The sequence below is a fragment of the Strongylocentrotus purpuratus genome, unplaced genomic scaffold (assembly GCF_000002235.5).
Source record: "Strongylocentrotus purpuratus isolate Spur 01 unplaced genomic scaffold, Spur_5.0 spur5_scaffold_20, whole genome shotgun sequence".
NCBI lineage: Eukaryota > Metazoa > Echinodermata > Echinoidea > Camarodonta > Strongylocentrotidae > Strongylocentrotus > Strongylocentrotus purpuratus.
In genome coordinates, this window is record NW_022145606.1 from 45,657,322 (window position 1) to 45,707,997 (window position 50,676).

The 50,676-nt window shown below is 36.6% G+C and overlaps 3 protein-coding genes and 1 non-coding gene across 4 annotated transcripts; 2 read left to right on the forward strand and 2 right to left on the reverse strand.

The window, feature by feature from the left end:
• Positions 1-1,101: 1,101 nt before the first annotated feature.
• On the forward strand, positions 1,102-14,789 carry LOC578451 (di-N-acetylchitobiase). The gene is made up of 7 exons (XM_030993482.1): positions 1,102-1,464; positions 5,758-5,896; positions 7,025-7,227; positions 10,370-10,541; positions 11,271-11,368; positions 12,567-12,731; positions 13,445-14,789. Exons 1-7 carry the CDS (start codon positions 1,234-1,236, stop codon positions 13,643-13,645), a joined length of 1,209 nt encoding a protein of 402 aa, XP_030849342.1. The 5' UTR covers positions 1,102-1,233; the 3' UTR covers positions 13,646-14,789.
• Positions 14,790-18,181: 3,392 nt separating this feature from the next.
• LOC115918891 (microtubule-associated proteins 1A/1B light chain 3A-like) lies at positions 18,182-22,126 on the reverse strand. Its single transcript, XM_030993483.1, has 4 exons — positions 21,951-22,126; positions 21,148-21,203; positions 20,463-20,569; positions 18,182-20,073 (listed from the first exon to the last, which is right to left on the reverse strand). The coding sequence occupies exons 1-4, from the start codon at positions 21,979-21,981 to the stop codon at positions 19,914-19,916; spliced, it is 354 nt and encodes a 117-aa protein (XP_030849343.1). The 5' UTR covers positions 21,982-22,126; the 3' UTR covers positions 18,182-19,913.
• Positions 22,127-27,932: 5,806 nt separating this feature from the next.
• LOC755643 (kinesin-like protein KIF17) lies at positions 27,933-46,939 on the reverse strand. Its single transcript, XM_030993998.1, has 16 exons — positions 46,663-46,939; positions 45,889-46,035; positions 42,686-42,824; positions 41,808-42,041; positions 39,383-39,532; positions 38,747-38,974; positions 37,966-38,149; positions 35,555-35,690; positions 34,982-35,117; positions 34,311-34,426; positions 33,754-33,893; positions 33,155-33,377; positions 32,171-32,344; positions 30,478-30,750; positions 29,793-29,889; positions 27,933-29,148 (listed from the first exon to the last, which is right to left on the reverse strand). The coding sequence occupies exons 1-16, from the start codon at positions 46,885-46,887 to the stop codon at positions 28,961-28,963; spliced, it is 2,790 nt and encodes a 929-aa protein (XP_030849858.1). The 5' UTR covers positions 46,888-46,939; the 3' UTR covers positions 27,933-28,960.
• Positions 46,940-48,999: 2,060 nt separating this feature from the next.
• On the forward strand, positions 49,000-49,072 carry TRNAR-ACG. The gene has a single exon. It is a non-coding gene; the product is annotated as a tRNA-Arg (tRNA).
• Positions 49,073-50,676: the final 1,604 nt, after the last annotated feature.

Below are 50,676 nucleotides of genomic sequence, written 5' to 3' on the forward strand. Positions count from 1 at the left end.
GAGACCAGGGGGATAAAGAGAAGAAAGTGTGGGGGTGGGGTGGGGGGGGGGGGGTGGTGGTGGTGGTTGACAAAAATTGTGTGTGTATGAAGACAAATAATAATCCATTAATTTGTCCCATAATTATGCACACACCCATTCTTCTCTTTCTTTGTCACAGAACTAAATCATATAGCAGTTATTCCGTTCTCTAGTTTTAAAAAGAGACCCTATGGTATAGGCCAGTGGCAGGCATGCCGGAAGCAGTTTGGGATTGGGGGGGGGGGGGGGGACAAACATCCAGGGGGCTCACCTTTTACGGGCAGTGGCGTACTGAGGGGAGGGGGGGGGGGCATAAAAAAAATCTCTATCGCAAAACCACTTCTTTTTTTCTTTTTTTAAATCTTTTTTTCTTGGGGGGGGGGGGGGGGGCGAAAATGACCCCCCCCCCCCCCCCCCCCCTACTTCCGCGAATTCCGGCACCTATGGCCAGAGTTCTGTGGGCTTCCAGCCTCTACAATAATTTCCTTAGAAGTTAGAACTGTCACTTCCCGGGGTAATATCTGTAAGTCGCCCTCTTCTTAGCCCTTTAAAGGTAATACAAAGTTTTGGTATGGGGTCATGAATGTAATTGGTTCAAATGAACATATTGGAAGCATATGCGATCCTACAAGATTCAAAGATCGTTGTCGCGGTTGAAATTGAGTCTAAATTTATGAAATTGTAAATAATAAACTCTTTATGTTGTATATAGCTCCCTCGAGCTTAAGGTCAATATATATAATCTATAAAACATTGTTTCTTAATAAACCGACCGATTAGCTATTCCCGTTTTGAAATTATATCACAACTACATATTCTGAGATTTTCATGGTTGCATGCAGCTACCATCGTACGGCCGTAGGCGCTACTTGAAATTTATCAACATTTACCGGGAGCACCGGTAAATTTGTATATTCAGTTTTTCTCGAAAGCAGAAGTGTTTTAGGGGCTATAAATACATCCACAGGGGCATCAAAATATATCAAAATTGTAAAGAATCACTATCGACCCAATTTTCAAAATTTCCGAAAACTTTGTATTACCTTTAAAAGTTCGAATCACATGATCAACTTCCCTCGTGTCGTCACGTGACTGTTCAGGGTTATCCCCGTTGCTTTGCGCAAGTATTTATACCAATTCAATTGAAGACAAATTGTAAATACCTTGAACGACACATAACCTGTGTCTAGTATTATACTATTCTTTCTCAACATGGGATTGATAGTAATTTGGTCGATTTTAGTGAGTTTCGCTTTATATGGTGGTGTAACATGCCTTCAGAATGATGTAACTTTGGGACACGGGCTCGGAGCGGAACTTCAGCAAGTCAGGTCCCCGATGTTCTCCGAGCACATTTCTGCGATGAGACGGTCGGCTGCGCAGAACTGCCCATGCACCGACCCATCACTGTGCGACACCATCAAAACAACAAGATCGAAAGAGGTAACAGTATACATTATATACCTCACTTAAGAAATCCAGCCATCTGATTGGTCGAATTGCATTCATAAACTTCAACTGTTCCTGTAAAATTCTCGGTAACCATGCTTAAAACATTTCAATATTTTTAATAACCATGGTTAGATCTAGATCTATTATTGTATTAAAAATATTTGGTCAGCCTCCATGGTTACCCCATAGGTTTACATGTTAAAAAATGGTTTGAGCGATGGAGGATGCCGTATGTGTGCGAAGGATTGGTCGGTAATTTCAATACAATTGAATCTCGATCGATCTTACCGACAATTTTATCTTGCATTGTTGACATGAAGACGAAAATAAACTTCCAAAAACAAAAAAACAACATCTGCCGATAGATCTTGATCTAAGTTCGTGCCAATATGCATTGCAAAAGTAAAAGAAGAGTCCGTATATGGAGCTTTTGCGAAGCATTCATCACACGCGAAGCCAGTTTCAATCCATTTTAATGTATATATTGGAGAAAACTGCCAAGCATGTTAACGGCGGGCCATAGCTGAGTGGTCTAAGCGTTGGTTTTCGGTACACCTCTTGTTGTACGCAAGAGTTCGAATCCCGTCTTCGACAAAAATGATAAATATTTTTAATTTTTCATTTTTTAGTCTATTTTTTTTCGGCATATAAAAGTATTAATGACTGCTTTAATATTCGAGAAATAGTTGTTTTCATACGCTCTCGGGAAGGTTACAATTGGGCTATTCCCCTCGGCAAGCCTCGGGGAATAGCACAATTCTAACCTTCCCTTGAGCGTAATAAAACAACTATTTCTCTCAAAGCAGTCATTAATACTATATCAATTAACAGATTATATAGCCTTTAGAATTTAAGTGACCTTTAGAAAATTGGTTATATGCTTCCATTTCCATTTAAAAATAAAATTCTATTTTCATTTAAAGACTTGAACTGAACTTATGTAAGAAGATGATGAGCTACAAATGTATAAGTTATAGTCACTATAAGTAGACCTCTATAGGCTCTAGACCTACTGTATGACTGAGGAAATTGAGTCATCGTTGATGTCTAGGACTACGGCCTACGTACATCAATCATGTAAATAATGATGTATCTTTGAAATTGATTTCAATTTCCATTCATGTCTTCCAAAGTTTGATGATGAAGATGGAAATGAATACAAACAGACTCCAAGGAATTTATAAACAAATTAATTCAAAATATGTTTATTTGTAATGTAAACTCAACTTTCAAAAGAGTAAATTGGCTCTGTTTAAAAAAAAAAGTAAAACATAAACATGATAAACCAAACATGCATGTCCCAAACTTCAAGGCCCAAGAGTCCAAGACGGTCAAAAATTACATTCTGTTTACATACTTCAAACATGTATTTTTAGCCGATTTTATAGGATCAGGACTATGTATATTTTTGACGAATGCAATTTTCGGAGCTTATCTATTTTTTTTTTTTTCACCAGATACAAATACTAAAAAAAAGTATGAGAAAATATCAAAAATTATAACAAGGAAAACATAAAAAAGACGTCACGATTAAAAATATTTAAAAAAAATTGATAAGGAAGAAAAGATAGGAAACATCAACAAAATATTCATCATTTATGAGTTCAGGAGGTGTTTTTTAACTAATCGTTTGAACTGTTTTACGGTCTTACTATTCTTGAGATTAGTTGGGAGGTTATTCCAAATAATTGGTCCATTAATTGTAAAAAATTGAATTCTCAGTTGTTGTATGCGGTTTAAAGGGCGGTGGATATTTTGAGCATTTCTAGTATTGTAATTTTGAATGGAACAATAACAATTCAAAGTAAAATAATCATCATAAATCTTTGGAAGAAGTTTATTAGACAGTTGAAACATGAAAATTGCACCATTAAAAGGGACTTAATTGGTAACATTGTTCAGATGAGAGATAGTGTGCTAAGGTAGTGACTTCAATGCTATATACAATTAAAGATAATCTGAAAATTTGAGTGAAAAAGGACCATTTTTAATGATACACATTGAGTAAAACTGATCTGATCGATTCCTTAATTCTCTCAACTATATTTTTGCAATTTAATTACATTTTACGTGAATGTAAATCGTCACAAAGCAATAAATTAGCCCTACATACCATTCCAGACATTAAAGTGTTGACAGATTTTTAAAAGCCTGTTTTATGTCTTTTTTTTCATGGAAAAACGGTTGGGACATTTCAAAAATGGTTGGGAGAATTTACTGTTAATCACTGTTAGAGGGTGTTGCACAGTGACGCCTTCAAAGAAATCATAGATATCTTCGTGGTTTGAGAATTTTTTTCAGGATTTTTTTGCATGTCAGAGGGTTGTTAGTACAGTAGAAAGAATATAATAAGTAACATTTTATACAAAAATTAAGCAATTTTTTCATCAACCTTCAACGATGTTACTGAGTCACTTTAAGGTTACTAAATCACGGATAGGTAGGATTTGTATTTTTTTAAATAATGGTAGAGTGTGAGACAGATAAAAAAAAAAAAAAGTGTAATAAGCCAGGCGAATCCCACGTTTCTGTAATTTATAAATTCGTTTAATATTTCTCTTAGAAGTGAAACCCCCAACAATATTACAATAATTTAAATGGGAAGAAATTAGGACATGGTAACACATTTTCAAAACAGTCTGAGGTAAAAAATTAAATCTGAATAACAGAAACTCAAAGAGAGCTACATGGATGCATGTTTTTAGCATGTTTATGCAAGTTTTCTATTTAAAAGCAGTACAGGTATGCATGCACCTGTAAGGCTGTATGCCAATTCATGAAGTAAAAAAAGTACCGGTATGCAAAATTAAGCATGCATACATGTACACATGAATGCATGTTGATGCATGATGTAAGCATGTGCAAATATTAGCAGCAAGCATACACATTGATGCATGTTTGTTGAAATTGCACATGCATCGGCATAACATGAAATAAGGAAGTGGAAATGGTGAGAATTGGTCTCGTTTATGCAGTTAGCTGGATCGTGTAGATCAACATTGCCATTGTGCTAAGAATTTTTTTCAGGGACTTCCCTATTTGATTTGAGATCACATATAAGGAATTACTTCATCCTCACAAGTAAACTGAAACCAAAAGTCAGGCACTATTGCTATGATGTATACATTTTGAACCAAGAAGTTATAATGGACTGAGAAAGAATTCTAATTCTGCTTTTCTATGGCAATGTCCTATGATTGTTTTGTTTGAAGACCTGGGGGGTGTTTCACAAAGATTCTAAGTTGAACTTATCTCTAAGTTGGACTTAAAAATTATGGACAGCCATTCGAGCCTTAAAATGAAATATATTCAAAAGCAGATCATTCAAGTATTTTAGACTTTTTATAAATTCCACATCCAGAACATGAAATGTCCTTGATGATAGAAAATATGAATGATTTGAATCAACATTTTTTGCCTTTCCAAATATTCAAAGATGCTAACAGCTTTCCATAATTTTTTAATTCCAACTTAGAGATAAGTTCAACTTAAGATCTTTGTGAAACACCCCCCTGGAATTTTATTTTAACTAACTACATGTACCTGTACATCTACCCATTGACTAGTGAATCCTTTAAATCCAATTGGTTTTAGTATAGGAGTCACCCTGTCCCAGCTTAATTTGTGTTGCAGATTGCAAGTCTTACAGTATATGGAATTGTGTAATGACTAATATATGTCACATGTTTTGTGAGAGGGAATAAAATATTGCTTTTCTGATTAAAAATTCTGTTTCTTTTATGATGCCTGTAGAGGTGGTGTGGTCTAGTGGATAAGCCACCCGACCGCAGATCACAAGGTACGGGGTTCAAATCCCAGCCAGACACTAACGTCCTTTAGCAAGACGTTAATGTACATTTGCCACTCTCCACCCAGGTGTGAAATGGGTACCTGAGAGGATGCAAAAGTTAATGTATTTCGCTCAGCATTGTGAGCATCTAAGATGCCTGGGAATGGAGAATGTGCATACAGTACATTGTTTACGGGCAAGCCTGAATCCGTTGATCGGGGTTATTGTATATCTGTAAAGCGCTTGGAGACATGGTTCATGTATTAAGTGCTATATAAAAGTAGAATATTATGGTTCATGTGATGCACAACTTTTTAGAATTACTTTACACAGCTTTAGATGCACTTGGAGAGCAAAATAATTATTCTGTTTTATTTACTAATGGAAAGCACTTAAGTTTGAGCATGTTATGTTAAAGCACTATATAAATATCAATATGTATGTATGTATGTACCGTATGTATTATAATTGTTACTAATTTATTCTTTATTCAGATTTTTCTGTTCTCTGTGTCACCTAATAATTGGCAAGACTATGATTGGGATCATATTACAACCATCACTATGTTTGGTTACTACGACCCAAAGCTCATGTGCTTCGCTCACTCCAAGGGGGTTCGAGTGGTTGATCTGGGTAAGAAAAATTCTTTTTTTAAAAACAATTTAACTTATTTGAAAAGACCTTGAGAGTTTTCGAACTAATCACAAGATTAAATCCCCACTGCACTACTTATAGCTACTTGCGCCCTCTATATTACAAAAAATGCATAATTGGTGACCATTGGTCCCCCATGATCCTCTTTTTCTTATACTGTATGTTAATTGAGAGCTGATTTGATGAGATGACCACCTGTCCAGTGACCTTGCAGGGTGGTCTAATCCCTCTTGTTTACTTGTACAGATGGGCTTTAAAACAAATATAAAGCAAAACAGAGCAAAAAGTCAGAGCTATACCAGCACTTTGGCTTAGTAGTAATACAATTGAACTATTAGAGCCAAGTACACTTAAAAAGATCTAAAAAGTACATTACCAAATTAAGATGATTTAAAGTCTATCTGCACTAGTTTGGCCAGGAGGGATTAGACCTCCCTGCGCGGTCACAGGCAGGTGGTTATCTCATCAAATCAGCTCTCAATTGACTTAAGAAAAAAAGGTATCATGGGGGACCAACAGGTACCACTTAGGCATTGTTGGTTATATAGAGGGCGCAAGTAGTTCAGTCCCCCTTTAAGAGCCTGGTATCACTAAAAATAGACAATACCTAAATCATCAGCATGATTAGAAATCTCATTTTAACTAATTTTGCCAATTCCCCAAACTTTTAGGGAAACAAACTGCTAAAGAAAAGATATGTTTTTGAAGCAGGGGGTGTTTCATACAGCTGTGCGTAAAGTTACGAATGACTTTACAAATGATTTGAATATGAAGAGCCAATTGGGATGTCCAAAGTTTTTCCTGATATTTTAACAAAGTGTGAGTGCATATTTCCTATAATCTCAATTAAATGTTAGCCCAAAATACACTTTGCATTAAAATGTTTTGTTAATAATGATAAGGTTAATCAACATCTGCATATTACAACTTTAGCTTGTGGAATTAAAAGGATTTGAGAATCCCATTTAGCTCTTCATATTCAAGTCATTGGTAAAGTCATGCGTAACTTTATGCACAGCTTTATGAAACACCCCCCTGATTGTATATAATGCTATGCTTATATTCAATTAATTGATAACCATTGATTTTTTTATTGAATTTTTTCAGGTGGATTTGGGGCTGATCTGCTGACCAATGACACGGCCCGGATGGAATGGGTCATGTCAAAGGTCGAGTTTGCAATCATCAATCACCTGGACGGTATCAATCTGGACATTGAGTTCGCGCTGACCAAAGAAGAAGCTCCGCTACTGACTAGTTTTGTCCAGATGACTACCGAGGTTTTCAAGCAATCCATCCCATATTCTCAGGTAAAAATGTAGTCTTGGGTTAGTGAGTAGCCACAGATCCTTGCCCATCGTAATTGGGTTACAACAAAGTGTCTGAACTTAGAGACTAGATGCCGATTGCACAGTCTAATCATGGACTCACAACATTAAAGAATGGACTTTCGACGGCGAGAGTAGTAAAACTAATGATAGCTACAACCTGTTCTTATGTCTAACTTTCCTCTATGTTTTAAAGATAAAGACCAGTTCTGGTCATGCGATTGCATTGTGAAAGAAACGTGGAATCGATCAGAAAAGGTTGATCATCTAGCATATAAGTATTGGTGTGTACTGCAAGGTTCTGGAATCATCAAAATGATAAGAAATTTGGCCCAATCTTCGTAAAGTTACAAGCACTGTACACAGAAAGATGTGTATGGGACTACGCACACGTACGCGACACATGCGTTTATCTCTCACACACCAATAGATAAACTAATTTACCAAATATATGGTAGTAGGCGTTTTCCCCGCAAAATTTTTATCATCATGTGTTAGTCAAAACATATTCTTTCACATGATTGGTAATAAGAGCTTCCATTTCGTTTTTTGAAATTGGGGCGTTCCCAATACTGGTCTTTACCTTTAAGTCTGACCGCAACGCTATATTTTGATGAGCTCCGATGAGGGGCTTTTGGTCCTATGAGATCCACCAGGGTTCTGCTGCCCTCTATCAATGGGTCAAATGATGATGACCTGATGTAGAACCTACTCGTTGAGAGTGGATATGTGACCAGATATTCATATCTCCTCACCTGTAACTGGTCATTAGAAAGTGACAATGATCAGCCATTAGTATACAAATATTACACAGCAGTGAGGGTATTAGTAAGAATTACCCACAGTCCCACACTCTGTAGCTTCAAAACAGTCCAAACACTATCAGCTATCGCCTCAGGCGTGTTAGACTGTTCCAAAGGTACCTCGTGTGGGTAATTCTTGTATCATTTGTTTTAAAGATTATGTTTGATTTGTTTGATAAAATTATGTTTTATTTGTTTGATAAAATTATGTTTTATCACATGATTTTACTAATGACAGGTCATTAGTATTTGATAATGACCGGTCATTATCAACATTTCCTGTTAGGCAAAATAAATGCCAGGTCACATACACTTTTAACCAATCATTTGAATAGGATCCATGTCATCATCTTATAATATTTTTTAATGACCAGTATATCCCTCTCTTATGTAAATCAATTAATGTCCATTCCTTCCCCAACCCTTCCTCAGGTGACCTTCGATGTTGCTTGGTCACGGGACTGTATCGATCTCCGTTGCTATGAGTGAGAGACTTACAGAGAGAGACTTACAGAGAGACTTACAGTGAGACTTACAAAGAGAGATTTACAGAGAGAGACATACAGAGAGAGACTTACAGAGAGAGACTTACAGAGAGAGACATACAGAGAGAGACATACAGAGAGAGACTTACAGAGAGAGACATACAGAGAGAGACATACAGAGAGAGACTTACAGAGAGAGACTTACAGAGAGAGACATACAGAGAGAGACTTACAGAGAGAGACTTACAGAGAGAGACGTACAGAGAGAGACTTACAGTGAGACTTACAAAGAGAGATTTACAGAGAGAGACATACAGAGAGAGACTTACAGAGAGAGACATACAGAGAGAGACTTACAGAGAGAGACTTACAGAGAGAGACATACAGAGAGAGACATACAGAGAGAGACTTACAGAGAGAGACTTACAGAGAGAGACATACAGAGAGAGACTTACAGAGAGAGACTTACAGAGAGAGACTTACAGAGAGAGACTTACAGAGAGAGAGACATACAGAGAGAGATTTACAGAGAGAGACTTACAGAGAGAGACATACAGAGAGAGACATACAGAGAGAGACTTACAGAGAGAGACGTACAGAGAGAGACTTACAGTGAGACTTACAAAGAGAGATTTACAGAGAGAGACATACAGAGAGAGACTTACAGAGAGAGACATACAGAGAGAGACTTACAGAGAGAGACTTACAGAGAGAGACATACAGAGAGAGACATACAGAGAGAGACTTACAGAGAGAGACGTACAGAGAGAGACTTACAGTGAGACTTACAAAGAGAGATTTACAGAGAGAGACATACAGAGAGAGACTTACAGAGAGAGACATACAGAGAGAGACTTACAGAGAGAGACTTACAGAGAGAGACATACAGAGAGGGACATACAGAGAGAGACTTACAGAGAGAGACTTACAGAGAGAGACATACAGAGAGAGACTTACAGAGAGAGACTTACAGAGAGAGACTTACAGAGAGAGACTTACAGAGAGAGAGACATACAGAGAGAGACATACAGAGAGAGACATACAGAGAGAGACTTACAGAGAGAGACATACAGAGAGAGACTTACAGAGAGAGACTTACAGAGAGAGACATACAGAGAGAGACATACAGAGAGAGACTTACAGAGAGAGACTTACAGAGAGAGACATACAGAGAGAGACTTACAGAGAGAGACTTACAGAGAGAGACTTACAGAGAGAGACTTACAGAGAGAGAGACATACAGAGAGAGACATACAGAGAGAGACTTACAGAGAGAGACATACAGAGAGAGACTTACAGAGAGAGACTTACAGAGAGAGAGACATACAGAGAGAGACTTACAGAGAGAGACTTACAGAGAGAGACATACAGAGAGAGATTTACAGAGAATGACTTACAGAGAGAGACTTACAGAGAGAGAGACATACAGAGAGAGATTTACAGAAAGAGACTTTCAAAGAGAGACTTACAGAGAGAGAGAGACTTACAAAGAGAGACTTCAATAGAGAGACTAATACAGAGAGAGACTTACAGAGAGACTTACAGTGAGACTTACACAGAGAGAGAGAGACTTACAGAGAGAGAGACTTACATGTATAAGAGAGAATCTTACAGAGAGAGACTAACAGTGAGACTTACAGAGAGAGATTTACAGAGAGAGACTAATACAGAGAGAGACTTACAGAGAGACTTACAGTAAGACTTACACAGAGAGAGAGAGACTTACAGAGAGAGACTTATAAGAGAGAGACTTACAGAGAGAGACTTACAGAGAGAGACTTACAGAGAGTAAATTAATTAGGGTATATGTCCATTCCTTCCCCAACCCTTCCTCAGGTGACCTTTGATGTTGCCTGGTCACCTGACTGTATCGACCTTCGTTGCTATGACCACAAGGCCATCGCCGACACCGTTGACTTTGTCTTCGTCATGTCATACGATGAACAGAGTCAAATCTTTGGAGACTGTATAGCAAAAGCCAACTCGCCATATGAACAAACAGCACAAGGTCTGTACATATACCTTCTTTATAAGCTTGCATTAGATATTAAAGATAAACTTGAGTTCTGGTAAAAAAAGAAAATGAATTCTCACAGAATCTAACAAAACTTACACTGAATGTTCAAGATTACAAATAAATGTCATGTGCCAAACAATTTTGGAAGAAAATGTATACTGGCTGAGTAATGAGCATAGAAAGATAAGGAAATCAGGGTAGTACTAGCCCCGACACCATGTGTGTTGTCCCACATACATCTTTCTGTGTAAGTGATTGTTACTTTTCAAGAGAAAATCTTTCCATCCATATGTAATTTGTTCTTTGTGTAGCTCCTTTAACGGTTTTTAGAACACTACAGTCTATTGTGGAAAATAGTACCCCAGTACCAGTAAGGTAAAACGGGTCACTCGAAGGTTTTTACTTTTTTGAGGCACTTTATGATCATTTTGAAGCACAATATTTTTAGGGCTTCAATATTGCACCATATCACAGACACTGATAACACATGCACTTCAGATTTAACATTGTTAAACGTATTTAAATGTTGTAATTTTAAGCAGGGGATGATGCCTGATAAACCTCTGGTTTTTGATCACCCCCCCCCCCCCTCTGCAAGTTCATCTTTTGTTTTAATGCTTTTATATTTGATTGTAATTTATATTGTCTTTTTATGAATCTGTGGAAGTTAATGAAATTGAAATTGAAATAATTTGACTTTTACTCTTATTTTTGTTGTAGGTGTTGAAGCATTCCTCAAGCTTGGTATACCTGCCAAGAAACTTGTCCTGGGAGTACCCTGGTATGGATACAACTACAAATGCTTGACCGTGTCTGAGGTAAGAAATTATTCATTTACCATTCCTGGGGGTGTTTCACAAAGACTTATAAGATCAACTTTAAAGCCCCACTGTCCTACGTGGAAGCTACTTGCTCCCTCTATATAGAAAACTTCCCCAATCGGTGCCTGTTGGTCCCCCATGATCCTCTATTTCTTATGTTATTTGAGAGCTGAGTTTATGAGATAGCCACCTGTCAGTGACCTCGCTGTGTGGTCTAATCTCTCCTAGCCACACTAGTGTTGATAAGCTTTAAGTTGGACTTAACTATGGCAGGCCATTCATGCCACTGACTGGTTGCTCTCACCATTGGTCGCCAGGCTCTCAACTATGATCTTGAGGTAATATTTTTTTCCTCCGATAATGAACTATCAACAAATGTAAATTCTATAGATTGGTGACCATGATTTGTATGTCCCTTGAGAGACCAACGCTAGTATAAATAAATATGTTTGCATTCGTAATGCTCTCATGCTTTCATCTAATTTGAAATTATTTTTGGAGGTAATAACTTCCGAAATCAGAGATTCGAGGATTTGTATTAAACAGGGGTGCCATTTTGTTTCTTGCACGTTGTCCATCCAAGCAAACACTATGACATTGCATAGAACATCATGCACACAAACTTCAAACTTCAAACAAACTGGTCTCTTGGAGGATTCGAACTTCTGATCCTTTAGTCTGCAGTCCAGCATGCTATCTGCGAGAACGAGTTAAGATGGAGCGGCGATATACCTTAATAGATACAATCCAGACTACATCTCCTGTGCCATAGATGGCGCTACTCACTATGTCATCTAACCCTAACCCTCATCCTTTTGTATCATGTTTTATATATCATATTATTATTAGATATATCTTTTCGAGGGTTCAGTGACACAAAGATGTAACTCCATACTTTGCCAAAATGAGTATTTGATATCAAAACGTTCAGAAAAATGTGGGCTTTCCAGGAAACACAAAGACTTAACTCCACCCAACACCCCATTATAGTCAATGGCCAGTGAAACATAGATTTAACTCTTTGAGGCCCAAGTGCTCGGTGACACATAACCACTTTTTCTCAAAATGGAGTTATGTCTTTGTGTCACTGACCCCTCGATTTGAAACTGTACCCATATTTTCTGATCAAGTTGGGTGGCTGTCGCAAAAGGAAGTCTTCTCACACTCGATATTGAACACTTTCTTCTCTCCACAGACCGACGTATGCACCATTCCTGAGGTGCCGTTCCGTGGCGTGAACTGCAGTGATGCGGCGGGTAATCAGAAGAGCTTTGTCAACGTCATGAAACTCCTGGTGTTGAACTCTACGACGGGCAGAAAATGGAATGCAACTTACAAAGCGCCTTATTTTGATTACAAGGTATTAATTTTGAAAATTAAATGAGGGATAACAATATTTCAATCCAATATTTCTATCTAAAATGTGGAACCAATCTAAGATTTACTAAGAAGTACAGAGATTCTTTGTCCCCATAATGAGACTGGTTTACTATCATATTCAAATTTATGAATGTTTCTTTTCTGGGGGACCTAAGTGACGAGTTATTCTATTAACATGTTACTGGACCTGAATGAACTACAATACTCAAAATCCAGTCTGCATATAGAACTTGTTGCTTTGTTGGGCAAACATTGGGCAAGCTTTCAAGTACAACCCTTGCTTAAAGGGTGGGAATCTTTGTCTCAGCTTCTCAAACAAAATCCTTGATTTAGCTCATGCTGCAATCATAAGTATAAACCTTTATGTCAGTTAGGAACCCCATGACTTTTACAAACCTATTGCATGTCTGATTATCAAGATATTTATGATTGGAAATCGAAATGTCAAAAACCGTTTTCCTAACATTTTTATAACACTACAGTCTATTGGGGAAAATGAGTATGGTAAAACCGGTCACTCAAAGATTTTTACAATTTCTTAGGGCTTCAATATTTCACCATATCAGACACTGATAACACGTAGGGCCATGCCTCTCAGATTTAACATTGTTAAATGATGCCTTTAAAAAGTATGCAGGAAATATGGTAGTACACCGGTCTATTCATGATTTTAATATTCCATCCCACTTACAGAATTCTGAAACGGGTGAGGCGTATCAAGTGTGGTATGACGATACTCAGAGCCTACAGCTCCGCTACGACTATGCCAAGAAGATGGGTCTTTACGGAGTAGGGCCCTGGAACGCTGACCTCTTGGACTACGGCAATGACCCTATTGGTAGGAACCAGACCGACGCTATGTGGGCTGCTATGGCTACCTTTCTCAATCCATAGAATCTTCAGCTATGTTATGACTACGGACCTCTTAGACTACGGCAATGACCCTATCGGTAGGAACCTGACCAATGCTATGTGGGCAGCAATGGCTAGTTTTCTTGGTCCATAGAATCTTCAGCTATGTCATGAATATTCCAAGAGAAGTAAAATAGAACTGTATGGAGTAGTGGAGTAGGACTAATGTTGACCTCTTGGGGCCCAACAGATTGGCAGACAGTTCGTGAGACAGACAACATGGGACCCCCCCAGAAAAGTTGTCAGAAGGCTTAATGTTCCATCCTATATTTCCATCAAAGCAGTACCAAAATTGAACATTAAAGGAATCCTCACCCCAAAGAATAAGTGCAGGTTTGCTGAAAGATGAGATGTATTTCTGCCTTATTGATATACAATATTCAATTCAATTCAATTAATTCAAATCAATTCAATTTCTTACGATAATGTAGAACAGATACATGTATATATAAATAAAGATATTCTTGGCATGATTTAATGCCTTTTAGCATGACATGGGCGCAGCCATTTTCATGATAATGTGACGTACGAGGTGAACTTGAGCATGAGGTATCATGCACCAAGCTCTAGTTGGAAAGACTTTTTAGTTCAATAACAAAACCTTTTCTTTTCAATGAGGGAAAAAATCAAAGTATAGAAGGTAAAATTCTATTTGATGAAAAATATATAAACAGGGAAACATTTTTGAAAACTTTGTAAACATTTTTTTCAAGCTGGATATTACATGTAGCTTGAAAAGCATGAAATAATGGGAGGAAATTAGGGGACTGAATTTAATATTACATCATTTTGCTGTAAATTTGCGCTTCCATGCTTTGAAAAAGCAAAATATTGTTGATGTTACATGTTAATCTTTTTGTATTTTTTTACTCAGAAGAAAAAGTACTGTGCAATTGAACTTCAAGATGAATCTTAAATGTAGACTAATAAAGAACTAGTAAGAATTATTGAACATGAACTCTAATCATGTCTTTGTCTTCTTAAATACCAATGCTAATTCTAATTTCTCCAAGAGAATTCTCCTGTTCATGTGGCTTTTCTGAAATATTATATTTGTATGGAATAGACAGATCATCATGTTTTGTAAAAGATTCATGTATGATAATAACATTTTCATAAAAATGTTTGTATAGTATTTTGTGTATTTCAAGCTTTGTTGAAGATGAAACCAGAGTGTGAGATGGGGGAGACAGCAAGAGGGAAAAATAAGAAGGAAGTAGTGAGAGAAGTGGGTTGATATCAGGTGGAGAGGGAGTAAGGATTAGGGACACATTCAAAAGTTAGAGAATGAGAGGGAGAGAGAGTCAGAGACACATTCAAAAGTTAGTGAATGAGAGGGAGAGATAGTTGGAGACACATTCAAAAGTTAGTGAATGAGAGGGAGAGATAGTTGGAGACACATTCAAAAGTTAGTGAATGAGAGGGAGAGAGAGAGTCAGAGACACATTCAAAAGTTAGTGAATGAGAGGGAGAGATAGTTGGAGACACATTCAAAAGTTAGTGAATGAGAGGGAGAGATAGTTGGAGACACATTCAAAAGTTAGTGAATGAGAGGGAGAGAGAGAGTCAGAGACACATTCAAAAGTTAGTGAATGAGAGGGAGAGATAGTTGGAGACACATTCAAAAGTTAGTGAATGAGAGGGAGAGATAGTTGGAGACACATTCAAAAGTTAGTGAATGAGAGGGAGAGAGAGAGTCAGAGACACATTCAAAAGTTAGTGAATGAGAGGGAGAGAGAGTCAGAGACACATTCAAAAGTTGGTGAATGAGAGGGAGAGAGAGTCAGAGACACATTCAAAAGTTAGTGAATGAGAGGGAGAGAGAGTCAGAGACACATTCAAAAGTTAGTGAATGAGAGGGAGAGAGAGTCAGAGACACATTCAAAAGTTAGTGAATGAGAGGGAGAGAGAGTCAGAGACACATTCAAAAGTTAGTGAATGAGAGGGAGAGAGAGTCAGAGACACATTCAAAAGTTAGTGAATGAGAGGGAGAGAGAGTCAGAGACACATTCAAAAGTTAGTGAATGAGAGGGAGAGAGAGTCAGAGACACATTCAAAAGTTAGTGAATGAGAGGGAGAGAGAGTCAGAGACACATTCAAAAGTTAGTGAATGAGAGGGAGAGAGAGTCAGAGACACATTCAAAAGTTAGTGAATGAGAGGGAGAGAGAGTCAGAGACACATTCAAAAGTTAGTGAATGAGAGGGAGAGAGAGAGTTAGGGACACATTCAAAAGTTAGTGAATGAGAGGGAGAGAGAGTCAGAGACACATTCAAAAGTTAGAGAATGAGAGGGAGAGAGAGAGTTAGGGACACATTCAAAAGTTAGTGAATGAGAGGGAGAGAGAGTCAGAGACACATTCAAAAGTTAGAGAATGAGAGGGAGAGAGAGAGTCAGAGACACATTCAAAAGTTAGTGAATGAGAGGGAGAGAGAGTCAGAGACACATTCAAAAGTTAGAGAATGAGAGGGAGAGAGAGAGTCAGAGACACATTCAAAAGTTAGTGAATGAGAGGGAGAGAGAGTCAGAGACACATTCAAAAGTTAGTGAATGAGAGGGAGAGATAGTTGGAGACACATTCGAAAGTTAGTGAATGAGAGGGAGAGATAGTTGGAGACACATTCAAAAGTTAGTGAATGAGAGGGAGAGATAGTTGGAGACACATTCGAAAGTTAGTGAATGAGAATGAAAGAGAGAAGAGGAAAATGTTGAGATGGAAACAAGAGAAGATGGAGGGGGAGATGGAGAAAAAAAGGGTTGCAGAAGGAAGAGGAGAAGTGAAGGAGATGAACATGATGGATGAATATGTTGGGGAGGGGGCAGAAAAATATGGAAAGAAGGGTACAGCTTGAACATACAAGACGGACAAGTAAAAATCAATGGGTATTACAAACATTCTGGGGTGGTATTCTGAAAATGATGTCATCCTTCACGTTAGTATAATAATATTAGTTGTCATAATAAATCAAAATTAGGACAAGTCGTGGATTAAGTGTTGGCATAGTATGAGTTTATTGTTACACTGTTTTCACTACCATGGAAGATAACATCGTTCTCAGAATACAGCCCCTGAAAATGCTTTACAAATTGAGAGCAAAGGAAAAATACAGAAATACTTTCATAAAATCCTTTAATTTCCACCTATATGTTCTTCTTTACAGAAAATAACACATTTCATGATACAGTAGATATAACAAGATCGCAATATATATTTGTTTAGCTTTATGATATAAAGCACATAATGGCTCATGAAAATAGCTCCTCTAAATGCTGCATATATATGACTAATGATAGGGCTTAAGTGTACATGCACGTACATCAAAATTCAAACACAGAGGAAAAATTAATCACAAAATAATAGTCATAGACTTGTTGAATGATATAAGCTGAAGTTGAATCGATCATATCTCCCTTTTTTAATAAGATAATTATCGCTTTTTGCTTTGGTTTTATTAGAAAGTACCGGTATGTTTATTGCTCTTTAAAATGATAACATCTTTATATTTGTGAAGGTTTTGCAGGGATAGAATGAGCAGGACATCAGAATACGGGCAGGGTCAAAAGTGAAAAGTTGCACAATTTGCTGGTATGCACTGGTCTTGTTATGCAGTGCACTACACAGCAGTGATACACTCTTCAAAGAAAGGAGAATGCACAGCCGCACATGAGCGGTGCATTGTGCAAATTTTGACCTTGCTCTATATTTTGATATACCGTAATGCACATTCCATGACTGAAAAATCACAACAAATGGGGCATCATTTTTTAAGAAGAAGAAATACACTTTCTAATGATACTAAACATAGCGATGATTATGCCTTAAAAACAGATATATAATCAATAGAACTTGAATTTCAGAAAAAAACGAGGTGTAATTAGTTCAGTAGCAACAAAAGCAACAAAAACTTATAAAGCATCTATGAACTGGTCTTCAGATGAGTGGGAAGCTATTTTATTTGCAGTTGGATTTTATAAAAATAGACAAATGGCAATTACTTCCAAAAAAACTTGTCATCCATATGGCCTAAAAAAAAAGATGTTGTATTGCCCTTTGCGACTGACCAAAAAAATCTTTTTTTTTAGAAAAGTAATGTTTTAAAGCATTCAAAACTGAGAAATATCAGCCCAAAGAGGGAGAAAAAAAAAGAAAAAAAAATCTGACCGACCGACCATCCAATGTTTTGGCACCTAAAGGGCAATACAACATCTTTTTTTTTAGGCCTTATATTAATATTGTTGACATATCTTGTTAAACATTTCTGACAACTTGGGTGAAAACTTTTTCAGTTTAAAGGTCGGAAATAATTGATCCGGACAACCAGACTGCCGGACACACAACATACGGGTAGACATGGTTACAAGATTAAAAATATAACAAGCTCTTGGCAGTATTATGTAAACGGAACATCTTCTATTCAACAACCATCTACAATTAAAGAACTTATTTGTTTTTACAAACGCGTATGAAGATTCCAGACTTCTGATTGGTCAAAACTGAAGACAACCAATTTGCTGCTAAATGCTGGGCAGTATAGCCAACATTTATTGACCAGGCATACAGTAGTTTTACTTGCGCATACAGTAAAAAGATGCAGTGGCTGAGCGTAAAGTTAACAATAGATACACGCACAGGACAGTTTCGCAATCACCTTTTAACTGTGCCCCTCAAAGTAGTAAACGTTTGTATCAGTATTTGTATAGTATGAAACCTTCCGACTTTGAGCATATGTTGCACTTCTTCATTGGCATTTCATACAAATGGCCCAAATTATTGAATATTAATGCCTTATCTACATGTATAATGTTCTAAATTTTTTTGGTTACATAACAATAACATGCGCTATAATAATATCAAATTAAGACAATTTACATGCACCATCTAAATGAGCACTATTTACAACTTGTGAAATAAAAAAAAATGATAAAATCACATTTATAACTGAAGTACTGATAAAGTAAAATTTTACGTAATATGGGTCTCAACATTATTTTGAATTTACAATTAAATATCTTCTCATTTTTGGTATTATTTTCAAACAATAATCTACATGATACTGTACATGTATATTTGATGTTTTATATCAAGTTCATCACGACTTTAGCTCCAGAATTAAAAAATAAAAATGACTGGGTATATAACTTTACCTCAGTTATTCAATAGTAACATACATATACTGTATATCATGTACATGTATGCCCTAAAAGAAAAGGTATCAATTATTTGGATGCACTGTATGAAATGATTAAATTAGTAAAAGTCTTGCTAAATAATTCTTTTAATTTTTTCTATCGTATATATACATGTACATGTTCATTCAATCTTAATAATAGTGTATAATCATATTGAATACATTTGTTGTATTTTTGTAATTCTGGGTAAGCCTCATACATGTATGAGAACCCTTAAAATAAAATGAATGAAGGAAATTCCTTCATACATGTATTTCTATCTCTCGGGCTATCTGCTTTTCACGATTTTCCGAAATGTTCATTCCTAAAACCTGTGACTTCATCAAGATATGTTAATCAAGTACTACATGACAATCATACAAAGGTCACACCAACAACGTGGAATGCAGACAGACGGCAGACCGAATAAAATAATTACAATATCCCAAACAACCAAGAATCGGTCATGTCATACCTTACAAGGTACTGTAAATTTTACCTATATGTTTGTAAAAACTTGATTCGTTCCAATTTAAGTTTCTTGAGAATGTGGTATACAGTGTATAAGCTTGCATCTGAAAGTATTCAACCAATTCACCATTCCTTCTTGAAATACAAAAACACAAAAAACATCAAAACTTACAAAAGGTATGAATATTTAGTTTGTTTACTGTAAAAGCTGCTAAAATAACGAAGACAATTTAATTCGTGATCATGATCCGATTTGCTTTCATGACTACTGGAACTCATAATATTAGAAGCTGGTCCGATGATCAGACAAATGTAGTCCCAACCATAATTTCTGGTGATGGTTTATCATTTCTTGAAAATCACTTACATTTAGTCCCAACCATAACATCTGGTGATGGTTTATCATTTCTTGAAAATCACTTACATGTAGTCCCAACCATAACATCTGGTGATGGTTTATCATTTCTTGAAAATCACTTACATGTAGTCCCAGACACATCACACTGGTGCAGCTAGCCAATGTATGATCTCTAAAAGTTTACAATTTCATATATGCAGTCCCACGCACTCGCTTTGGCGTTACCAGTCCACAATACCTCAAGAAAAGTTCCATTAACCAAATGTTTCCTGTGCAGCATAGACAAGATACAGGAAGCCATCCTCGTCTTTCTCACACTGGTACACCTCAGAGACGCACGTTGAAACACTGACGAGGGATTTTTGGTTGACGAGAAGAAAGAAGGCCTGGTGGGGGTTGAGTTGGAGTCTTCGTCTGATGAATAAAACAAAAGAAAAGAGAATAAATTGTTAAGAGTGATTGTGTGTTACTTTGAGAACATGAACATTGCAGTAAAATGATAAAGGTTTCATAGCTCACTGCTGAAGCGTCTTTGCCTCAAAGGGCCCGCTCAGATATGACAGGGTAAACCACTGCACAAAACCTCCTGAAATTTTCTTTTTTGAATATTGTATATTTATTCAACTTCATTGATGTACATCAATGTTCTGTTTTTCAACATATAAATCAATTTACAATGCAATGCACACGTAACAAATCATTATTCAGTTTGTAAACATAATATAAATCAGTTTACAATGTAATGTAACAAGTCAATATTCTGTTTGTAAACATATATACACTGAGTCTTTATTCATAGTCACCTGACAATTTTGACGAGTTCTCCCATGGTCACATGATCAGGTACTAGGAACTTTGATTTATCCAGCAGGGGTAGACTCCTCTCCCTTTCATACCTCTCAATGATCACCTGCAAAGAAAAACGTACAATGTATACAGCGATATTAATCATTACCTTTCCGGCTGGGAAATTGTTGCTCCCTAAACATAAACAATGCCTTTCATCAGATAAAATATAATTTGTGGATGAAAGCATGAGCATTAGAAGCTGTAAACTAGCCTCACTTTAGCATGTAGAATACTGAGACTCTATAGTTTTCCTTTGAAATACATGTATCAATAAAAATCCTCCTCCCTCCTCCTCCCTCCCTCCCTCCCTCCCTCCCTCCCTCCCTCCCTCCCTCCTCCTTCTTCTTCTTCTTCTTCTTCTTCGGTGGAGTCTGCTTCCTTCTAATTTGAAGAGCCTTGCAGAACTTTGGTATAGTGTGTGCCATAAGGATAGGGTGTATGATTGTATACATATGTGCCAATTATTAACAAGGTGCAATTAAATACAGCATTGGATCAAGCTGCTATGATAGTAATGCCCATATTGCCTATCTTTAGAAACAAATTTAAAACACTTTCAATGTTAACAATTTCTCTTGATCTAGCTCTTTTCTCATATTAATTAGGCTACCAGTTAGAAAAGCAACTCATTTTACTTACTGGAATCTTGTGAGGATGTTTACAGCGTATTTCCTCCACATCCTTCCGTCTTTGCTCTGCAAAATGAAGAAACAAAATTTAAATCAAAGACAATGATAATAAGAAATGTTATACTTATAGATCTAGGTCTACATTACATTTGATTCTTTCGTAATACATTAGACAGAATGAAACACTTTGGCCTAGATCTATACATTTGTCATCTACATTAGGAGAAATGAAAAGAGGGGCAGAACTTAGGTGCAGCATTTGGAATTATCAATTAGTGACATCATAAATAGTAGATACCGTGGTACTGAAGATTGGCCTTGGAGAAAATATGAGGAAGCAATATGACTGTAAAAAATAAGATTTTGATGGGTACTTAGCTTAAGTCTCTCCTTTATATTCATCAAATAGCCCTAATTATCATCAATATTTGTCCTTTATAATATTGGCAACAGAATAGTCTTTTAATTACGACTCATTTAATGTTGCTTGTTAACTTCCTCATATTGCTATTTTAAATCAACTTAAAAAAGTTACTTAGTCTACTGCCAATATGCATATGCTTTAAGCAGATGCATGGGCATTTGAATTGATTCATGCATAGGTCTATGCAAACAAAGTCACAGGACCACAACTCACATGCCACACGTCTCAGAGTCGGAGAGACACAACTCAGCTAGCAGCTTCAGCACTGCACTGAACTGCATGCCAGCGCCATAGGCGCATGCAGTCAAAACATTGATTCTCACTTCACACACAGTCAAACTTTCAAAACGATCGACTGTTTTTTCTTCAATTATTCTCTCAATGCTTACCAAAACTTCGCCTTTCTTTGAACGACTTCATTGCTGAGAAAACTGATCACCCAAATTCGCAACTCAAAATCAAATATTTCAGTGATTAGTTCTAACGCAAGAACGATGAATAATGACTCGGCTCTCTCTCTGCTGTGGGAATTTCCAATATGTATCGGCCTAATGTTTACGTTTATGCCAAGTATACATCATGACGTCACTTGCCGAACCGCTAGATTAGTGTAGTCTATAATTACCAGACTCCAAATATTCACGACTTTACAATACTATCGTAATGGATCAAAAGTATCATCTAGCAGCTAGTTTACAGTCTAAAGTCCAGGATACACTAATTAACCTTGATCTATGTACTATGACCCTATCACACTGCCTGCCGATCAAACAATATTAGCAAGTTAGAAAAAAAGGGTTTACATACCAATATACCCATATAATTTGATATAGCAATTGCACCAACAAACACAATGAGCTTGCAAAACTTGAAACATATTTTACCCCCTCCCCCTTAGATACATATTGATTCATTTTTTTGTTTACACATGATCAGATTTAATAGATATAGCTTCAAATGAGTTTCATTATAAAATACTTTAAAGGTATTACAAAGTTTTGGTATGGGGTCATGAATTCGGTTCAAATAAAAATATTGGAAGCATATGCGTTCCTACAATATTCATTGATCGTTGTCGCGGTTGAAATCGAGTCTGAAGTTATGAAATTATAAATAATAAAGTCTTTATGTTGTATAGCTCCCTCTCAAGGTCAAGATATTAATTAAGCTATGAAACAATGTTTCTTGACTAAAATCGACCGATTAGCTATTCCCGTTTGGAAATTATATATCACAACAACATATTCTGAGATTGTCATGGTCGCAGCTATCATTGTACGGCCATAGGCGCTATTTGAAATTTATCAAAATTTACCGGGAGCACCGGTAAATTTTTATATTCAATTTTTCTCGAAAACAGAAGTGTTTTAGGGGCTACTTTTTTAGTGCTTACAATACATCCACAGTGTCATCCAAATATATCAAAATTGTAAAGATTCACTATCTACCCAATTTTCAAAATTTCCCAAACTTTGTATTACCTTTAAGGAAATGTGGACTCGGATCTGTATTAACATGTATTTATCCAACATCTCTCTTCTCTAGAATTCTCTCTCTCTTGATCCTCCTTCCCTTTCATCTTTCTCTATCTACTTCTCTCCTTCTCTCTCTCTCTCTCTCTCAATCACATCGAGTACCACAGATTTATTCAGAAATATTACAAGTGTATAATACGTTTTCTCAATATTTTAATGCTGCATAATTTATTCCTATAACTATATGACACACACATCACACACAGAACACAAAATATACATATAGAATTCCATTCATTAAATTAACTTCTGCAGAGGAAAATTGAACAGTTTACACCAGTGTTGTACGCAATGCAAGGTACATGCATAAATAGGCAATATTACAGCATCAAACATTTATATTGTGAATAATTATATAGTCCTTGTAGTTCATAGTGTTGTAGTTCATAGTGATGTAGCTTATACCATGTTTTAACTTAGACAGAAATAATCGCCTGGTATGAGTCATTCTTTAATAAATATGACATTTGTCAACCTTCTATGTATAGAGGCGGTCAGAGGAGCCAGATGTAATCTCATCGGAGCAACCGTCGATATCAGAGACTGAAGCTTTCGGTCTAGTTCCAACTGTGAGATCTATCAAGAATTAAGGCCCTATTGTAATTTTCAAAACAATGCATTAATTTTGGCTCAGTAATTAATGTAAGAGTATACCATGCAACCAGTTATTTAAAGATTTCACTGAAGATAACTGAAGGTGTTTTTTTGTGTGTGGAAAGTTTACATTACACAAAACTCAAATTGTATCCAAACGTTTCATATCCTATATGTTACTCTTAAATGTTTCTTCATACAATCTTTGAATCAGCTGAACTTGGTGACTCTAGACAAAATAAACCCTTGTGAATAGAGTGACTTATACAGTAGGTGAAATATATCACAAATCACTGGAAGTAAACCTTTCACTAGGATAACTGCTAGTCGACATGCAACACTTATTTTACAGTTAATGTACATCAATGTTGTAATTATATATGACTATTACCGGTATGTAATTATCTACATTACATCACATGGGTTTACTTTGAATTTATAGTCAATACGATTATACATTAACACTTTACATGTTTCGTAAGCAGGATAACCACATTCTATCTCTTAAATGTCAAATATATTGGTTCAGAGAAGGACAAAAGGCATTTATTTTCTTGTAAACATGCCAGTAGTTGAATTCTTTGAATGGCATTTAAAATGGCCGAAATTTGATGAAATCTGCAGCTTCAAAATATTGCAGAATTTAAAAAGCGCCTATAAACTGCTTTAAATAGTCATCTATAAATATTATATTGAATGTCTATACATGTACATGCAGTTGGGGAATGTATGTTTAATACAAAATCAATATGTGTATTGCACATAAACAATAACTGAGATATGACTGGGCAAGTATATGTATTTCTTCAACTAAATTGTCTGTTTGGAGCCAGAAGGGCATTAACTCATATATTTTAATACAGAGTAAATTCCCTTTTGGTTCCGGACAGACAAAATGTATATCTGATTGATGGTTCAATATACAGTCAAACCTGTCTATAGCGACCACCAAAGGGAAACACAAAAAGTGGTCTTTGTAGACAGGTTCCTTTAGTACATGTTTCAATAAGAAACCATTTTCAAGGGAAACAAAAGATATGGTCTTTGTAGACAGGTGGTCACTAAAACAGGCTTGACTGTATTTACACACATATCAAAGCTCTCTATAATACCCTGGTCACATTTGAAAATGAGGGCGCTGTTCCATTATTCTTGTCAATAACAACAATAATAGATATAAACTACCGGTACTGATACAAGTTAGAATCATGGATATAAGCCGCTGAAACAATTTATTCCAACTCTATGGGCAATGGTGTAGTCATTGAAAGATGGTTTGAATATAAGAAACAAGAAATGCTGAACCTTGTTCCTTAGTTTATAGCCTCCAGATTGTATTATTACCGTTTCGTTTAAGCTGCATACATCTATTGACAAACTGAACACAATCTTATTGAAAATCATAAAAACTTATACAAATAGAAGAGTTTACATAAATCAAGAACAATACACACTCTCTGGTTAAACATTGCTTAAAATAACATAAACATTCTGAATTTTCTGTACACATAAAAACTATAACATAAACTTTTATATTTACCAAGTCATATAGCATCTTTGAAATTGAATATCTAGTGAAAATTGTAAAAGTTTGTTGAAAAATAATTTCAGTATTAATAAGCACAGCACACACTATAAACAATGCATAACAATTCATAAAAATGGCATAAAAGACGGAGTGCATAAATATTGACATGAAGATAGAAAAATAAAATTTCAGCAAAATAAGACATTATTGACAAATTCTGGTTGAAAAAAATATGCAAAAGAATACAGAGGATTGGGTTAATAATAAGTGTTTAAGTTATTTCCTTAATTAGTATCATGAGTAGATCTCATCCTTATCGTTGAAAACCATAATGAGTATCCCATAGAGTTACAATTTTACTATTTATTAACATTTTGAAATATCTATTTATATAGAATTCTCAGAATTATACTGGAAGGCAGAAACACCAAAATCAGAAAACTTTGAATTTCTGCTGCAGTAAAATATGTCACTCATGAAAATAAGCATTATAATTTATAGTTGTTACCAGATAATATTGTAATTTTATAATCAACATTCATGTTCATTGCTTTTTGTAATTTCCATTTAAGCTGGTTCATTAATATATCTATTATTGTGTCTTAAATGTTACAGTGAAATAAAAATATAATTGGTTCCAGTCAGACTAGGCAAAGTTGACTCTTTTTTCCACTATGGCTTCATGGCAAAACGATAGACATTGATTGATAAAACTACATCACGCTACATGTATAGTTCCCTGTTTTCCATTTGAAAGAAATCTACATACCACTACTTTAACAGCTGCTTTGGTGCTTTTATACACAGCATTACTTAGAAATAGTGAGTCACTCAGACAATTACACCTCTAAAAAGGGGCATTGAATTTCTTATGCTTCAGGTTTAAATGGAGCTCTGCAAAGCTTAAGAGTTCAGGAAAATTATCTTTGAAAAGTTTGGAAAAGGATGCTGTAAAACCAGAAGAATAGGTGACATGAAAGTTACATATACCGGTAATGTTGAAAACCTTGTTTGTTTGTTTTTGCAGCAAGAAACTTTTGTATATTGCAAAACTTCATTGTTGCAATTGGATCATTTGTGACATGTTCGTGAATATATGCCACATTAGAAAACTGTGAAAAGTTCTAGTTTAAAACAAAAGTCAAATAAAAACATATTTGTAAAGAAAATCAAGAAGGAAATTTAGAACTCTTACAGAAAACGATGTTTCCTACCGATACCCTTTGGTATGGTATCTTTTATGTCTTTTTCTTTGGAAACCGTAAACCTACACCTCAAAACTGTGCAATTTTGGCAAATTTATGACAGCTAATTTAAGCTTGCCAATTATTGAGTGATATCACAAACTCACCACCTCCTCCAAACATTTTCATCTTTTCAAAGCAAACTATTTTCTGTAAAACATGAGCTTTATAGAAAGCTCATTAACCCGTTCAAATATTGTGCCTGAAAACTTGTCAGGTTTTAACGTATACCCATGTACGTTATATGAAAATATGACAGTTTTAAACAGTTAGTTGCAGTTTGTCACGTATAATGCATCTAATGAATATTCATGACCATCTTTGATAGTTTAAATACATAATATCAATCTAATTAATACTTTTAACAAGTTTGACATGGTTAAGTACATGTATGTGATAGATCTAATGAATATTCATAACTATCTTCAACTGTTCAGGAACATACAATTCTAATGAATATTCAGAACAAGCTTTGATTTAAGTACATGTATAATTTATGATAAATCTAATACATATTAATAACCAGCTTAACTTTGAATACAGCACAGTTTTGAAGAACTTTTACACGTAAATAATATACTTCTTTGTTTTTTACAAGGCGGAATAAGACAGTGATAAATATTCAAGCATGAACATGATTCAGCGCATACAATACACATTCACTTAACGCTCATTTACATTTATACACAATATTAGCATAATTTAATATTTACACCGTGCAATATTTGTATTACTGTGCCTGTGAAAACTTGTGCAATAATCAGAAGCGCAGCAAGCTTTTGCATCTAGGCGTTGTGGCGTGCGCCTGTAATCCAGCTAAAAAGTGGAAGTTACAAACTGATTCAGCCGAGGACGCAGGTTCGAAACTGAGTCACGTCTTTCGGATGGTGACGTTTAAAGGTCGGTCCCAGACGTAAATAATCATATCTGATTGATACACGTCTGTAAAAACCCAATACACACACGCATCTGTAATTTTGTGAGAATATATCATTGTTATCGCTAGATAAGTCAGGATATTTTTTTACAGAACTGAAAAGATGAGGATACCCGGAAAAATCCATCTTCGGAGACAGTTCCGCTGTTCCGTTAGCATTAGCCATTCTCATAGGCCAAAAGTGCAACAGTGATCCTATTATTAAATATTGACTAAATATAAATATATATATTCCTTTGGCATCGGGAACACTAGAAAGCATGCAGTTATATCTGCTGATTACATGCATCACCGTTAAGACAAAATACTCATGCCGACGACATATTCTGTGGCTATATACAACACTAGTGACAAATATGATATGATATGATAATGATATGATAATTACTGTAACAGTAATTATCCTTAAAACGGAAGAGGAATGCTTCGGGAGACATCTAATAAATACATGAAAGAAAGAAGTAACAATACTTTTTATGTACATACATCTAATAATATCCATAGAATTTCTTTATCTTTTGAACTCGAATGAATACCTATTGTCAACTGCTTGATAAAAGTAAAAGAAAGACGCTCAAGTTCTGTTAGACGAGAATTTATAATACAAAAACACAACGATTGCTAGGATTAGGCTGAATTCAAGTCATGCCACCTTGCTAAAGTGCACTGCTTTAGTAGTCGTTCAAAGATGCACTCTTCTACAAATTTCTGTTGGCAATTTTGCAGCCCACTTGAACTACTAACTACGTGACTTAGGGAAAACTATCTGTAATTTTGGTTGAAAACTACCTTTACACAATCAATGTGAACATTTGTGTACCTTTAATGAGTACTTTCGATTGGTATGCAAAAAGCGTTGTTTGTCGGACTGTCGTAGACGGCATCTAGACAGCTATGAGAGAATGGGGTTGAATCAATTTTCAAATTTATGGTGTAAAGAAGTTTACAACCAGCGAACAACCAATCACATGGCTTTTTCAGTATCTGTAATTTTGTTTTTGTTTTCTCAATTAGTACAAATTAAAAGTCATAGCATGTTCCACTGGCTGACGGAAACAAAAATGAGGTCTAGACTACCTGGTGCACTTGTGGTGCTTATGTGATGTAACCTTAGAGCACAAAGGGTAACGTCATGGTGTATGCATTGTACACTCATGATGTATACACGGTGTATGAATGGTACACATATGACGTATGCATGATGCACACATGATACACATGAGATATATTCATGGTTGTCATAATTGTGGTGCACTCATGGTGCACAATGGGGACATAGATGGTGCACTCATGGTGCACACATGGTGTATACATGGTGGGCACAGGGTACAACTATTAAACAGACAATTGTGTTGACAGCAAAGGGAAAATACAGTATACACATAGAAATAATCCTATCATTAAAATCTACATGCACATGTACTAGTAATTCATTCAAATGAATCTAATTCAGCCGCAAATCCTCTCTGCTCTCAGCAAAACACTCAGTCCACTTGCCCCACCAACCCCCAAAGTTGCCCCAGAACATCTAGGGTGCAAGTGCGGCGCCCTGTCTGCCTTCTTAAAGCGGTTCCAGTGTGTTGTGCTTCTTCTTGCCCTTCTTGGGCTTGCCCGTGGGGAGGGCCTCTAGTCGCATGGGGCGTCTCATGGGGACGTCAGCCGGGCCCAGCTGGCCGTGGACGGACGCGGCGGCCATGTCAGTGTTGGTGAGGAAATTGGGGGAGGGGCCACGCATCGGAAGGTCTGCGGCTGTGAAATGAACGTACAGAAAGGTGGGGTTACACACCATTGCAAGCATTTAATTCAATTTTATTTTATTTTATATAAAAACATATAAATAACAATATACATGTTAACATGAGAAAATAACATTTGATGGATCGCCCTGCTCAGCTGTGCCATTGCAGCACAGCTGTTCTACCAAGGGGTTCAGTGAATATTGTATATTGGTCAGTTTGTTCTAAAATTTGCATCTGTTCATACAAAAAAAAACGTTAATCAGCAAAAACGCTTTCCATCGATGTTAATCAAGGTAAAGTAGCAATAATTCTTCAAAATCAAATTTTCAATTCAAGAAACTTTATTTTAAAAAGCAAAAATTATACAATGTATGTACAGGCAGAATAATGAAACAAAATCCCAAAAAATAGAAATAAACTATAAAACAGAGTTTAAAAAAAGACTGACTACGGTATACAAAATCAAGTAGATTACTTATAGAGTCAGGTACAAATGCACATCAAAATTTAAAAGAAATGAAAATAAAATGATAAGGAAAAGGATTTTGCATGTAAAAAGCCAAATAAGGCTTGTGAAAATGGCACATACGGTACCCACGTTAATGCATCTCTATACATAGGCAGAGTAAGACAAAAGGTAAATTAAAAACTTACTTAAAGTCCTGTTAGAATCAGAGTTGTTCAGTAGCTTGTTAGCCCTCTTAGGTTTGAAATAATCTATTGCAGAGTCATGATTGGACTGGTTCAATTTCTGTTGGTAAATTAAAAAAAGAGAGAAAAACATTTAAGTTTTAAACTTTGTATAAGAACATGAGTATAGCATCAAGATCTCATTCATACAGCACATATTATGCCATATATCTATGAACTTCAAAAATATAAAATCATAACATTTTATTTAAAAAGCACCCTTTTATATAATAATAATAATATTAATGTAGATTAAACTCTGGATTGAAATAAATCATTAAAAAAATGCTAATTTAATGGCGAAGGAGAAAAAGTAAAGGAAATCTTTATCACAGTACAATTGTAGCATTTATCTCCTCAGGTAGTCTTCTGAAATACAATTAGTACGTTTTGTAAAGAAAGGGTTTTTAATTATCACAACAAAATTATATTGCAACCTTTGTTGGGTATTTGTGCAGAAGTCTTAAACGTACACCGCTACAGTCATAACAAAGCATCACAATTTGATTCGTTACAACAATATATATGATAAAGTTATGACAGCAACAATATCACTCTTTAGAACAGATAAAAATAATTTTCAGAATATCACCCCCTAGGTGCGAAGCAGCAATGGAAAGAAAAATGCGTCGCTTAACAGCATCATTACCTGTAGATAACGATCCTCCTCCGGTTCGTCATATGCACTAGGACCGATCCCGTTGGCATTAGGGTACCCATTGGCCTGAGGTCGGTTGTTATTTGGCATTGACCTTTCGGGTTGACCTCTCTGGGTCAAAGGTTGGCGACCTCCGGGCATGATGCCTCCTGGCATGCTGGCGCCCCCCGGGTGTGTGGTGGTGGGGAGTTTCTCTCGCACGACGACCAGATCGGGGAGCTTCCAGCGGCCCTCTTCCTCATCCCAAGAGCATTCTCCTTTTATCTGATGACAAAAAAAAAAATATGAGGTAATACTTTGCACTCATTGCTCTCTCTTTCAAAGAATATCTCTTTCTTTCTTTCTTCTCTTTAATTAGTAAATGTCTTTAGGTTCCTGCACATTTCACAGTTTTGCGCTTCTCTTGTCTGGGTTTCCTTTAAATGATAATAAAAATCAAGCAAATTTGATGATATGTAACTTTGTAGTCTGATTAATTAATAAATTACTATAATAATTTTTTTAAATTATGAAACAATGTCTTTTATGTGTATTTTGTTAGCTGTATTGTATTTGAATGAGAAACTAATAAACTCAAACTCAAACTCATCCATCAACATCCTCCTCTCTTAGTTTCCCCTATTTTGGATATTTCTTTATATCTCGATTTTCAATCATCCACCCTCTGGTTGATTTCCTACATGTTTTCTAGATTACTGAGGTTTCTACTCGTTTAGCATTAGTAAATGTGTTGTCATGAACTCTTCTCCATTTCTCTATTTCTTCCTCAGCTCATGCATCCTCATACCTTGTCCAAGTTGTAATAGTTGCAGTCTCTTCGTAGACATGGTTGTATACCCTATCAAGAATCTGTATGGTATTATCTGCCCCCCCCCCACCCTCCAATTCCCTATCTCTCTTCAACCTTATCTACTTAAGTATTTGCATCATTGTATTCCTGTTCCTGTCATTCCTTCTCTATTCTTTTCATCATAGCTTATCCAGATTCTTTCTTTCTTTCTCCCCCCCCCCCCTCAACTCCTTGCTTGAATCTCTCTGTATCAGGGTGTGTCTCCCTCATATTTCTTCCTCCTCCCCCCCCCCCCCCCCCCCTCCCCTCTTCTCTTTCACATTCACTCTCTCATCATCTGTTTGGATTGAAATCAATAAAGTTTGAATTTGAATCTACATTACCTTATCCAGATTGTAATAGTTGCAGTCTCTTTGAAGACACGTTTAGACTCTATCAAGAATCTGTATCTGTTATTATCTGCCCTCTCCCCTACCCTCCAATTCCTTATCTCTATCACCCTTTCTCTATTCAACCTTATCTACTTAAGAATTTGCATCATTGTACCTGTTTCCTTTTTCCTTCTTGTCATCATACCTAAGATTCTTTCTTTCTTCCCCCCCCCCTTCAAGTTCTTGCTTGAATTTCTCTGTATCAGGGTGCCTCCCTCTTATTTCTCCCCTCCCCCTTCTCTCCCCCTTCTCTCCCCCATTCACTGTCTCATCATCATCTACATTACCTTCTCCAAGTTGTAATAGTTGTAGTCTCTTCGCAGACATGGTTGGACCCTATCAAGAATCTGTATCTGTTATTATCTTTGTGCTTATGTGCCTCCCTAATATTTCTTCCTCCCTCCCCACCCCCTCCCCCTCCCCTCCTCTCTCCTCTCGTTCACTCTCTCATCATCTACATTACCTTATCCAGATTGTAATAGTTGCAGTCTCTTCGCAGACACGGTTGGACCCGATCAAGGATCTGTTGCAGCATGGTAATCTGCTTCTCCTGCTTGCGTATCGTGTCCAGGTAGTCTATACGCTCAAACTCAAACTCGGCATTCAAGTCACTGATTTCACAATCTGCTGCCCTCAACTGCAAGAAAAACAAAACGCAAAGATTTTTAAATGTCGGCAGCGGTAAAATATGTCAAAAATGAAGATTCATTCTTTCATAATTAGCGGTTTTACTAGTTACACATCTTGTCTCAGTATTTATGGCATGAGCATTTACATACATTTCATCCAATCTTCTCTGTCAGCCAAGGTGAAAATTGGTTCATTGCAGAAATTTCTATTAAGTTTTAACAGAATCAGCATCAACAAAGACTATTTATTTACTGTAGGAATAGATTTGCTCATAGAAGCAACAGCTATATGCACATAAAAAGTCAGTGCTTTAAATCGATAATTCATGAATATAATTCTATCAGGAAATAACAGAATAATATTTTGCATCAAACCACCTAAAAAGAAAATCCCAGGCAGGCATCAATGTCCTTATTAAAGATTATAAGCCTTTAATAATTGTCACTCTCAGAGGCCCCTGGTACATGTATGTCCCTGAATGTGGTCAACAACCACTTCATCTACTACCCAATTAGTCTATATTCCCTTACGGTCTACACCAAGTTGTCTACTATCTACATATTAAATCATTAACAATAATTATCATGAAATGACTATGAGACCTTATGGACCTTTTGATGGGTCAATTTTTTTTTTTTAACTTTTTTATTTTGTTCAAAAATGATATTTTAGGACGTGATATCGTATTATTGTATTCCACTCTTATTATCATACTAAATACGATTTAATTGTACTGGTTGGCATCTCTGAAGCAGGTACACAAAACATTTTCATTTTCCTGCGACATCAAGAATGGCAAATGTTGGTGGATGCCTACCTTTTCTTGTTCCTTCTTGAGAAGCTCATTCTTAGCTTTGAGCTCGTCCTCGATACTGCTATAGATGTTTAGCATGATGCCATCATCATCCATCTTAGCGATGGCCTTAGCGAGGGTTAGCTTCCTCATCTCAGCGTGCTTCAACTTCTTCCTCCTCTTCTCCTTCAGCCCTTCATCGGTAGCTCTCTCTCCTCCGACCATCTCATGCTCAAGGGCTTGTAGCCTGAAATTTCAACAAGATATTTTTATAATTAATCAGACAGACAAGTTATAAACCTAGAACACAAAACTATAACCAAAGAGAGTGTGAGACAGAGGGCTTATAACCTGAACATTTTAAAGATGATGATCAGTTAATTTTATAATATGAACATGTGGTCATATGTATGCTTAGGTTTCTCTCATCGGACCATGTACACTATCTTTCAGAGAGGAAAGGGAGACAACAAGAAAAATGTAGACAGTAAAAGTGGGGGGGGGGGGGGGGGGGGTAGGGGTAAAATGATTTAAAGAAATGGAGAAAGAGAGAAGGAAAGGAAGAAAGAGAGAAGGAAAGGAAGAAAGAGAGAGGCAAGGAGAGAGAGAGAGAGCAAACATACCTCTTCATAGCTTCTTCCTGATCTAAGAACCCACCTCCCTGGTCCTTACGGGGCATCTTGGGAGAGGACCGGGGTGCAGAGGGACCCTCATCCTCGGTCGGGGGTACAGCCGGCTCCCCTTCAACACGGGCCTGCTCTCCCTGAATCAACACATGGAAATGAAAGAGTGAAACTCATGAATCAATCAATCAATCAATCAATTAATTCACATTAAAATCTCAAATTCTCCAGCCACAACACTTTCAGGAATCGTTAAGGATGACCCTTTTCATGTCAATTTTGATTTAAATATTTTCACGAAACTTTCATAGATTCTGAATCAAAGTGGGAAATTCAAGAATGGTTCATGCATGAAAAATTGTACTTAATTTTTTTTCTTCTAAAGACTTGCTATTCACAGACCTGCCAACCTCTGGAAAAAAATTGTATTCTTTAATCCAAAAAGTTGCATTTTACTGACAAAAATTGTATTTAAAAAAAATACAGACTGGTATGCGGATCAATGCCTCTTATATTCAGCCTTCAAGATTGACATTAAAGAAGAAGTGAAGTCTCACCTGCGCAACTGGCTTGCCTGAAGCATCTGGTTTAGCAGCAGCTTCCCCGTCCTGAGGAGGTTGTACTCTCTCTAGTGTGATGACCTTCTGACCTGCTTCTGTTGGTGATGCTTCACCTGTCACAATGAGAAGTACAATGACATGGTCAATTATGATGTCACAATGGTTAATTATGATGTCATAGTGGTTAATTATGATGTCATAATGGTTAATTACGATGTCATAATGGTGAATGATGATGTCATTGTCAAGGACATCAACAATGTCAAACAAAACGTTAACAAATATGACATGGTTAATGTCAAAGACCATGATAATACTACTAAAAATGAAAATGTCAATCAACAAGATACAGGCAAGAAACCTGATCCTATGAAATTCAAAATCTATTATTTCCTCATTGATATCAAATGATGTAAACACATTTTCGGTGTCTTGGAAAGAAGAAGAATATTTTTCACTTTTGACCCTGCCCCTTATTCTGATATACTGTTCATGCCATGGCTGCAAAATGATAACAAATATGGTATCATTTTAAAGAGGAATGTACATGCTCTATAATGATACAAAATTCAGCGATAATCATCGCACGACAAGAGAGATATAATTAAACTTGTGTTTCTAAACTATTACAAGGGGTTTCTATACATATAAAGTGTGTATTCTATTACCTCCTTGTTCTGAGACCTGGGCTAGCTTGTTATCATACAAAGACTTGAGCTGGTCCATGTCTTGCTGGAGCTTAGCCTTAGACACCTGTTCCTCCTCATACATGGCCTTCATCTCCTGAAGCTCGGCTTGATAATCCTAAGGAAAAAAAGTGAAGAAAGCGAACAATGAGAAATTTGCCAATATAGATGCCAAAGACTCATTGTGTATTTTACAGCCATCAAATTCTTATTGCATGAAAAACCATCAAAGTGTTTGAATTCAATCTTAAGGGTAGAGAATGGTAGGGGAAAAGAATCTGTATTGAACAAAATGTCTTTAACGATCTGAGGGGCTATTCTCCAACTTTTATTTCTTTCTTTTAATCTTTACACAAGGGTCAGAATACAAACCCTAACAAAATTTCCTCTTTACAAGTTGATTCACATTTGAAGAGAAACATAAAGTCTTGACAAAAAATATTATTATGAGTTCATCATGGGCAAATTATTATAAATATTCATGTAACATACATGAATGATGACAAACACATATTTATTATAAATTATTCCTTTATTCCAATGATCGATGAGTACCTTTTGAAGTTGTTCCTTCATGATATTAGTGTCTTCTGGGGTGCTTTCCTGGGAGGGGGTGGCTTCGGGGGCAGCCTCTGCCGACTGGGGAGGGGGCAGGGCAAGGGTTTGGACAGGGCCCCGCCCAAAGCACCAGCTGAGTGTGTCAAAGAGAAAATAACATTTTCATTGTTCAAATATAAGCATAATCATGAAAGTAAATGAATTATGCCATCATACAAAATATTTGTTGCTTCATTTCCTTTTTCATTTATTGCATGTTTTTGTTTGTATCAGTAATTGGTGCTCTGGTTGTATACGTAGGCAGCGATTGAATTTCATCTGCTATTTTCAATTGCAGGTCTACATCTGGTGGAGCTGGTACAAAGATAAATATAGTAATTCAAGTTTTTGCTTTTTAAAGGGGACAAAAATATCTTGTTTTCTAATGAATAGGCAGGCTAGGGTACCAAATACAAAATAATAATTTACCAGTATTAACAGTGCTTATATTTATGTAATGTTGTGCAAATACATGTACCTGCCGAAAGTGCTCTTTACAAAATCCACAGAAGCAACCAAAAATATCATCAAATTGGCAACGCAAAGGGTAAAAAGGGAAGGGAATGCAAATAATTTGAACATGCATATCATACAATGTTCAATCTAAAGAGGTTTTATGTTTATATGTTTTACAATTGAAACAAAAGTGCCACATTTTCAAACTGTTTGAAAAATAAATTCATGGGCTTTAAAAAGCTAGCCAATTATCAATTAAGTCTTAATTTCTATAATGTGTTGCAAATTTGATGATATTGTTGGTGGATTCTGGGATTCTTGCATCATAGCTGATATTACCATGATATCCTTGAAAACATTCAATTCAATGAATCTTCTCCTTCTCATAATGTCTTATTCACAAATCTTGGTTCTTTCAAAATTATTTTTTAATGCCTTCTGCTATTTTTCTCTTTGATATCAATATCACATTTCAACTGCTATCTCTATTTCATTTGCCTCCCTACCCCTCTGCCCTGTCCCATCCCTTTCTTTTTTTCATCTGCTTATGCTAATTGATGTCCATTTCAAATTGCAAATATTGTTTTAGAAATTCACAAAAACCACCAAATCTGGACATTACATTAACTATGACCCCAATTTAATTTACAAAACCATATTCTCAATTCAAGCAGTATTCACATCACTAAGCTTTACCCACACAAGAATAGTTTTAGAATAGGTTTAACTGTTAACCAAAGGAAACACAAAGAGATATGAATTTAAATCTGTTGCGATCAAAAGTTTGCACACATACGTAGAGTACACCTCACACAAAAGTGTAAGTCAGCAAAAGAAAAAAATGAAGATATATCACTCATAGGTTTTTACACATGTACATATGTATGTAACAGAAATGTTAATAGTGAAGTGATGTGATAATAATGGACAAATATGCTAAATACATGGGAGTTTTAAAATATTACTATTTCGCCTTCTGGCATATTTGAATAAGGTGCCGAACGCATGAAAAAGTAGGAGATATTTGCATCAATCTAGGTTTAAATTTATATGAAGTGAAATGGAATGTATGTATGTAACATAAATATTAGTGTAGTACGACAATGATGATAATAATGATCGATATAGTGTGGTAAATTTCTATTATGTGCTGTCTAGATTACAAAGTGCCAGACACTTCACGATCCATAATTTATCAGAGTAATTTAACCAAGGTTTAACTAAGTTCACCTTAAGAATATATGTATCTCTATGCAGGTAAATGGATAGAATATTATGTGCACATGTAAATTCATAAGGAAAGAGTGACTTCAAAACCAATGTTTGGCCTTGGAACAGAAATGTGTCATTACTTCTGAAGAAAGAGTGTAGATATGTTTGGATTAATGGAGTATGGATAAAGTCATTTCAAACATCACAATATTTGTTTGTGTTAGTGTCAAAACCAACACTTAGTATCCCTTCACCAGTGTTCTTCCATGAGCACTTTACTTGACACTGAAGTGCTTGGTGTAACTCAAATCAACTCCATATCTCACAGTATTGGAAAACATATTAAAGGCATTAAGGCATTGGACCTTCATCCTTGCAATTTTAAAGGGGAAAAAATGCACACAAGTAAAGCCTATTTAAAGATGTAATGATAAACAGTATGACAATGGATCAAGTATTAGCTTCAGAAACAACTCTGGCCAGGGACAGCTCATTTAGTACAGGAAATGAGCAGTCCCTGCCATATAAAGTGATTATCTGTGCTTTAAAGTTGCTCAAGCGTGGGTATATAGAGGGCAGCACACGGAAGTACGCACAAGAGTGTAATACCCGTTGGCTCAGTGTTATGTAGTGATCGCCAAGTTGCCTACTTCACAAACAACTATATACCCATGCTTGAGCAACTTTAACATCAATCCTACTTTTTGCCAAAATTGCAATGAGTTGAACCAAAATTATCAATGTGTTCTTCGCGTGGCTGTATTATAAAACTGACAGAGTGACATCTAGATATTAGAAGAGGGGGAAAATGATAGTTTTGAAGCAGTACAGGTTGGATAGTCGTCACACAGAGATTAAAACACAACTCACCCATCATCTCCATGCCTGGTTAAAAAATTGGGTTTAAATTTCATTTAAAAAATGCTTGGTTAATAAAAAATATACAAATACAGGATATATACAGAGATTAAGCGGCTGAAATACATCAATTGTTTTAAGTTCAAGGGGGAAAAAAACAATTTGTGATATTGATAATGTTTGAGAAACAACAGCAATTTTTTTTTCTTTTTCTGGAAACATTTTTGGAGAAATGATGTTGAGAAAAATTACTGAGGAAATTTGAACAACGTTGAAGGAGAAATCAACAAAAAATTGTAACTATATTAAAAAAAAGAGCTTTATTTTCATAGTTTCCCCTATTGAATCTACCTGGAAAACCTCTGGCAGTTTTATATATTATCCTCTTTATCATCATATCCACCTAACACAAACCAAAAGTTTTACTTTCACAGTTTCCCCTATTACAGCCTGTCAGTCCTAGTTTGACTAGAGGGGATTAAACCACCCAGCAAGGTCATTGACAGCTCTCAATTAGCATGAGAAACAGAGGATCATGGGGAACCAACATGCACCGATTAGGCACTGTTTGTTATATAGAGGGAGCAAGTAGCTACAAGTAGTACAGTGGGGCTTTAAACCTACCTGGAAATCCACCAGCAGGAATGGGGATCTCCCCCATGAGCATCTGCTTGAGCGTCTTGATCTCCTCCTGGTACTGCCTCAAGAGGGCGTCCTTTGGATCCTCGTTGATCTTGGGCTTGTTCTTGATGTTCTTGGCACGGTTGGCGTACCGGAGCGTGGACAGGGTCTCGTCATAGTTGTTGTCGGCGGGCGAGAGGCAGGCGACCATGAGGGTCTTGGTGTTACCACCTGAAAAAAAAGGAAATTGGTGTTCAAAATTTTCATTGTTGATAGTGGATTACTGGAAAAACAGTATCTTTGGTCTCTCCTTAAACAAGACCCACATTTCACTCAACTTTCTTTTTTACCATTCTTAATCATACAGTTTGGGAAGTATCGCTTTTCATCTTTAATAGATAATAATAATAATATTACGTTCTTGTATAACGCATTGTAACGTCCCTATGCGCTTCCAAAGAGCTTTGGAAATGATTACCCTAGCGTTAGCTCTGGCAGCCGTTATCTCAGTGTGGCAAACGTCTTGCCAAAGGACATTAATGCCAGGGTGGGACTCGAACCACGGACCTTGTGATCCACAGTTCGGTGACATATCCACTTGAACCACGCCACCTCTACACTGACACTGTTCACACTTACCGAGGGAGTCCTGGAGTAGACGTGTGAGCTTGGAGTCACGGTAGGGGATGTGTTTAGACTTGCCATCCACCAGGGCTGAAATGACGTTTCCCAGGGCAGAGAGCGACAGGTTGATCTTTGTCGCTTCCTTGAGTCTGTCTCCAGTTGCACCTAAAACAAGAGAAATTAGAAGAGTCAATAAATAATATCTGTGTATGTGAGGAAAATATTTCCTCATCCCCGTTAAAAAAATAAAAAATAAAGGAGGAAGGAAAGGGCACAGACGGAGCAGAATTTGATTGATTTTTGCCTAAATCTATAAAACACAATTTAGTCTATAGATTTGCAACAATATACAATATAGTTTATAATAAATGCAGAGACAATATAGTGTCCGTTTTTCCCTATTTTCATCTGACTTGCAAAAGGCTACATAACTTCCAACCCTAAAAATTAGACTTGGTACACTGTATGTTTTGGCATTTGGAAAAGGATTATGGGTAGACCTCTCATACCTGTCTTCGCTTGCTTCTCCCTACCAAGCCAAATCAACCATGGTCACTTTGACAGCTCTGATGCTATTCTCTCCAGAGTCATATCATCACAAACATCATCCTCATCATTCTCCGCCTCTTCCTCGTCATTATCATAATTATGGATGTCATCACCATTATCATCTTTAATATTATCTTAATAATTGTCTTTGCTTGCCTCTCGCTATCAGCCAAATCGACCAGATTGAGTTTGTAAGCTCGGATGCGATCCTCTCTGGAATCATCTACAGTGTACCTTGCAAATCTCTAGCATCATCATCACCATCATCATCATTATTATCATCATCATCATCATCCCCATCATCACCATAATCACCATCATTGTCATTATCATCATCATCATCATCATCATCATCATCACTATCATCACCATCATCACCATCATAATCACCATCATCGTCATTATTATCATCATCACCATCATCACCATCATAATCACCATCATCGTCATTATTATCATCATCATCATCACCATCATCACTATCACAGCCATCATCATCATCATCCTTACCATCATTTAGGCCTGAGTCAAACCGTTTAACCGACGGTTATCCGACCGCATTCATCAAAACCGTTTAGCATTTCTCGCTCCGGTTAACCGTTATTTGCATACATTTTGGAATGTGCTAATAGCCGATGATAAAGATAACCAAAGAAATCACAGTGTAATGTTACACCCTGGCCGCTGCGCGCCAGCTTTCTGGCAGCAGTAATCCCCATGAATGAATTTGTAAACAATAAAACAACCAGCCCCCTTCTCTCTTTTCTCACCCTCTTTATTCCCTTCTCTCTGCAATGTGTTCATCGCTCATGTACCTTTTCTTATTACTGCACTCTCAGCTCACAACTTTCTAAATGTTTACACATTCGATGGTCAGTTCCTCTCACATCCCTTCTCCCCCGAGTCTCTCTCTCTCTCTCTCTCTCTCTCTCAATATTAATATCCATCCCTTGCCGACTCGCCCCCTAAAATAATGTTCATATATAGATAAAATACAAAAATATTGATAACAATAATAATTGAAGTTATCAATCAACAAAGTCTTGGATATTGTGAGTAATTTAAGTTTTTGATCATTCTTCAATTCAGCCGATTAACACAGCCACCCTTTCTATCTTCACTCATGTCCCTGCCTCGTCCATGCAGGGACATGCAGAGACATGCTAGCCCATGCATGCTCTCTCAGTCACACACACATGTACACACAAACCTCCGGCGCCCAAATACACTGTACATACACACAGATGGAGAGCTCATGCTTGTCACATGCACACATGTGGGCGTGGCTTCTTGACCTCCCACTGAACTGGGTACGGTGAAAGCACGCGCGGTCACCAACCTGTAATTTATGCTGGTATCAAACTCCACCCACATAGCTAGAGAACCTTCCTGATTGGTCACTAACTTGGATCAGCTCATTGCAGGGTGTGTCTTGGGTGTGTGTGATACACACTTCCACATAATTTCATATGGCAATGATACATGCAGGGAGCTCTCTCCCTGACCATGTGCAAACATTGCATTGCAAAGGCATATATAAACACATCACAGATCAGCTAGCTTCACAGAGTAACTTTGCAAGGTTAATCATGATATCAAATTCAGATGAGGAATAATAAGACATGTTTTATGTTGTTTATTACTGGTCTCTGTTTATCAGGATGACCCAATTTGTGCCTTATAGTCCGGGCTGGGAATGCTCAGCCCGACAGTCCGAAGACCAGCAGGGTTCCGAGCTACAGCACTATTACAAATACTGTATTTTCACTTTTTCAGATTATTATTAAACGGTTAAACGAAACCGCCCGTATACTTTTAACGGTTAACCGTTTAGCACAAAAACCGTAATGACTCAGGCTTACCATCATTACTTTCAATACTATCAACATACCTGTTTTGCCCTGCCTCTCGCTACCGGCCAAATCTACCAGATTGAGTTTGCCGGCTCGGATGTGATCCTCTCCGGTATCGTCCACCTCGCACATCTCTATATGGATGGTGAAGATGGAATGTGAACGCGACGAGTCTGCATTCATCAATGTAGCACCCGTGGAACGGTTCTTCCACCCAAGCTCCATGATCTGTTCACACTCACGCCTGTTGTGCACGATATGCATGGTCAGTTCTATAAAAAAAAAACAGGAAAATAAATGTTAACTTTATTGATAAGAAGAAGCTTTCTACATTAAAAAGTAGCATGTTAGCTTTGTTAAAATCAGGTTATGATATCTCTGTTTTGTCTGAAGGCAAAAAGCACATCATGTCAAATAATGTTTTTAGCTTCATGAACATACCATCATCCTCACTACCACAAGCATCATCATCACCCTGAACACAATCAACATCATCAGCACCACCAGCACCATCATCATCATCATCATCACCATCATCTTCATCATTATCATCATCATCATCATCTACCATCATCTTCATCATCATCATCATCATCATCATCATCATCATCATCATCGTTGTCGTCATCGTCGTCGTCATCATCATCATCATCATCATAATCATCACCACCATGACCATAATCTCCACCACCATCATCATCCCCACCATTTGCATGATCATCATCACCATAATCATCACCATAATCACCACCACTAACATCATCATTACAACCATAATCATCATCACCATCATAACATTGACAATATTATCATCACCACCAACACCACTACCACTATCAACATCATCACCATTATCATTATAACCATGACCACAATCATCATCTCATCATCACCATCATATTAATAATGATCTGACCTTTGACATAGACACCCTTATCTGGATGTTCTTTGAGTTCCAGACGAGCCTTGGCGTCCTTTCCCAGAAGATCACGAATCTCTTCATTGTAGATCTCTAGATAGGAGGCCCGCACCAAGTACTTCAAGCCCTCTGCAACCTGTAAAACATGATATCAATGTCACACATGTATGAATACCTGTCATACATCAATGTATAATGTAGATATGACATATGTAGTAATTAATATGTACATGTAGATATGATAACAAATGAACACATGTCATATGTTCATGTCATATGTACTGCACATATTATATCATATGAATGCCTGCCATATGTACTGCACATATATCAGATAAATGCATGTCATAATGTATGTTCGTGTCAAATGTATCATACAAATCAGTGGCGGATCCAGGGGGGGGCCCGGGCCCCCCCCCCCCCCCTTGAGAAAAAAATCATGTAAAATCACGTGATTTTTACGATTTTGGGGGGTTGGGCCCCCCCCCCCCCTGGCGCTTAAGGGGGGGGGGGTGCAAATTGAAATTTTTTTGAGGATCAAAAAAAAAAAAAGTGCTCACTACCCCCCCCCCCCCCCCCCCCCCCCCCCCCCCCCCCCACTGAGCGATTTTTTTTTTTTTGGCCGGCGCGTTTTTCAAATTTTCGGGAGCAAAAAAAAAAAAAAAAAAAAATTGTGCTCTGTACCCCCCCCCCCCCCCCCCCACTGAGCGACTTTTCGGCCGGCGCGATTTTCAAATTTTCGGGAGCAAAAAAAAAAAAAAGTTGGGCCCCCTCCCCTAAGAAATCCTGGATCCGCGCCTGATACAAATACATGTCATATGTTCATGTCATATGTTCATGTCATATGTTCATGTCATATGTACTGCACATACATGCATATCATATGAATACATGTCATATGTACTGCACATACAGTATATCATATAAATACATGTCACATATGTACTGCACATATATCATATAAATACATGTCATATTTACATATATGAATACATACCATGTGTACATGTGTACAGTACATCATGCTATCAGGGTGCTTTGTGTATGCAAATTCCTTCTTTAAAGCACCTCTAAAGTGTTGGGAGCCCAAACATTGCAAAACAATTCATGGCAAAATTTGTCTAATGGTGTGAAAGAGGATGTCATATACCCACCCCCCCCCCATAACATTCCATCTGATGCTATATGAGACAGTTCATCAAATATGGACCCAAAAACAAAACTTTTAAAAATTCTGTTGAGAGACTTTTAACATACATGTATATGGCATGTCATAGTGGTAACAGAGAGGCTTTATCACCTGATCAATAGGTGATCTGCCAGGAACATGTTTATTCCTACTTTTGCAGAAATGATATGTCTAATAATCAGTTTCACAAAAAACAGGAAGTTTGATTAACGCAGTGTCTGGAATGTACATTGGGCTGTAATGAGATCAGTTGCATGGCTATGGGATGGAGAGCACCAATCTACATGTACAGTACATACATTTAGGACAGGTCACAGTTGTGTAACCTATGCATTTTAATCCTATCTGCTTTTCAATTTTGAAATATTAGATACATTTAAAATTAATACAGAACAATAATTAACCATTTGAAGGCATAACATATATGGTTGAAACATTCCATCTTTATGCTAGCATGCTAGATTTCTCTGACAAATTTGCTCTCAGCCAATCAAATGCCACGATTTCAGTAGCTTGTAACTGACTTTGTAACTTGTTATTGATAACAAGTTTTATGAAACAGGGTCCCCCGTACACTTCAAAATGTCGGTTTAGTAGCATTTTACAGGTCAATTGGGAAAGGTATTCGTTTAGACTGCTACATGTACAATGTAAGCTCTAGGCCGCTCCTTCATGCATTTAACAATACAGAGATTAGTCCCTAGTATGTATTGTGCCTGTCTTTAAAGTCATTGATTAGTGCTATAGAATCAATAAAGAGTATTGATTACCACACACTTTAACGCCCCCCCCCCCCCTAATCGTCAGACAACATTGCATTGTAAATACAAGTTGCAGAATATATTTCAAGGGGAATTTGTTTAATACCTTTTATGCAGGCCAGCTAATATACTTATATAGTATATAAATATTTCATGTTCAGGAATGCATTAGTGATTAATGCACTGCATGTAGATGAACTCAAACAGAAAATACGGGCTAATGAATATATTTATTATATAAATTATTAGTGTTCAGGAATGCATTAGTGATTAATGCACTGCATGTAGATGAATTCAAACAGAAAATACGGGCTAATTAATTTACTTAGTATATAAATTATTAATGTTTATGAGTGCATTAATGACTATGCTCTGCATGTGGAAGAACTCAAACAGGAAAAAAATGAACAGAACTTGTCAAGAGCATTTTCTACCTTGTGACTTACAGGGGAAATGTCAAACTGATGCCAAACTGGTTTTGAAAAGAGCAGACACTGTGTGACACTGATCACATCAGTGCAGTTTAATATGGTACATGATTTATTTCAAGGCTAAAATCAATCACAAGTTGTTCTTCAAATCGGCAACAGACTTGTTTTAATGTTATTGCTACATGGTTCTACTAAAATGTATTATATTGTTTTTTATTTTTTTGATTGAAGGATTTTATTGATAGTTATTCATTCTCGCAGTCCAAAGACTGAATTGCAATGGTTACAACAGTTTACAGTTTTTATGTCTCTAAGAAACAATATCTATGTGTACAGACTTTGTCAAAAAGTTGAGAAAGTAGTGATTCAGAACCTCTCAATGTATGCAAATTTAGGGATATAATAAGCTCATTTTCCTTTTTTAAATTTCTGGCATAAAAAGACAATAGGGTCATGCACAGAAAATTGATGCAGTGTGTGAGGACATTTTTGCACTTTCTACCCATGCTTCTGGTATATTGTTTAGGTTCTGAATGATTGTCATGACAGGGTAAAATAGTGTCCTTGCCATGACAACCAATTTGCAATATATTGCATCCTCACTTTTAACACGCTAGAGGCATACATACTTGCATCTTAAGCATGCTTTATCAATACTTTTACAATAAAAATTGTGCACGATAGGAAAGATGTGCTCGAATGCTCTGGGTATAATATAACACCCCTCTGTGTGGCAGGGTCCTTACATATATGTACTGCTACTGAATATATGTCCATAGTTAGACACAAGTTGACAGACAGAAAGGGACAGAAAATTACCTGAATGTTCTCAAAGATGTGCTCAAATGCTCTGGGTATAATACCCCTCTGTGTGGCAGGGTCTGTGATGCCCTGCATACTGAATGACTTTCCACATCCAGTCTGCCCATAAGCAAAGATAGTTCCATTGTAGCCTTCCAACACACCCTGCAAACAAAAGAAATCAAGTCTAAAGTGATGAAATTGTGAATAATAAACTCTTTGCCGTATATCTCCCTCTCAAGATTGATTCAAAACAATGTTTCTTGATGAAAATCAACCAATTTCTATTCCCGTTTGAAAATTATATATCAAAACTGCATATTCCGAGATTTTCATGGTCACAGCTACCATTGTATAGCCAATACACTGATATTTTAATTCCTCAATTCTGTCAAAGTTGCTTTTTCTAACACTAGATTTCACAATGGTAATGCAAATTTTAAATTTCATAATCCAATCCTGTTGAAATATTACCAAAACATGTATTACCTTTAAGCTTGTATTTTAACTAGCAAATTTTTTTAACATACCGGTACTTAATATTTGAACTACGTACAACATGGAACTACCAATACACAATTTTTGTTTTGGTAGTTATTCAAGTCATTCACTGGGTGTCCGTGTAGCATCTTTGACCGAGTTGGAAAGTAGAAATTATAAACTACTTTAAAGCTGTTGGCCCTCTGGTTGCTTACTAGTCATATACATGCATGCTTTCTTAGCAGTCTGGTAAAATAACCACCTCCACTAGATCCACTAAGCAAACTACACCATTTAAAAAATAATCCTTACATCGACCAGCGGATAGGCTATATCACCGTAGATCTGTTCCGTCGTTGAGTCGACAAAGTACGCCCCATCAAACGTGAACGACTTGGAAGGATCCTTGGAGTTCGGTTTGAGGATCTCGCAGTATCCGCGCTTGCCGTCCATCTTGACGCATGTCTTGCATTTGAGACTCTTCTCTCTCCCGTTAAGAGGGCGACATCTCACGATAACCTTGACCGCTTCAGCCATCTTGGATTAGGGTGTACTGCGAGTGTAAAAGGTACATGGACATATAAATAAGTATATAATATTTATAATAATGATATTAATGGTATAAATAATAATAATAATACAAATAATAATAACAATACAACCATAATGATAATGACAAAATAATGATAAAAATAATAATAATAATAACAACAACAATAATACCTTTTTCTTATTTAAAGCAGATTACCATTACCTGATCAAAGCAGTTTACCATTACCTGATCAAAGCACTTACAGTATTATTATCAACCTGGTTATTGGATTCATTTTCTAATCTGCACATTAAAGTGCACACTTTTGGGGAGCATTCTAGCTAGTCGCCTTTGCATGGGTGCACACAGATATAGATTCAATATCAATGACCATTAATGCTTATTTGGGGGTTTCAAAGATGGTATGTACATGTACATGTATGGCAAATTTTACATGAAACTTTGAGCATCTGAAATGAGCTTGTTGAACTTGGTTGACCCATAAAATCGCATCTTCTTCTTCTCTTTCTTTTCCTCTCATTCTTCACCTACTTCTCCTGCTCCTTCTTTTTCCTCTCCTCCTTCTTCCTCTCCTTCTTTCTCTTCTCCTCCTCCTTCTTCTTCTTTCTCTCCTCCTCCTCCTCTTTCTTCTTCTTCTTCTTCTTCTTCTTCTTCTTCTTCTTCTTCTTCTTCTTCTTCTTCTCCTCCTCCTCCCCCTTCTCCTTTTTTCCCCCTCTTTTCCTCCTCCTACTTTGTCCTCTTCCTCTTCTCCTTCTTTGGTCCATGATGAGACACAGGTGAAGGTTGTGTGATCATGGCCTATATTGATCTATATTTAATTATTGAAGCATTTGGGCTACTTTAAAAAGTGTCAAAGGATTCAATATTGATGATAGACTACTGCCATGCCAGGTACATTTGAAATGATAAGTTTGCACAAGTTTCAATGTGACTTATCCCCTTTCTAAAACAGTTCTTCTTCAGGGGGTTCAGACGATGAATGAATGATGTCTTGATAATGATGATTGATGAAAGGAAACAGCTTTCTTTTTAGTTTTTTGAATTTCAATTAGGTCTAAGCCTAGATCTAGACCTAGACCAAATTTGTCTGTCTCTTTCGTTCGTTAGCCTCTGATTTGGGTAGGTCGGCTCTCTCGATCTCGTTCTTTAGAGAGAGCCAACCTACCCAAATCAGAGGCTAACGAACGAAAGAGACAGAAAAATTCGGTCAAGCCTAGATCTAGATCTAGACTACAATTCCAGAGTAAATTCCATCATCACACGATCATCGATCATTCGATGGTCAATCAAATAATCAAGGACACAACATTTGAAAATATGGACACACAACACATGTCACAAGCCTAGCCAGCCAGGCACAACACCATTCACTCACTCAACAAGCAATATCTACTCTAAAAACACTGGGAAATGCCGTCATATTCATATCTGTAAACACTGCACAAAATTCAGAAATTACATAGCAATTAGCAATACAGCCACAGCGCAGAGACATGGCAGTGCCACTGCCAGAACGTTAACCCGGCGCACCGGGGGCGCAAAGGGGCCGCGCATGTAAGCTACCACAGCACTGACTGAAAAGAAGAAAAAAAACGTTGCCGTACGTTACCTTGCGCTTGGTCAGAAAGTAGATTTCTTGTACAGCAAGAACTCATAACTCGCTGTAAACGACACGCCTGAATCGTTATTTACGAAATATTTCAAGAATTATTCATTTTCACGGCTTGGTGATCTTGTAGTTGTAAACAAACCACAATTCAGTAAACACCGGTACACGGTGACAAGCAAAACATCCAAGTTTAATGTTTCGCTCCATCCATCTCACTCTTCATTCTACATATTTCTACACGGGAAATCGGTGCACCAGCGCGGTACTGCTATTTGTTGGAACCAGCGAAATTCAATGACGTCAATCTCCGTCTGATCATATCGTTTTTGTATAAATCAATGTTTATAGCTTTTTAGCAAGTAGTGAAATGCAATGAATTTCATTATAATTTCAGATTTATCTTGGCCATGGATTAAACAAGAATAACAATGTGTAAAATTCTTAATAATTAAAATAAATAATTTAATTTTCCACCCTCATACAGATCGGCCTTGTGGCCCAATGGATAAGGCATCTGACTACGAATCAGGGGATTCCAGGTTCGAGTCCTGGCAAGGTCGAATTTTTTATCTTTTTCATCTCTCTCATAAAATAATTCAAAGATTACTTACAGCAATTTTTGTTCCCTTTTGTCTCAGATCTAACACAAAGTATTTTACAAATAATAATACTAAAAACGGTGCTTATAAAGCGCTTACCCTGCACTGAAGTCTCTAAACGCTATCTATATTAAACAAAACAAAAACATACATAATAAACCTACAATTACAATACATAGGAAATATACATCAATGTGAACAGAGTAAGTTACTCGTCTAAAGTTTTGAATTGGTTGACTGTCTGACATTATTTGACAATAGGCTTGCGGGTGTACCATGTGTGAGAGAGGGAGGATTGCTCAGGAGTCCTGAAAAGGACTCTCGGTAATCTTTCTTGAGGGTGTGTAGTCCTGAAAAAGACTGTTGGTGTAGTCTTGAAAAAGACAAGCCGATACTTACAAACAGCATCTAAAGGAAGTTTGTTCCCAAAGCCTTTTAGCACTCACCATTCTCGAATATTAGCCTTTACAATATTGTCCACCATAAGTTTTTTTAAGATTTAAATGAAATATATCAAATATTGCTTGTAAACTTCTTCTCATTGCTGCTTTGATTTGAATGAACCTTCTGGATACTGCCCCCAGGCAAAAACCGTTTGGCTTTTATTTATGATGATACAATTCTACCATTTCTGTACATTTCACTTCGTAATGTCAGTTACTTAATACTTAGATCTAGCCACTTTTATTATTCATTCATTCATTCATTATTTATTGTCTTTCCTTGGGGTATGTATAAGCGCGCAAACCTTTTTTCTTGTCTTTTTTGTTTGTTTTATTAATTTGAAGCAGTCCTTTAAATTTGGTTATCGCGGTTTGTACTTTATGATCTTCATGATATAATTATGCTAATTCTGAGTTGTGATTTATTTATTTCCATGAATCATCAGATTGTAGTGTATTTAACGGCGCCAACCTTGACAAGCTTTTGCTATAATTATGTTTGCCCCATTTACCAAACGGTTTAGTTATGCTGATTGAAAAACGTTTACAATGTATCTGAAATTGGGTATAAGTGAAATGAAATGAATGAATTGATGGCATCCTGGTCTGGAAAACACCCTTTGATAGATATAAAAATATGATAAGCTTCCATTCAACTCGGGCATTTTATTTATTTATTTATTTAAAAAGACATAAAAATACATGATTCAAAGGTCCAAGGACCTAAACTAAACATGTTTACAAATTATACAATACAGTTATAAATACGGTAAATATACAAATGAGCCAAACGAACAGGTATGACAAGTACAATATGGTAATAAAGATGACAAAAATAATACATTTTCATCAATACAATACCAAAATAAACTAAAGAGAAAGTAGTGATCAGGATTGGGTTTAGGCCCATTATCAATGAGCTCATGGCTGCATGCTTATACAATTATATCTAACCCACTGCATGAAAAAAAGAAAAAAATTAAATAAAAAGGAATCAATTATGTTGGCATATTAATCAAAGTTTTTACCTATTTTTCATTAACATTTGCTTTCGTTTTAGAATTTGTTTTCAAATGTTTAACATATCCAGCAAAAATAATCAAAATGTTTATGGATTATCTA

Excerpts from the sequence above, each read along its gene's own strand:
- LOC755643 (XM_030993998.1), bottom strand. The coding sequence starts at position 46,887 with ATGGCTGAAGCGGTCAAGGTTATCGTGAGATGTCGCCCTCTTAACGGG. Across the intron at positions 35,691-37,965 it reads CATTGCAATTTTGGCAAAAA|CTGGTGCTTTGGGCGGGGCC; the intron begins GTAGGATTGATG and ends TGACACACTCAG. Across the intron at positions 30,751-32,170 it reads ACTATTACAATCTGGATAAG|ATAAAAGGAGAATGCTCTTG; the intron begins GTAATGTAGATG and ends TTTTGTCATCAG.
- LOC578451 (XM_030993482.1), top strand. The coding sequence starts at position 1,234 with ATGGGATTGATAGTAATTTGGTCGATTTTAGTGAGTTTCGCTTTATAT. Across the intron at positions 1,465-5,757 it reads AAACAACAAGATCGAAAGAG|ATTTTTCTGTTCTCTGTGTC; the intron begins GTAACAGTATAC and ends TTCTTTATTCAG. Across the intron at positions 7,228-10,369 it reads AATCCATCCCATATTCTCAG|GTGACCTTTGATGTTGCCTG; the intron begins GTAAAAATGTAG and ends ACCCTTCCTCAG.
- LOC115918891 (XM_030993483.1), bottom strand. The coding sequence starts at position 21,981 with ATGAAGTCGTTCAAAGAAAGGCGAAGTTTTG. Across the intron at positions 20,570-21,147 it reads AACATCCTCACAAGATTCCA|GTGATCATTGAGAGGTATGA; the intron begins GTAAGTAAAATG and ends TTTTCTTTGCAG. Across the intron at positions 20,074-20,462 it reads GAACTCGTCAAAATTGTCAG|ACGAAGACTCCAACTCAACC; the intron begins GTGACTATGAAT and ends TTTATTCATCAG.